At 44.2% G+C, this 53,702-nt stretch overlaps 1 protein-coding gene across 1 annotated transcript; it reads left to right on the forward strand.

The window, feature by feature from the left end:
• Positions 1 to 4,341: 4,341 nt before the first annotated feature.
• Positions 4,342 to 48,008, forward strand: LOC136631328 (5-hydroxytryptamine receptor 3A-like). Its single transcript, XM_066605586.1, has 9 exons — positions 4,342 to 4,468; positions 4,557 to 4,708; positions 10,093 to 10,137; positions 11,832 to 11,941; positions 26,017 to 26,186; positions 30,097 to 30,254; positions 33,531 to 33,735; positions 41,887 to 42,117; positions 47,441 to 48,008. Exons 1-9 carry the CDS (start codon positions 4,408 to 4,410, stop codon positions 47,710 to 47,712), a joined length of 1,404 nt encoding a protein of 467 aa, XP_066461683.1. The 5' UTR covers positions 4,342 to 4,407; the 3' UTR covers positions 47,713 to 48,008.
• Positions 48,009 to 53,702: the final 5,694 nt, after the last annotated feature.

The following is a 53,702-nucleotide window of genomic DNA, read 5'->3' on the forward strand; positions in this document are numbered from 1 at the left end:
CCCCTACCCTCTTTATCCTTACCTAGGAAATTCTCCTCCAATTGGTTTATAGCTTTTGTGGATGACATCCTTTTCTTTTTATCTAATCCAGAACAAAGCATTGGAAAACTTAATAGCATCCTACAACTATATAGCTCATTGTCAAACTTCAAGGTAAACGTCTCCAAGTCTACAGTGCCCAATATTACCCTTCCCTCAGGCATAATAAATAAACTTAAATCCTCATCTCATTACCAATGGACAGACTCCCACATTGATTATTTAGGGATACATTTCACAAGAAACCTAGATAACCTACATGAAAAAAAATGTTGCTCCTCTACTAAAAGAAATTACCTTTCTATTAAAGACATATGACATGCAGGTCCTTTCTTGGTCTGGGCCCAAAAACTTACAGCAACCATTTATTGTCCCTAAGATATGTCATAAATAGAGATGAGCGAGCACCAAAATGCTCGGGTGCTCGTTACTCGATTCGAACTTTCAGTGATGCTCGAGAGTTCGTTTCGAGTAACAAACCCCATTGAAGTCAATGGGTGACTCGAGCATTTTTGTATATCGCCGATGCTCGCTAAGGTTTTCATTTGTGAAAATCTGCAAAACACAAGAAAGTGATGGAAAGGACACAGAAACGAATAGGGCAGGCGAGGAGCTACATTTTGGGCTGCATCTCAAGTTCCCAGGTCCCACTATTAAGCCACAATAGCGGCAAGAGTGAGACCCCCCCCCCCCCGTAAAGATCATTCTCCTCTGCCACAGCTGTAACAGCTGTGGCAGAGAAGAACGATGTTAGCCCATTGAATTCAATGGAGCCGGCAATACAGCCGGCTCTATTGAAAGCAATGGTTTGCCGGCGTACGCGGGATGAATTGTCGGGAAGGGCTTAAATATATAAGCCCTTCCCTACAATTCATCCAGAAATGTGTAAAAATAAAAAATATATATATACTTACCTGGTCCCGGCAGAACGATGTTAGCCCATTGAATTCAATGGAGCCGGCAATACAGCAGACTCCATTGAAAGCAATGGGCTGCCGGCGATCGCGGGATGAATTGTCGGGAAGGGGTTAAATATATAAGCCCTTCCCTGCAATTCATCCAGAAATGTGTAAAAATAAAAAATATATATATACTTACCTGGTCCTGGCAGACGGAGTTCAGGGAACAGATTGAAAAAAAACATACCTACCATTTCTAACAGATCTTCCAGACTTTCTCCAGAATGTGTGATTTTGCCAAATCTTATTCCCTTTACTGACCTTCAAAGGCTAATCTCATCACCCACATGATCTCTGCGGCAAAAATCTTAATCCCCACTTTGTGGAGGCAACCAAAAGCACTTACGCATAGCCAATGGGTGACTAAAGTAAACAAAATAACGAGGTTGGAGGAATTAACAAGATGGACTAATTAGAACTCACCAAAAATTCTGAGTTATCTAGGACCGATGGTCCAAGCTGACTTGCACCTGTATGCTCTTCCTAAAGTGCTTGAAGTATACTTTCTAGATCTTTAATTAATAATCTGTCTGGGTGTTCATTTATCAAGGTGTATTCGTGTGTGGGCCTCCTGCCTAAATTGCTATTCCTCTTCCTTATCTCCTAGGAACCTTTCCCACCCCCACCCCCACTTCCTTCCATTCAAGTGCAAATTAACACTTACATGTTAGCACACTAACATGCTGTGAGTCTTTGGAGTTCCTTCAGTATTATCCTTGATATCTTTATTGAAATTCTGATTAAGCCATTTCCAACATCTGCCGTACATATATGGAGAATGTGACTGAACATGGAGTAGGCTCAGGAGCTGAGCCTGCTCTATAGGCATTGGATGATGACTGTAAATTACAGCTGAAACCCGGACGCAGAGGCCGAGAATGGAGATAACAGAAATGTTGGTCGTCTAACCATTAAGATGCTGTGGTCAATACTGACCATGGCATTTCAATAGCTGGATAGAGGTAGAGCTCTCCCTCTGTCCTCTCATAGGCCCCCCATTGCAAGAATATAAGATACTATTTGGCTGCCACTCCAGCCTGAGGCCTAGGGATGACTCCAAGGCTTACCATAGATTTCTTCGTAAGAAAGGGGCTGTCCAGTTATAAACTAGTTGTGGCAGGGGTCTGTCTACAGGGACACTTACCTATCAGCTCTTCTCTGGGTCAATGTGCTTGTGTGCTGAGCTGATTTCAGCAGGAAGCAGACAGCTTCATTCTTGTTGCAGTGGCTAGGCTTAGTATTCCACCCATTGAAATGAATGGAACCTTTGCCTGTAGCTTGCAATAGCAAGTCTTGTCACTGCAATAAGAATGAAGGTGTCTGCTTACTGCAGAGACCAGCTCAGTGCAAAAGCATGATGGCTCAGCAAACAACTATTCAGCAAGTGACAGACCCACACCAATCTACTATTGATGACCTTTCCTAAGGATATGCCATCACCCGTTTACAGTTGGACAACCCCTTTAAGGCCTGGCTGTAGCAGATTTATATAGGCAATTTATGTTTTAATACTTTTTTAAGAAGAAAAAAGCTCTTTGGTTTGTTGTGTCCTCATATTCTGAAAGCCAAAACTGTTATACGTTTCTGTCTAAATAGGGATGATTAATGCCACCATTGTATCTGCTCTTGATATGCACTTGTACATTGAACCTCTTATATTTTACTTATGGCTGATACGTCTTATAAATTGATAGTACATGTCTCCATATTAGAGCCTCATGTGGTGTAGAGTGTTAAAGGGGTTGTCTCGCGGCAAACATCAAAATTTTACATTACCCCATTTCCCCTGTCACCCCCCCCCCCCCCCCCGGCATAAAATAGCAATTTAAAGCGGTTTTTAAACCGCTTGCTACTCACCAATCCGACGAAATATGGAGTTATAAAAATCTTTTACCAAAGATGGCTGCCGGTCCTTTCCCAGGGATGCACTGCGGTTTTCTCCCATGGTGCACCGCGGGTCTTCTCCCATGGTGCACCATGGGCTCTGTGCGTTCCATTGCCGATTCCAGCCTCCTGATTGGCTGGAATCGGCCCACGTGACGGGGCGGAGCTACGATGACGACGCGGTGACCAGCTCTCCGGCACGAGCAGCCCCATTCACCAGCCAGAAGCACGGACTGCGCAAGCGCGTCTAAAAACGCCAGAAGACATCAGAATTAGACGGATCCATGGCGACGGGGACGCCAGCAACGGAGCAGGTAAGTGAATAACTTCTGTATGGCTCATATTTAATGCACGATGTATATTACAAAGTGCATTAATATGGCCATACAGAAGTGTATAACCCCACTTGCTGCCGTGAGACAACCCCTTTAAGGCAGCAGAAATGCAGTCCTAAGCTCTTACTCACTACTTGAAAATTGCAAGTTCAATCCCTGCATGGTAAAGGTAGCCAGCTCAAGCCTTCCATCCTTCCAAGGTCAGTTAAATGAGTACTAGAGATGAGCGAGCATGCTCAGATAAGTCAGTTACTCGAGCGAGCCTCGCTCTTCTCAAGAAACTGCATTCTTGTCCGAGCGTGCTCGGGGGGTGGGGGGTGGCGGGGGGTAGCGGGGGTGAGAGTAAGAGAGATCTCTCTCTCTCCCCGCCGCCCCCCCCCCCCCCCCGAGCACGCTCGGACAAGAATGCAGTTACTCTAGAAGAGCGAGGCTGGTCCGAGTAACTGACTTATCCGAGCGTGCTCGCTCATCTCTAATGAGTACCCATTTCGATGGGGGGTAATAAATAAATTATTCGAAAGTACTGTAGAATAAGTTGGCAATATACAAATAACAACATTTATTTTTACTTTTATTTCATATTATATTGTTTGTTTATGTATTTGATTTTTTAATGAACACTATATGATATACTTAGAGTTGTCCTTTTGGCTTTGGGCATGGCAATATTTTTATATATTATTCCTCAAGGTCAGATTAGGGTGCTTAGATATGCAACAGGTTTTTCCACATAGAAACCATCCACGCTAAAATTTGCTTTTTGTTGTGGATTTAAGTCAGAATTGCTGTGGATTTTTAAGTGGCGATGTTGCTATTACAATTCCCACCATGAAAACACATCAACATCCACTTTAGACATGCAGATTTTGGTGTGGATAGCTTCTGTGTGAAAAAGCCCAGTACATGTAAAAGCACCCTTAAATTTTCATTATAAAATTAAGCACTTGCATTTGCTAATTTGGAGCTGATAGAGCAATAAAGTTGAAACCAACTAATGGAAAAAATAGTTGAGTGAGTTGCATGAAGTGTACTTAGAGTGCTAATGATGGGTAGGGAGGGGCGAGAGACACTCAGGCTATACTTCAGGCACTGGAAATTTACACATCAATGTCTGCATGTAACATATTTTAGAGAATGATCATTCCTGATTAGATAGTGGATAATCAGCATCTCCTCAACAAGCAGAAGAAATGAACTACACTTGGATTTTATACAGTGTTTGGATCCTATATGTTATCAGTACCTGCACAGGTAAGTTCATCTGATATATAGGTGTTTGTAAATATTTTTTATGAGTATGTATATCTAATCTGTAGTATATTTTACAATGTTTTTGAAGCCCAAGAAAATAACTCAACACTTAAACCGACTCATGTAAGACTTACAGAGCACCTAATGCATGGATACAACAAGGGAGTGAGACCCGTGAAAGACTGGAGAAAGCCCATAAATGTATATGTAGATATTATGATATATGCCGTCCTGGGAGTGGTAAGTGTCATACTTCATTATTCCTTTTGCTTGCTTTCGTTAATTCCCTCGTTTCCAAATCCTGATAGCTCTTCATGGTATTGATACCTCCAAATGATCTTTTGTGGTTTCATGCATGTACTTGTGAGGATCAATTTGCCAAGCTGCTACCATAACATGGAGAAATACATTTGAAATTACAGGAAACCTTATTATCATTCCTCAGGAGGAAAGCCACAATAGCAAATCATGCAAACCCAATTTAAAGCTTGACGACTACCGTAATTTGTTTTTAATCAAATGTTATGAAACAAATGCAGAAGAATAGAACATGATGTCACAAATGCCGGAGCCGAGGATTTGCATAGCAAAATGTGCTTTATTTTTATGTTCTTTATGAACCATGGGTGAGTGAACGGGGATAAAATGGGTTTCTAGAGACCCCCACAGCACAGATCACTGACACAATACTATTACTGTATATATACAATACACATATGCATATATATACCAAACACATGCCTGCATTTGGATGCATCTACAACTGACTTTCATTGTTAAAAAACATATACCTGAAGTGTTCTTCTGCTATCTATGCAGAAAGTAAAGCTACCTTGATGTAAATGTGCCAGACATTTCACAAAGGGAGACACTTTTATTATATATTTGCCCCAGAGAACTTTGTGGGTTAAGGTACTGTCTGGCTAAATGTGATATGAGCAATTTTAGGATTCTGTTGTGTACTCTGAACTTGTCCGTAGAGCATAATGAACCCAATGTACTGCATGTCAAATCAATATCTTTTGTTCTATGTTTCGGTAGTATCCTTTTTAAAGGGTTGAGCTAACATTACAATGTATCCAATATCCACAAGCAACGTACAATTCCATGGGGGTGCACAAAAGCGCACTCAATCCCCGTGCAGTTACGCAATGAATTGCGCAATTCCAATGGGGAAATCAAAAACACTGGATACTAATTAGGCAGCTTTTTAAATGTGGATGGTCCCGGCAATCAGAAAGTAGAGTGAAATGTACAGATACATGTGCAATAGCACGACTTTCATTTCACGTATGTTTTTGAGCATACGCTCATGTGAAGCCCCCCTGAAGGCTTCTGTACATGTGCGTGATTATCACGGCTGAATAATGGGCTGAAACAAAACCATTGATTTCAATGGTTTCGTTTTTATTAGCGGTATTCTTGCCAATTAATAGTATGAGTGAGCTAGTTAGGGCAAGACTAGAGATGAGTGAGCATACTCGTCCGAGCTTGATACTCGTTCGAGTATTAGGGTGTTCGAGATGCTCGTTACTCATAACGAGTACCACGCGATGTTCAAGTTAATTTCACTTTCTTCCCTGAGAAATTTGCGCGCTTTTCTGGCCAATAGAAAGACAGGGAAGGCATTACAACTTCCCCCTGCAACGTTCAAGCCCTATACCACCCCCCTGCAGTGAGTGGCTGGCGAGATTAGGTGTCACCCGAGTATTGAAATCTGCCCCTCCCGCGGCTCGCCACAGATGCATTCTGACATTAGTTCAGGGAAAGTGCTATCGTGTTGGAGCTGCTATAGGGAGAGTGTTAGGAGTATTTTAGGTTTCAAGAACCCCAACGGTCCTTCCTAAGGCCATAAATCTTCTCTATATGCGCTCAATGGGGCCGGCGGCAGCAGCGCCGACCCCATTGAGAACATATAGAAGACAAATCCTTCTTCTCTGCCACAGCTGTAACAGCTGTGGCAGAGAAGAACGATGTTTGCCCATTGAATTCAATGGAGCCAGCAATACAGCAGGTTCCACTGAAAGCAATGGGCTGCCGGCGTGCGCGGGGATGAATTGTCGGGAAGGGGTTAAATATATAAGCCCTTCCCTGCAATTCATCCAGAAATGTGTTACAATAAAAATATATACCGGCGTATAAGGCGACGGGGCGTATAAGACGACCCCCCAACTGTCACCTTATACGCCGGCAATACAGTGGAGCAAAGAATAAAAATCATTACTCACTTCTCCTGGCGTTCTGCGGTGCTGCTGCAGGCTGTCGCTCCCTCCTGGTTCCCGGCAGAGCATTGATTTCTCTACGAAGGGCTTTAAATCCCCGCCTCCAGAAACACACGTGCCTTCAGTCAATCACAGCCAATGACAATGATGTCATTGAATGGCTGTGATTGGCTGTGTTTCTGGAGGCGGGGATTTCAAGCCCTGCGTCCAGAAAGCAATACTCTGCCGTGGACCAGGAGGGAGCAACAGCCTGCAGGAGCGCCGCAGAACGTCAGAAGAAGTAAGTAATGATTTTTATTCTTTGCTCCACTGTATTGCCGGCGTATAAGGTGACAGTTGGGGGGTCATCTTATACGCCCCGTCGCCTTATACGCCGGTATATATTTTTATTGTAACACATTTCTGGATGAATTGCAGGGAACGGCTTATATATTTAACCCCTTCCCGACAATTCATCCTGCGATCGCCGGCAGCCCATTGCTTTCAGTGGAACCTGCTGTATTGCTGGCTCCATTGAATTCAATGGGCAAACATCGTTCTTCTCTTCCACAGCTGTTACAGCTATGGCAGAGGAGAACGATCTTTACGCTGACAGTGCGGGGGGGGGGCCCACTCTTGCCGCTATTCTGGCTTAATAGTGGGACCTGGGAACTTGAGATGCAGCCCAACATGTAGCCCCTCGCCTGCCCTATCTGTTGCTGTGTCGTTCCCATCACTTTGTTGAATTGCCCAGATTTTCACAAACGAAAACCTTAGCGAGCATCGGCGATATACAAAAATGCTCGGGTCGCCCATTGACTTCAATGGGGTTCGTTACTCAAAACGAACCCTCGAGCATTGCGAAAATTTCATCCCGAGTAACGAGCACCCGAGCATTTTGGTGCTCGCTCATCTCTAGGCAAGACCAATCTTCCCCCTGTTTTTTTCAAACTCGCACGCTATGGTGCGGAGTTTGAACGGCCCAAGAAGAAAAAAAAACATGTTCATGCGCACCTATGCTCCGTAGTGGCAAGCATAGTTGTGCATATGGCCTAGTGTTTTTGCCCTAAGTGTGTCTTTAGGTGTATATATCGCAAATGTTCTGCACGTGTGAAAGGAGCCTTCTGAGGCACTTTCAAATACCAAAAAATAAGACCGTGTGAACAATCCCTTAGTTGAGGATCACACACAATGATCTTTGGAGATTTTCGTGGCACTTTTTCCTGCATTTTTCATTTGCATTTCTTTTGTGGCCAGATGTTATTTTACTGCTTACAGTGCAGTAGAAAATGCATTACACACAAAGCCTTTTTGGTTTTGGAGTTTGGTATTTTTGATGCTCTTTTTGCGCAACTGGCATGGTGTATTCGCACTCACGTGTGTGATTTTCTGTAATTCTTGCATGCACAAATCATGCGCATCTGCGCGTGCACAAAAAAACATGACATCATGCTCCCATCCATTGAAATGGCCAGTTAGTAGCCTAAGCGCTGCGGAATATGTTGGCGCTATACAAATAAAGATTATTATTATTATTAGTGTAATGCATTCAACATGTGTTCTTTCCCTGCACAAATACGCAGGAATATGGAACACGCTTCGTGTTTTTTGCATGGACAACATGTGCACACACTTATGTGAACTAACTCAATGAAATCAGAAGCCGTAGCGTAACCATCCAAACTCCTGGCATCAGTGCTCACATCCCCCCGGGTGCCATGATGCCAGGAGTTCCCTGTAGTCTCCGACTGGCTGCAGCAGTCACCTAACTTCACGGATGGGGATGAGGACGGGGCAGCAGGAGCTCTGGGTATTGTGGGCCGAGGACCATTGTTTATGCTGCCTTTTTTATTTCATCATCCAAGCAGCCATTTACAAATGTTTTATATAATCAAATGTGTGTGAAGGACTCTGTTCACGTCACGTTGGGCTATTCTATCCATGTCCATTTAAATGATCATTTTTGTTTTTAAATGATCTGTTACCGGATGTGATCCATAGGTTCTCAATCAGCCTTCCTCCCTCATTGTTAACATTGTCCAAAACTGAACATAGTTTTACTGTGAATTGCAGTTTTTAATGAGCTTTACTTATGTTAGATGCAAAAGGACAGCAATTATCAGTAAGGGCTTCTTCATGCCAGCATATGCGTAAAAATAGATTAGCACGCGTGTCCACGCACAGTACTGTACTTTTTGAGCATGCAGGGTGAGTACACATGTGTGCGACACACTCCTTCCATCTATTAAAAGGCTATTTAGCCTAATGAAGTCCAGATGCGTTCTTTTTCCCGCGGTTTTGCGCAGTGTGCGAAACAAGCACCCCCTTGTACATTTGCGTACCTCCTATAGACTTCTATAGGGGCTTTTGCTATGCAAAACACAGTAAGATAAAGCAGGTCATACTTTTTTCTGTACACATGAAATGAGAGCTAACCCATTGAACTGAATGGGCTCTATTGTCCGCGTTTTGTACGAGTATATTTTACGTACGCAAAAACAATGAGCAAATAGGGTCGTATGAGGAAGCCCTAGAATCGTGCATGTTTTTTGCCGTGAGACTGTCGCACTGCAAGAACCACAGCTCAGCCGCACTGTGTGAATGGTCCCTTACAAGTACTGCTATGTGAAAGAGGCTGAAGGGTGACGCCGCATGGGGTGGCTCTAACGTCACAGGATAAGGCCATAACAGTTTTTAAATTGATTGTTAATGGGTACATGTTTTTTTTGGGTGAAGCTTATGCTGAGGGCAGTTTCAGACGAACGTGTTTTTATCCCCTTATATGACCATAATAATCATGGATGCATCATGGGACAAAACAAAACCACTGATTTTCATGGATTCCAGTGGTTTTATTTTCACTAGCGGGATTCTCGCCCATAATTGTACAGGCGAGAAAAGATAGGACTTGCTCTATTTTTTTTGCTCGTAGTATTAACTACGTGTGGGAAAGTTGGGTAGCACCTATCTTCCCGCTATTTTTTTCAAACTCCTGCACCATGACGTGCAGTTTGAATGGCCATCAAGATTGAAAAAAAAACTCATTCAGGCACAACTACACTCCGTATCGGCAATCATAGTTGCACCTATGGCCGTCTGAAAATTGCCCTTAACAGTAAAATTTTGTGGCAATTTAAATATCAACTTAAAACCTGCAGTGTCACATGATGCCGTGGTTTTCTGCCACAGCTTGGGTCAGTCCTGTCCTCTGTGGCGTTACCTTTAGACCAGCTTCACGCGGATGGAAGCAAAATTGTGCGTACTATGGCACAACGTATTTACACTATTTTTACAAAACAGAAACTACCGTAACTTCCTTTGCACCGTATTTGCATTCTTAGAAGTTTTGTCTTTAAACAATATTTCCATTTTATTTTCTGCAAATAATAATTGTCAACCTACATCATGTCCCTATGCCAACAGGATGAGAAAAATCAAGCATTTTCAACCTACATCTGGTATAATCAGGTAAATTGTCTAATGTTATGTTTTTAAGGGATCCTTATATCTCCATGTAAGACTATATTATAAAATATTGCTGTCTTCACATTGTCTGCTCGCTATCACAACACAAGACTACATTGTACTGTAGACTGTAAAAAACATTATTTCTTGTATAGCACTATTAAATTAGTTGTCTCAAGATGACTAGTCCTGCTCGAATATCTTATAAGGCCACAAGGACATCATATGAACACTCTTTTAGCCACAACATAAAGCTACGTGTGGTTCCCTTTCCGGTGGATTCAAAATGTCCTTATATTATACAGCATAGATGGCCATTCATCTGAATGCCCACTATGCAATGCTAGAATGACTAGCTGGACACAGCTTGCCCTGGCAAAATTAGCTGTATGCCGGTTGTGTTGGGAGAAGGACCCAGTTTGGTAGACCCAAGGTTTTTGCTTTTTCTACCCATCTAAAAAAACCCGACAAGGAAGCCATGTAAATAGAAAACAAAGACATCTCAGTTTGACACACAATAAATGCTCTCCTCAGGTTTCCGTCCCCGTGCCATTCTTGGCATAAAGGACGGAAACCCAAGATGAAACTGGTGCTGCATTCAAAAACATGATGTGAAAGAAACCCAACAGAGGACTGTCCACTAAGCTGTTTCCTTATCCCCATACACTGCAAACAAGTCACAGAAAGAGGACATATGCATCAATTCAAAAATAAACAGTATCTTTTCTCCTTAGGGAGAGCACCTAGACGGTGAGTGAGGAGATTCAAAAAGCCATTCATGCTCCACTGGGTAATATGCAAATAAAGGAGATGGAATAATACCTCCAGAGTGCCACCTACTGGAAAACAGCATTCCTTCAAGTCAAAGTCAGACTCTTTATACAAGCCTTGTAAGAATGACTGAGAAGTAAAAAACAAAGCCAGACCCCATGTACAGACAGCTGTTTCAGGGTATTTGCCCTTCACCAGGGTACAGTAGGAGTCTGGCTTTGCTAGTGAGAGGCCTGAGATGTGGGTCAGAAATGCTATCCCGGAATACACTGATGAATGGCAAATACCACGAAACAGCTGTCTGTGCATGGCGTCTGGCTTTGCTTTTCATTCCCAGTCATTTTTACAAGGCTTATATAAAGAGTCCGACTTTGGCTTGAAGGAATGCTGCCTTCCAATAGGTGGCGCTGCAGAGGTATTAGTATAAAGTTAATGGGAATATAATAATCTTACAGGGATTATCTGGGACAAAAAAACATTTTCAAAGCTTTTCAGCATACAATAAGTCATACTTACCTCACCCTCTCCCCTGCCACTCCCATTCCACTTGTACCCAATCACCTGTAGGTCTACCCTTCCAGCTGCAGCAAGTCAATGATGACCTCATTTACAATAGAAATGGTTGCAGCCAATCACTGGCCCATTTCAGCCAATAAATAGCTGTAATGGTCACACATCCCTGTGTCTGGATGTCACTCATGCTGTAGTGGGAAGTGAAGACCAGTGGGGGCTGGGCATCAGTGGAGTGGGAGTGGAGGAGAAGTTGATAAGTATTTTATTTTTTACAGTCCAGCGAGCAGCCTTTTAAAAAAGTACCCCCAGATAACCCCTTTTATTATGTATCTAAAACGTTTTGTATCCAATAGTATGATGATGACATATTTAATCATATGTATAATGCACATTTTCTCTCTTATACTATACAGTCCTGGGCTGATGAGTTTCTTACTTGGGATCCAGACAAATTTGATAATATAACCAAAATTTCAATTCCTACACGTTGGCTGTGGGTGCCGGATATTATGATCATTGAACTGTAAGTATACTAGGTATATCACTTATGACTATTCCATAAAACATGAAAATTGACAGCAGACAGAAAATGACTACATGGTCCATCTTATATTATTTCTATCTCAGGATACATCCATGCCTATCCCAGATCTTCAGGAAATCATGTATTGTTAATTTTCAGACCAAGTCTGCTGGAAGTTTGTACCAAACATCTACTACTCTGTAAAATAACATTTTCTGAAATTGCTTCTGATTTTTCCCCCAACTAATCTCAGATTGTGCCCCTTTGTTCTAATGCTTAGCTTCCTAATAAAAACACTTCCCTCCTCAACCTTATTTATTAGAGATGAGCGAACGCGTTCGTCCGAGCTTGATATTCGTGCGAATATTAGGGTGTTCGGGATGTTCGTTATTCGTAACGAACACCATGCGGTGTTCTGGTTACTTTCACTTCCTTCCCTGAGACGTTAGCGCGCTTTTCTGGCCAATTGAAAGACAGGGAAGGCATTACAACTTCCCCCTGCAACGTTTAAGCCCTATACCACCCCCCTGCTGTGAGTGGCTGGCGAGATCAGGTGTTCGCCTAATATAAAAGTCGGCCCCTCCAGCGGCTCGCCTCAGATGCGGTGTGAGTTAGATGAGGGACAGTGCTGTTTATACCGGAGCTGCTGTAGGGAAAGAATTGGTAGTTAGTGTAGGCTTCAAGACCCCCCAAAGGTCCTTATTAGGGCCACTGATAGCTGTGTGTTGGCTGCTGTTAGCAGTGGCATTTTTTTTTTTCTCAAAATCGCCTCTGCAGACCGTTGCACCTGGCATTAGGGACAGAAGTGCTGCATAGGCAGGGAGAGTGTTAGGAGTGAGTGTAGCCTTCAAGAACCTCAACGGTCCTTTCTAGGGCCATATTTATCCGTGTGCAGTACTGTCCAGGCTGCTGTTAGCTGTGCTGCATTTTTTTTTGCTTCTCAAAATCGCCTCTGCAGAGCATTCCACCCTCCATTGATACTGCAGGGAAAGAATTGTATAGGCAGGGCCACAACACAGTTATTATTCATAGAATATACGCAGTGCTGCCTTTTGGTGGAAAAACAAGTGGAAACAAATCTATTTGTCCAGCCTCTGTCCGTCCTTACGGGCGGTGGACACGTGTGAGCTGCGTGAAAAACATTGCTAAATCATACGCACCCAGCTACGCTTTACTGCTGGCTTCGCCATTTGCTTTCCTTAATTGGGAAAAAAAATACCTGCTCTGCCAGAGTTATAATAACTCTGCTACCCTCACGTTCTGTGACACATAAGCAGGGACACAGCACAGTTATTAAACTTAGATTATTCATTCACTAGAGGCAGTGGGGCCTTTCGTTTTCCCAAAAGGGCAAAAATTATATTTGGCCTGCAGTCTTGCGCAAATTTATTTCCTGCCTGTTAAATCAAATCACTGGTAATACAGCATGCTGAGGGGTAGGGGTAGGCCTAGAGGACGTGGACGCGGCCGAGGACGCGGAGGGCCAAGTCAGGGTGTGGGCACAGCCCGAGCTCCTGATCCCGGTGTGTCGCAGCCGACTGCTGCGCGATTAGGAGAGAGGCACGTTTCTGGCGTCCCCACATTCATCGCCCAATTAATGGGTCCACGCGGGAGACGGTTATTAGAAAATGAGCAGTGTGAGCAGGTCCTGTCCTGGATGGCAGAAAGTGCTTCGAGCAACCTATCGTCAACACGCAGTTCTGCGCCGTCCACTGCTGCAAATCCGAATCCTCTGTCTGCTGCTCCTCCTTCCTCCCAGCCTCCTCACTCCACTACAATGACACCTGCTCAGGAGCGGGAACACTCCCAGGAACTGTTCTCGGGCCCCTGCTCAGATTGGGCAGCAGCGGTTCCTCTCCCACCAGAGGAGTTTATAGTCACTGATGCCCAACCATTCGAAAGTTCCCGGGGTCCGGGGGATGAGGCTGGGGACTTCCGCCAACTGTCTCAACAACTTTCTGTGGGTGAGGAGGACGATGACGATCAGACACAGTTGTCTTGCAGTGAGGTAGTAGTAAGGGCAGTAAGTCCGAGGGAGCAGCGCACAGAGGATTCGGAGGAAGAGCAGCAGGACGATGAGGTGACTGACCCCACCTGGTGTGCAACGCTTACTCAGGAGGACAGGTCTTCAGAGGGGGAGTCAAGGGCATCAGCAGGGCAGGTTGCAAGAGGCAGTGCGGTGGCCAGGGCCAGGGGTAGAGGCAGGGCCAGACCGAATAATCCACCAAGTGTTTCCCAAAGCGCCCCCTCGCGCCATGCCACCCTGCAGAGGCCGAGGTGCTCTAAGGTCTGGCAGTTTTTCACAGAGACGCCTGACGACCGACGAACAGTGGTGTGCAACCTTTGTTGCGCAAAGCTCAGCCGGGGAGCCAACACCAACAGCCTCACCACCACCACCATGCGCAAGCATATGATGGCCAAGCACCCCACAAGGTGGGACGAAGGCCGTTCACCGCCTCCGGTTTGCACCCCTGCCTCTCCCCCTGTGCCCCAACCTGCCACTGAGATGCAACCCCCCTCTCAGGACACAGGCACGACCGTCTCCTGGCCTGCACCCACACCCTCACCTCCGCTGTCCTCGGCCCCATCCACCAATGTCTCGCACCGCACAGTCCAGCCGTCGCTAGCGCAACTGTTGGAGCGCAAGCGCAAGTATGCCGCCACGCACCCGCACGCTCAAACGTTAACCGTCCGCATCGCAAAATTCATCAGCCTTGAGATGCTGCCGTATAGGGTTGTGGAAACGGAGTCCTTCAAAAGTATCATGGAGGCGGCGGCCCCGCGCTACTCAGTTCCCAGTCGCCACTACTTTTCCCGATGTGCCGTCCCAGCCCTGCACGACCACGTCTCCCGCAACATTGTACGCGCCCTCACCAACGCGGTTACTGCCACGGTCCACTTAACTACGGACACGTGGACAAGCACAGGCGGGCAGGGCCACTACATCTCCCTGACGGCACATTGGGTGAATTTAGTGGAGGCTGGGACAGAGTCAGAGCCTGGGACCGCTCACGTCCTACCCACCCCCAGAATTGCGGGCCCCAGCTCGGTGGTGGTATCTGCGGAGGTGTATGCTTCCTCCACTAAAGCACCCTCCTCCTCCTCCTCCTCCTCCTCTGTCTCGCAATCAAGATGTGTTAGCAGCAGCATGTCGCCAGCAGTCGGTGTCGCGCGGTGTGGCAGCACAGCGGTGGGCAAGCGTCAGCAGGCCGTGCTGAAACTACTCAGCTTAGGCGATAAGAGGCACACGGCCCACGAACTGCTGCAGGGTCTGACACAGCAGACCGACCGCTGGCTTGCGCCGCTGAGCCTCCAACCGGGCATGGTCGTGTGTGACAACGGCCGTAACCTGGTGGCGGCTCTGCAGCTTGGCAGCCTCACGCACGTGCCATGCCTGGCCCACGTCTTTAATTTGGTGGTTCAGCGGTTTCTGAAAAGCTACCCACGCTTGTCAGACCTGCTCGTAAAGGCGCGCCGGCTCTGCGCACATTTCCGCAAGTCCCACACGGACGCTGCCACCCTGCGCACCCTGCAACATCACTTTAAGCTGCCAGTGCACCGACTGCTGTGCGACGTGCCCACACGGTGGAACTCTACGCTCCACATGTTGGCCAGGCTCTATGAACAACGTAGAGCTATAGTCGAATACCAACTCCAACATGGGCGGCGCAGTGGGAGTCAGCCTCCTCAATTCCTTTCAGAAGAGTGGGCCTGGTTGGCAGACATCTGCCATGTCCTTGGTAATTTTGAGGAGTCTACCCAGGTGGTGAGCGGCGATGCTACAATCATTAGCGTCACCATTCCTCTGCTATGCATCTTGAGAAATTCCCTGCAAACCATAAAGGCAGCTGCTTTGCGCTCGGAAACGGGGGCGGGGGAAGACAGTATGCCGCTGGATAGTCAGGGCACCCTCCTGTCTATTTCTCAGCGCGTACAGGAGGAGGAGGAGGAGCATGAGGAGGATGAGGAGGAGGGGGAAGAGACAGCTTGGGCCGCTGCTGACGGTACACCGGCTGATTGCCTGTCATCCTTTCAGCGTGTATGGCCTGAGGAGGAGGAGGAGGAGGAGGAGGAGGATCCTGAAAGTGATCTTCCTAGTGAGGACAGCCATGTGTTGCGTACTGGTACCCTGGCACACATGGCTGACTTCATGTTAGGATGCCTTTCTCGTTACCCTCGCGTTGCACGCATTCTGGCCACGACGGATTACTGGGTGTACACACTGCTCGATCCACGGTATAAGGAGAACCTGCCCACTCTGATTCCCGAAGAGGAAAGGGGTTCGAGAGTGTTGCTATACCACAGGACCCTTGCTGACAAGCTGATGGTAAAATTCCCAGCCGACAGCGCTAGTGGCAGAAGGCGCAGTTCCGAGGGCCATGTTGCAGGGGATGTGCGTAGATCGAGCAGCATGTACATCCCAGGCAGTGCAACAGTCTTTAAGGGCCTGGCCAGCTTTATGGCTCCCCACCAAGACTGTGTCACCGCTCCCCAGTCACGGCTGAGTCGGCGGGAGCACTGCAAAAGGATGGTGAGGGAGTACGTAGCGGATCGCACGACCATCCTTGGTGACGCCTCTGCCCCCTACAACTACTGGGTGTCGAAGCTGGACACGTGGCCTGAACTAGCCCTGTATGCCCTTGAGGTGCTTGCTTGTCCTGCGGCTAGCGTCTTGTCGGAAAGGGTGTTTAGTGCGGCTGGGGGAATCATCACAGATAAGCGTAGCCGCTTGTCAACCGACAGTGCCGACAGGCTAACACTCATCAAGATGAACAAAGGCTGGATTTCCCCAGACTTCTGTTCTCCACCAGCGGACAGCAGCGATACCTAAGCAATACGTAGGCTGCACCCGCGGATGGAAGCTACGTTCTCTCTCACCATCCAAAACGGGGACATTTCTGCTTCATCAATCTGTGTCTAATATTCCTCCTCCTGCTCCTCCTCCTGAAACCTCACGTAATCACGCTGAACGGGCAATTTTTCTTAGGGCCACAAGGCTCACTCAAATAATTTTTCAGAACAATTTTTATAAGTTTCAATTAGCTTAAAAGCGTTGGAACTTTAACTTGAACCAATTTTTCGTTACACTGGGCTGCCTCCAGGCCTAGTTACCACTTAAGCCACATTAACCAAAGCGATTCACCTGCCATCTTGGTTGGGCATGGCCAATTTTTACTGAGGTACATTAGTACTGTTGGTACACCAATTTTTTGGGGCCCTCACCTACAGTGTAATCATAGTAATTTCTATGTTCTTCGCCTGCACTCATGGTACAGAAAGGTGTGTGGGGTTGGCCTACACTTTAGCTACATAAATGTCACTTGTTGTGCCTTGGCTATACTAAGGCTACTGAAATGGAACTAAGACTGCGCTCCCGCTATACTGCTGCTTCAGAATTGTTACTGGGGCCTGTCTTGAGTGCTACTATTGCTTACATGGAACGAAGACTGCGCTCCCGCTATACTGCTGCTTCAGAATTGTTACTGGGGCCTGTCTTGAGTGCTACTATTGCTTACATGGAACGAAGACTGCGCTCCCGCTATACTGCTGCTTCAGAATTGTTACTGGGGCCTGTCTTGAGTGCTACTATTGCTTACATGGAACGAAGACTGCGCTCCCGCTATACTGCTGCTTCAGAATTGTTACTGGGGCCTGTCTTGAGTGCTACTATTGCTTACATGGAACGGACACGTGGAGAGGACACGTAGTGCCTCAAAAACATCCCCCTCCTCCTCCAACAGGGAAAACATTGTTGGCAAATGCCTTTGCATTGGTTCGTCTGGTGGCAGTCCAAGAATTTCACCTTTACCGACACTACAAGAGAGCCCCCCCACCATCCCCCCGCCACGGCCCACTTAATCCTGGCCACATTCCGAAAACCAACAAAATACAACCGTGGTACTAGGTCCGCAGTCACCACCACATTACCACCAACGCGGTTACTGTTAAGGTGCATATAACCACGGACACGTGGAGAGGACACGTAGTGCCTCAAAAACATCCCCCTCCTCCTCCAACAGGGAAAACATTGTTGGCAAATGCCTTTGCATTGGTTCGTCTGGTGGCAGTCCAAGAATTTCACCCTTACCGACACTACAAGAGAGCCCCCCCACCATCCCCCCGCCACGGCCCACTTAATCCTGGCCACATTCCGAAAACCAACAAAATACAACCGTGGTACTAGGTCCGCAGTCACCACCACATTACCACCAACGCGGTTACTGTTAAGGTGCATATAACCACGGACACGTGGAGAGGACACATAGTGCCTCAAAAACATCCCCCTCCTCCTCCAACAGGGAAAACATTGTTGGCAAATGCCTTTGCATTGGTTCGTCTGGTGGCAGTCCAAGAATTTCACCTTTACCGACACTACAAGAGAGCCCCCACACCATCCCCCCGCCACGGCCCACTTAATCCTGGCCACATTCCGAAAACCAACAAAATACAACCGTGGTACTAGGTCCGCAGTCACCACCACATTACCACCAACGCGGTTACTGTTAAGGTGCATATAACCAGTCTGACTGGGGCATGCAGACACCTTGACAGAATGAATAGTGTGTGGCACATAGGTTCCCCATTGCTATGCCCACGTGTGCAGCTCCTGATGGCGGTGGCACAGGATTGTATTTCTCATTGCTTCTGTACAGCATTGTGGGCTATCGCCCCGCCCCTATTAAAGAGGGTCGCTACCTAGCCGTGCCAACCCTGTGCAGTGTGTGCCTGCGGTCCCTCGTCGTGGCAGACGCACTTCTAAATAGACATGAGGGTGGTGTGGCATGAGGGCAGCTGAAGGCTGCGCAGGGACAGTTTGGTGTGCGCTGTGGGGGGGAGGGGGTGCGGTTGGGCAGCATGTAACTCAGGAGAAGTGGCAGTGGAGTGTCATGCAGGCGGTGATTGTGCTTTGTTGGAGGTAGTGTGGTGCTTAGCAAAGGTATGCCATGCTAATGAGGGCTTTTCAGAAGTAAAAGTTGTTGGGGGGGGGGGGGCCCACTCTTGCCGCTATTGTGGCTTAATAGTGGGACCTGTGAACTTGAGATGCAGCCCAACATGTAGCCCCTCGCCTGCCCTATCCGTCACTGTGTCATTCCCATCACTTTCCTGAATTGCCCAGATTTTCACACATGAAAACCTTAGCGAGCATCGGCGAAATACAAAAATGTTCTGGTCGCCCATTGACTTCAATGGGGTTCGTTGTTCGAAACGAACCCTCGAGCATCACGGGAAGTTCGTTCCGAATAACGAACACCCGAACATTTTGGTGTTCGCTCATCTCTATTATTTATACATTAAATATATATAAAAGCTTCCATCATGTCCCCCCTCTCCCTTCTTTCCTCCAGGCTGTACAAATTAAATGTTTAGGTCTTTCCTAATACGTTTTATTCTTGAGACCTTCCACCATTTCTGTAGCCTGTCCTTGGCCTCGTTCTATTTTATCAATGACTTTCTCCAGAACACAGTATTCTAGATGTGGTTTTGCAAGAGCTCTATACAGCAGGATCCCTATCTTCCTCTTTCTACTGGTTATACATCTTGCTCCACAGCTGAGCTTCCTACTAGCTATCTCTGCTGTCTGATTACACTGTGGACTTATTTCCGAATCTTCAGGAATCAGAACCTGTAAATCCTTCTCTTCTAAAGTCCGGGATAACAAAGAACAGCCAACCATATTTTTTTTTCAGAAAATCATTAAGTGATACTATACTCCACATTTAATAACTTAAAGTCAATATTACAATGATAGTCCCGTGCTTGTAGATCAGGAACTTTAATCAACTATAATCCGGAAAAATAATCAATAAAATAACCACTCAATACAAAATCCACATTAATGTAAATAAAACTAAGATACTGTATAGTAGTCAATGTCTGTATTTAGTTACAGTAGGGGGATTAAAGGGGTCCATGACCCATAACCAAACTGTATTCTCCTTTTAATGTTACTATTTGCATCTTTGAAATAATCTTACCATTAACATGTGTGCCATTTCAGGAATGGTCACATGTTCCTCCTTCTCCTCTGAAGGAAGAGAAGGAAGAATGAAGACCAAAGAAGAAGCATGGTGGCTCAATCATTGACACTGTAACATAGCAGTGCTGGGGTCCTATGTTTAAATCTGACCAAGGACAACGTCTGTATGGGCTTCCTTTGAAAGAAGGAATAACATGTATGGTGGCTCAGTTGTTAGTACTTCAGCCTTGCAGATTTGTAGTTGTAGGTTCAAATCTGTCAAAGGGTCAACATCTGAATGCAGTTTTCATATTCTCTTTGTGTTTATTCTTCTTCTTCTCCTCTGGAAAAGAAATTTAAAAAATGGTGGCTCAGTTGTTAGCACTGTTGCTTTGTAGTGCAGGAGTTCTAGGTTTAAATTATGACCAAGAGTAACATCATGCAGATGTTATCCTTGATTAGATTTGAACATAGGAGTCCAGCACTGCAAGGCAATATTGCTAACCGCTGAGCCATATTCATTGAAGATACATACACATACCTCTCTCTCCTGGAGTTCAAATTGAATCTGATTTTGACTCCCATTGACTTTAATGGGAATTAGTAACACATAGCCCGATTACCAATATTTTTGGAAAGTCATCCCGATTACTCTCTACACGATTAATCTAATAATCACTCATCACTAGTACTGACTAGGATTCTGCCCCTATCTGCCGAAATAATACTCTACTGTGTAAATGGGGCGCCTAATTTTGAATTTGTTCCCTGCACTGTAACATCCAGTTCAACCCATTTTCCGTTGATCCAGAGAAAAACAAAAATTTCTATGAGGTAACAGTCAGTTTTTACCATCTTAGGGCTCAGTCACACGGGCGTTTATTGCCGCGATTTGCGCATGCGCATGCGTCCGGCGATTTTTTAAAACCATTGCTTTGCAATGGTATCGGACACATGAGCGCTTTTTATGCGCTCGTCCGATAAATTAGAGAACAGAAATCGCAGATCGCACCTATCTGCGATCTGCGATTCCTGTTCTCTTCTCTATATGCGCTCAATGGGGCCGGCGGCAGCAGCGCCGACCCCAATGAGAACATATAGAAGACAAATCATTCTTCTCTGCCACAGCTGGAACAGCTGTGGCAGAGAAGAACGATGTTTGCCCATTGAATTCAATGGAGCGGCAATACAGCCGCTCCATTGAAAGCAATGGGCTGCCGGCGTGCGCGGGGTTAATTGTCGGGAAGGGGTTAAATATATAACCCCTTTCCTGCAATGCATCCTGAAAAGTGAAAAAATAAAAAAAAAGGATGTACTCACCTGCTCCCGGCAGCCTGAGATCCCCGCGGCCGTCCTGCAGTGGGTGTGAAGGGGGTGTGACTCAGGCTTGCCCCTGATTGGCTCAGCCTGAGCCAATCAGAGGCTGATCTCAGTCACACCCATTCATGAATTCATGAATGGGTGTGACTGAGACTTGCTTCTGATTGGCTCAGCGCTGAGCCAATCAGGGGCAAGCCTGAGTCACACCCCCTTCACACCCACTGCAGGCCGCCGCCGGGATCTCCAGCTGCCGGGAGCAGGTAAGTACATACATTTTTTTTATTTTTTCACTTTTCAGGATGCATTGCAGGAAAGGGGTTATATATTTAACCCCTTCCCGACAATTCATCCCACACTCGCCCGCAGCGCTTGCATTCAATGGAGCCGCTGTATTGCCGTCTCCATTGAATGCAATGCGCTGGACAGCTCCGGCCCGTTTCTAATGAAACGCGGCTAGGAGCAGATTTTCGGGCGATTTTTGGGCCGATTTTTCGGCGCCGGTCACGCGATTTGCGCATGCGCATCCGTCATGCGATACGCAAATCGCGTGAAAAAACGCCCGTGTGACTAAGGCCTTAAGGGGGAAAAAAATCCCTCTCAAATCTATTACTTAAGTTATAATAAATCCCAGGATCAATGATCCTTCTCAAGATAATTTGTAATAATTTTAAATGCAAGAAAGCCACCCAAGCTCTTTTTGAGCTCTTTAAGTGAATTCACCATCACACTTCCTTAGGTAGAGAATTCCATAGTCTCATTGTTCTTTCATCAACCCTATAGTGACCAAGCGTGTTTGCGCCTTAGGGCAAAGTCAGACAAGCGGTTTTTTTTTTGCCAATATGTCATTTTAAAGGCAGGTTGTTTTTCTATAGTGCACATGAAAATGAGGTTTTGCACTCCAAAATGGATACTCCTATGTGTCCTGTGCTCAGAACCATACCCATTGTAGCCCCAACATGGATAGGCCTATAAAGGAGGGAAGCTTTCAGGGCACAACTGAATAGATTCCAGGCCCCATTGTTCACTTGTGTTGAAAAAAAATTGACTCCCTAAAAATAATCCCCCCGTGCCCTTTTTGGCATTCCCTTAACCTTAGATAAAAGTAATAATGAAACTGTGATATGTCTGAAAACAGGAGTAATTCCGGAGGCCTGGTTGGGAAGGGCACATGGGGCAATAAAACCGGGTATCCCTCCTCCTCTCATGCGTTTTTGTGGGGTATATCTTGACCTCAGTGGTGGGTATGGGGTGTAAAAAGTGGCACTCTGTGAGGCTTTCGTAAGCTTGATGAGGTGTGGCGGTCTCACACAGAAGACGCTCAACAAGGTGCTCCTGAAACTTCAAGAAGGTGAGCGTTCCCGGGGCTTCTTGTAATTTACGTATTACAGGTAGTGATTCAAGTAACACTGGACTCACACAGACATACCGTATATACCGGCGTATAAGGCGACGGGGCGTATAAGACGACCCCCCAACTGTCACCTTATACGCCGGTATTCAGTGGAGAAAAAAAAAAAAATTTTATTACTCACCTCCCACGGCGTTCTGTCGCGCTCCGGCAGGATGTCGCTCGCTCCGGCAGGCTGTCGCTCGCTCCTCGTCCCCGCCGCAGCATAGCTTTCTGAATGTGGGGCTTGAAATCCCCGCTTCCAGAAAGCTAATACACACGCCGGCAGCTATGACATCATTGAATGGCTGTGATTGGCTAAAGCACACGTGGCTTCAGCCAATCACACTATTCAATGACATCATTGAATGGGTGTGATTGCTAACACGTGCGCCTTCAGCCAATCACAGCCATTCAATGATGTCATTGAATAGTGTGATTGGCTGAAGCCACGTGTGCTTTAGCCAATCACAGCCATTCAATGTTGTCATGGCTGCCGGCGTGTGTATTAGCTTTCTGGAAGCGGGGATTTCAAGCCCCGCATTCAGAAAGCTATGCTGCGGCGGGGACGAGGAGCGAGCGACAGCCTGCCGGAGCGCGACAGAACGCCGTGGGAGGTGAGTAATAAAATTTTTTTTTTTTACACTTTTTTTTTTTTGTATTACCGGCGCATAAGACGACCCCCGACTGCAGAGCAGATTTTTCGGGGTTCAAAAGTCATCTTATACGCCGGTATATACGGTATATGGAATCCGCTTGTGGAGGCCTGCAGCAGATCCCAGCTGTTAGCCCAGCCGTGGTGCTGTGTACGGCCGGATAATGTACTGCGCCTAACTGCCTACTCACACAGGCGGTCATGTGCAGTACACCTTTTTTTGTTTGTATTTCCCACGCTGTCACTTAGTGATGACGCGGGTACCCGTAGCCCGTACACAATGCAATTGCATATGGGCTGTGGGCTGTAATTCCGACCTGCTTATGTGAGCAGAATTGTGTAATCCAATGCATTTAAATTGTTCTGTGTATTACCGCTGATCAAACGCTTGCGGAATTAGCAATTCATGTTCTGTCATGTGAGACTGGCCTAAGGTAGATCACTACCTATTTATCATGTGATCAGGGACCGCTCAACAAGGCCACCGGTCACTGCTTCAGGCTCTCAGCGACCTTTGGTCATCGGGAGCAAGGAGAATTTAAATTTCCCGGGCCCTCCCTGGCTGCTGCGCATGTGTCCAGCATCTTGCCAGCGGGCGTATGCGCAAAAGCTGGGAAGGTCTACGGAGGATAATAGCATTGTGATTCAAATGTGGAGGCCTCTGGGAAGAAGTTTCATCTCCTCTCACTGATCGCATCAGTAAGGGGGGATGAACTTTCAACCTTTTTTTTAACTTTTATGTGATCGCTATTAGTCATTGGATAACGAGGATCACATGACCAGGAACCGCATACCGCAGCCCCCATGACATCTCCAGGCTCTCGGCTACCTTTGGAAACCAGGAGCAGGGAAATTTTAAATTTACCGGACAATTCTTAACTTTTGTGTATGCGTCCACCATTTTGCTGACAGCCGCATGCGCTAAAGCTGAGAAAGGTCCGTGGATAAAGATCCGATTGGAGGGCAAATTTTGGGGACCTTAGGTATGTCTCACGGATCGTAAGATGAAACTAACTTTTTAAACTTTACTTTTACACTTTTTAACTTTACATAATCACATCATCATGTTACCAGGAACCACATACGGCAGTCCCTGGTGACATCTTCCTGCAATTGGCTATCTTTAACAGCCCTGTGCAGGGAGATTTTAAATTTGCCAGGCTCTCTGCCCTTCTGCACATGCGCAGAAGCCCGCGGCAGGTTCAGACCGCCGTGGGACGTCATGGAGGATGGGGGTGAGTATTTTCATCCATTAGGGCAGCTGAAATACTGGCGATTACAGATACCGACGATCACGGGCCTGGGGACTGTTCACCACGGTCCCCAGTGACACCTCCTGCATTCCAGGCAGGAAATTTTTAATGCACCGCACTGATCTGGTCTTCTGTGCATGCATTGCCATTTTTCCTTTGGCGCACATACGCAAAAGACGGCAGAGGGTCCGTTTCGGACCAGATCATCGCGGGACATCGCCTGGATGCTATCTGTGAGGGGAGCAGAAAATCTAACTTTTTTTAGCTTTTTATTTACTTTTAATGCGATCAGCACTATCCATTGGATATTGCATGACCGGCGATGCTTCCCGCGGCCCGGAATGATAACTCCAGGTTGTTGGCTACCTCCGGGAGCTGGCAGCATGGAGCTGTCATGTCTAGAGCCTGCAGGTTTTTAATCCCCGCAGGGAACATGTTTTTATGTCCCTGGGGGTTAAAGCCCAGCAAGCTAGGATGTAAAAAGGCAATAGGGTGGTCACTAAGGGATTAAGAATAGAGATGAGTGAGCGTACTTGCTAAGGCAAACTACTCGAGCGAGTAGTGCCTTATGCAAGTACCTGCCCGCTCGTCTCAAAAGATTCGGGTGCCGGCGCGGGAGATCGGTGAGTTGCGGGAGTGAGCAGGGGGGAGCCGGGGGAAGAGAGTGAGAAAGAGATCTCCCCCCCCCCGTTCCTCCCCGCACTCCCCCACCCCCCCGCTGGCACCCAAATCTTTTGAGACGAGCGGGCAGGTACTCGCATAAAGCACTACTCGCTCGAGTAGTTTGCCTTAGCGAGTATGCTCGCTCATCTCTAGTTAAGAACCCTATTCTATGTTGGTGTAGAAACATTCATTCTTCCAGAGGTCCTCTTGCTACAATTATAGTCTTGAGTATAAAGAGATCATTAGTCAGATCTGCAGGAAAGGTATTATTTATTATTACCTCTCAGATACCATTTGATTGCTTATGCCTAAAAATATTAGATTTTATATTACCTTAGAGCACATATTTTTTTCCAATGCTCAATACTTGACTTAAAGGGGTAGTGTGGAGGAAGAAAGATTAGTTTGGAATATTCTCAGCACTCTGTAAAAACATTGAAACAGTCATACAAACTTCACCTGATTCCCTGCAACTCTCATTCTGCCTATCCGGTGCTACAATGCCCTGCTCTTACATCTCCAGTGATGTTGTTCTGTCATGTAAATTAGGGAACCAGGCACTATTGGGTTGGGAGCTGTGAGAAGATTGAGTGAGTATGACATGTTATGTTTTTATATGGCGCTGAGATTGCAATGTAATTTTTGCTTCCCAGACTACTCCTTCAATTTAAACTGCCATATAGATTACTAGTAATCAACAGTGGGATCTGGTATGCACTGCAGACATCAATTTTCGGACTTGAAATGGAACATATAGTATTAAATGTCTCATATATTTTGTGTCAGATGAAAGTCGTTTAGTCTTAATACTAAAACAACTGACTTTTGCTTGATTTCTAGAGTGGATCCTGGAAAAACTACAGAAGAAGCTTATGTCTACCTTGATTATAATGGCAAAATCCATAACAACAAGCCCTTGCAATTAAAATCTACCTGCAACTTTGACATCTATTATTTTCCATTTGATCGTCACAAATGCTCCATGACGTTCACTAGCTGGATTCACACAAGTATGTTTTGTCCTATTTCTAAAGAAAAAACTGTACTAAGATATAACCACTAATCGGCAGGCTATGTTGAATACAGGTCTTGTAGGGTTAAAACAGAATTTTACACATAGAAGCAGAGATACAACTGGCATAAAATAAATATTCTATCAGTCTTTGTATACTCTCCCAGAATGTCAGGGGGATCTCCCAAACTTTCTGAGAAGCCAACAAATATCTTGAGCTCCCAGTGCCGGATTACCAAATAAGCAGAGTAAACACTTGCCTATGGGCTCTATGTTTTCTAGGGGCTCCGCAACAACAGATTAAAATAATATTGATTTGCTCTAGATTGAAAATTACTATTACGTCTTCTGTGAGTTAGTGTGTTGCGTGTTCCCCCCGACCCTAGACCCTCGTAGAAGATTTTAGAACGCTAGTGAATGTATATACCTGAAGTCTCTATTAGTTATCTTCTCTGAGTTATCATGAAGTTCAATTAACTTCACCATATAATTTCTACTGTAACAAAACAAGTCTATCTTGTTCAGGCTCTTGTTGTCAGTCCTTTGTAGAAGTAGAATGTCGGAGCCTGAAACAAAATGGTACCAATATTTGTTTTGTGCCATAAATATTGGTTTATTAAAATTGTTGGTTAGTAAAATAAGAAATGTATCAGGAGATAATTTGCGAGGGGGACCCTGAGATGTCAACAGCCTAGGGTATAATTCGGCACTGTGGGAGACCTACTGTCCTCCCAATACCTGTGCTAGTATAGTAGCACAGTGTCTATTCACGGCTCTGTGTGGACATTCAGACAGATCATATTGCAGTTCTGCAGCTCCCGGCAGGTGGCCTTGGTGAATTTCCTGTGTTTTTTTCACCTGTTGTCTGGGTAATGGCCACCTCTACCTCAGTCCTTGGAGGTAAAGAGTTGTGCACTCATCGAGGTAACTGGCAATGTCTCCATCATCTCTCTTCACTATTTACCTACAACCAGCCTGATATGCTCTGCGGTATGAGCTAAGTTAGCAACACTGTACCCTCTACATACCTGAGAATTAATATGGTGTGACATAACTGCACTCCACCCTCCAGCCATATATTTGGTACTAATTTGCAAGGGATAAAATACCCATATATGTAGTAGCCAGATTTTTAGCTTCTTTAGGACATGGCCTATATTGGCCATAAGGATGCAACAATGTTTTGGGGATTTTGATCTCCACTTTTCAAAAGCTGTAACTTTTTTTTATTTTTCCAACGTCATGGTCATATGAGGACTTGTTTTTTGGGAGGCAAACTAGTTGTTATTGGAACAATTCTGGGTACTTTAAATGTATTGTTAAAATTTTTATAAATTTTATTTGGAAGGCATTCTGCCAATTTTTTATTAGAACGAAAATCACGCAACATGATAAAAATTTTCTGTGGGCTGAGGCGATTATGACGATACAAAAACTTAGATTTTTTTTTTGGTTTTTCCACTTTTAAACAATAAAAACCCTATTTATTGGAAATGATTATTTTTTCTGTCCTTGCATTTAAAGTCCCATAACTTTTTATTTTTTAATAGACAAAGCTCTGTGAAATCCAACAACATTCAGAGAACACCTAGCAGGTCACCAGTTATTAGTTGGACAGTTCATATCCTCTAATATTAGGGAGAGCTGCAGAGACAATTGGGGCTTTCTTTATACAGAGTGTTACCATGCGGTTGTTGGTCTGCCCTGGGCGGCGGTGTGCTGGGTCCCGCATTTGGGGCGCGTCCCCCTAGCTTGTTGCCTGGCTGCGTGTGCCTGGCTGGCGTGGGCGGCGTGGTGCTGGTGGTGCGCGACGCTGTCCGCGTGCACACCTGTGAATGCAGCTGCCGTGTACAAGCTCCCTTTTAGTATGTTCTGTTGGGAGTTGACTGCCTCCCTCTCTCCACCCCTGGGCAGAGGATTTTGTTTAAAGGTCGGGCAGAGACTGCCAACCACTGCCAGTCATTGGTTTTCCTCAGTGTGCTAGCTAGTGTGCCTCGGTTGGTGTCCTGCTTCTGTCATCTTGTCTGCTATACTTTGCTATTATCCGCCAGTTTTTTCCATCTGCCTCAGTTCTGCTTAGTATTGTTCGTGTTGGTTATTTACATCTGCCTTTTCTGTCAGTATTCTACCCTTTCCATCCAGATACACCAGCGTCCCTTTTTCGGTCCCTATTGAGAGTAGGGATCTCCGCACAGTTGCCCGCCTGGGGTTAGCTAGGAATGGAAGCAAGTAGGCAGGGACAGGGGTTGTGGGTGCGATCTAGGGCACCCAGGCTAGAGTACCAAGGATAGTATACCGTAACATAGAGATTCTCCCCCAAGAAGAGAAATAGGAAAAATTGTGACTAAAAAGCAGTCTGCGCTCTTGAACTGTACAGCATAAACAAAATTAATTACAGGGAAATTCAAGGGAATGGCACTTACTCGAGAGGAGGGGGGTATGATGTACAGAAATCCCCCTCCTAGAAGTGTTGACTCCTTTTGTCAAATAATAACAAAATCACGTCCCAGCCGCATCAACAGGAAAGGCAATTGGTCCTGGATTCCAGCCGTGGTGGACAATACAAGGGCAACTCTAAGGCTTGAAGAAGGTGCCTTAGTAGCACAGAAGCGCGTTGCCTTTGTATTGTCCACCAATACATAACTATATATATATATATATCCCTTAGGTAATTTTCCAAATGTTAAACTTTTGCTGCTCCCACACCCTAATCCTGTCCCATTCAGCAAAAACATGGGCTGCGCAAAACTTCAGCTCAAACGGGTAATTGCTAAGCGATCCTCAAATGCCTTGAAGTTGGAACATAGTATACGCGTTACGCAATAATTAATTTAGTTCAAAAGCTCTGTACTCTTCCCTTCTTCTCTCTCGAAAGAAGATATGGGCCAGCAGGATGGGGGTCAGATTGGGGACAGTCCACATGACAGGGGTACAGTCAAGGCTGCTCTCGTGAGAACATCTGGTCCCTCATTGTAAGGGACATGTAGTGGTGTGGTGATGGGTCGCACTGGATGAAACAGTATGACTCTAGCTTGAATGCTCAAAAACAAAAATACATTATTGAACAGTCTGACCTTTGGCGGTAGCTTTGCGTATTGGCAAGAGTAGAGGGGTATGTACCCGGTAACCACTTAGAGAAGCTGTTCATGTAGCCCCCTATTCCTCAGCGTAGTTGAACAACAGCTCCTTCCTCCTGTGACTCTAAAAACAAGGTGTAGCCCCAACTGGTAGGACACACAGAGACTCTTTAGCAGTTACTGCCTACACTACACTCTCCCCTACTTCCTCTCTCTGGCAAAGTCCACAAACAATTTTTATATACAGACCACCCCAATAATGATATTAGCATGTTTACCTGGGCATCACCCATTCTCGCCTGGCCACGCTCTTTAAGTGCCAGTAGCCTACAGCATGATACAGGCTCATATGAAAAGGCACAAAATTAAATAGAGAAGCAAGCAATACAGGTCCAACAGTCTCGGACCTCCCGTACATCTGTATACAGGGGTTACTGGTTTGGGGTGTGTATACAAGTGAGAACTGATCGGGGACATGTTTAAGGAGTCCACTTCACCGAGGTCGGCATAAAAGAATGGTCTGGGTCTTGGGTCTGTATTATTAGTAGCTGTGCTGTGCTTACTCAGAGGGGATCACAAGTTCCATGGGCTAGTACTATGTGTACATAAAACAGTCTCTTACTAAAAACCCTGGTTCATAGTTCCACGTAAAAATGGCTTTCAGTCCTTTTGTAAATAAGGGGTTTGGTATTGAAAAAAGGTGTGCCTTTGTATTTTAAAAACTCTGTAGTCTTGCTCTATATCATGAGTTTAAATTTTGGCAAGTTTGAGTTCTTGATTTGCATCTGCTTCTACACAATATTAACCTTTTTCAACTTTTTTCATATTTAGCAAAAGATCTTAATGTATTTTTTTGGAACCATGAAAAAGAGAACAAAAGTTACATTAGTGAATATGCAAATCTTGGTGAATGGGATATTGTCAACGTATCTCCCCGCTTCAAAGTAGCTAACTATGAATTTGAAAACTTTGGAGAAACTACATTCTATGTAAGTTATTGTTTTCTTTTAATTTACTAGTGAAACAATACCCAAAATTTGGTAGGAAGTTTTAGTCTTTGCTGGTTAGATGGGGTTAAATTTGCTTGTCTGCTAATCAGGGGAAGAGTTAAAGGCCCATTTACACGGAGTGATGATCACTCAAAAATCGCTCAAACAACAGTTTGAGTGGCAGTTTTGAGCGCGATCTTCTTTGCATAACTCTAAGTAACTAATTTGCTACTTAAGAGTTATGCAGGCAGAGCGGGATACTACTGCGATAAGTCCAAGAACAATGCAGCTATTTTGTCTATGCAAACAGCTGCATTGTTCTTGGCGCTTTCAGCTGGTATGCCAGCGGGCTACCAGCTGAAAAAATTATATCAGCACTGCCAGCTGAGATGTCAGCGTGCAGCACTGAGAAGGCTCATTGCCCATTTTTAACTGGCTAGAAATGAGTGATGAACGAACAGTGCACGATGGGCGCGCGTTTAGGCGCAATGATTATCGGTCAAAAGACGGCTTTTGAGCGAATTTAGATCGATAATCATTGTGTCTAATTGGGACTTTACCCCTAACTTACCTTTAGCACACAGGTTAGCTGCCTGAGGACTCTTCCACACTTGCATTTTTCTTGCACGCTTTTTTCAGCATGGGCCAATATTTTTGCAAGGTGATTTCTGCACCTTGTGGAATCTAAACCATGACTAATTGCTGCAGTCCTGAAAGCCAAAGAAGCTCAAGGGCACTACTAGATCAAAATCTCTAAGAAAGTAACCAGGGTGATCATTAAGGGTTAAAGCATTCAAAGAACATGAGGTTGTTATTCAACTTAACATATTGACTGTCACACTAGAAGAAAAAAATCCTTGGGGCCGTGGTGTTTTATTACAAAAATAGAATATACATTTTGAAAACAAAGTGATCCTTTCTAATTGAATGAGAAATGTGTTAGTTTATTGCTTTCTGTGGATGAGTTACATATAACTCCCAAGGCCACGGGCTCAAAACTAGCATGAGTTTAATACAACTCACATGGCAATCGGAGTGTTAAACATCACTATAGCTGGAGAAAAAACATTCCAATGTATATATTTCAGTCTGTAGGTTGAATATTTTTTGTGTAACCAATGATAGGGCTGATTGAATATGATTCTAGCCAGATTATTGAATCCAAGTATTGGACACCCATTATACTTTGGTCACAAGATTCCTACAATTTGTCTCTGTGGTTTTAGTAACACATTATATTTGATACAGATTGTACAAACCACTTCTCAACCCTTTTTTGGGATTGCATTTCCAAATGAGGGGTCACAGCTAGGCAATGAGCAGGAATTGGATGAGCGGTAGGGTTAGGCTGGAGTTATTTCTTCTAAACTCCATACTATAAACAAAAAATTGTGCTTTTGATAGTCTATTTGGGGACATAGGTTGGCTTTAGACAAGCGTGTATTTTGTGCATGTGTATGCACGCACAAAATCACGCGTCTATTAGCCCCAATGCATTCCCTATGGTGTGTGCACATGTCCGTGCTTTACAGGCGTGTGCCTGCAAAGATAGAACATGCGTGCACCATAGGGAATGCACGCATTGTTATCAATGGAGCTGCGTCTGCTGCCGGCGGCTCCATTGAAAACAATGATCTGCCAGCACCCCTGCATTGTTTTTCAGGGAAGGGCTTTACATATAAACCCATCCCTGAAAAACAAAAATTTTAATGTAAAAAATAAAAAAATAAACTTATCCTCTGCTGCTGCTGTGTCCCCTGTGGGGATGAAGAACACATCTGCCACATGCGGCAGATGTTTCCTTCATCCCCGCTAGTAAAAAGAATTCCCTGATGCTACATCTGCCACTTCTGTGACAGATGCAGCAGAGGAATTCTTCAATTCTCTACCGTAGCTGTCACACATGTCAGCTGCGGGACAGTATTCTGCTGTTGGGACCCTGTCAATTACTTTCAGGGAAGGGCTTTAATTATAAGCCCCCTCCATGAAAATGCTGCAAAAGTTCTGTAAAAAACAAAAAAAATAGATACTCACATTGCTTCAGCTGTCAGGCTCAGCCGCATCTTCTCCTGCTGTCCCCTGCACTGTAGTGCTGATCTATCAGCAGGCGGGGATTTTAAATCCCGCCTGCTGAAAGAGCTGAATGTGATTGGCTGAGGTGCTCAGCCAATCACTGGCAGCTCTCGCCCGTCATTCATTCAGGGCAGATGTGTTCTTTATCCCTGCGGGGGACATGGCAGCAGCAATGGGTAAGTTTATTTTTATTTTTGTTTTTTTTACACTAAAAGTTTTGTTTTTCAGTGAAGGGCTTATATGTAAAGCCCTTCCCTGAAAAACAATGCAAGGGTACTGGCAGGCCATTGTTTTTAATGGAGTCGTCGGAAGCAGCTGGGGCTCCATTGAAAACAATGCATGGACCTGCATTTACGCATGTTTTTGCATGTACGTGGGTGCGCACTTATGTACGTACCTATGTACGCACAAAAACAAGCTCGTGTGAAGCCACCCTAGGGGAGATAATAGGGCTATTATGTTTAAAGGAAACCTGATACCGGGTTTTATTCCTATAAACTGTTGCCACCACACTGTAGTACGTATAAAGTCTGGTATAAAGCTATGTCTCCAGTAGCAATGCATACCATAGAAAATGAAGTTATAAAAATTCCTGTGCTGTATGCTGGGAGTATGCAGATGTCCCAACTCTCCAGGTCAATGAGTGTAATGCCAGGCCATATTTTGTTGTTTGACATGGACGGCACCTCATGTCATCCACAGGTTGCTCCAAATCTTGTGCTTCCTTGGTACTGCAGTAAGCCAGCTTGTGTGCATTATGAATTCTGTGTTGCAGACAGGGAATTTACATTGTGCACATATGCAATAAATTTATGTAGGTTTATACATGATATAGTGGGCTTTACAATAATCAAAATATCTTGGGGGTCTTAATTTTACTAACCCTGGATAACACAGTCTAGCACTGAATCTGTGATATACCTTGAACTGACTGGTTAATATATGTAAGATCAGCAATTTTTTTTTGGTCATTTCATTATTGCACCCAATTACTACCCCAACTCTAGTCTTAGCCTCCTTGCTAACTTGTCTATAAAATGGTCAACCCAAGTGGCGGACCCCTGCCAATCAACTGCTGATGTCTTATTCTGAGGATAAGTCATCAATAGTAAAAGTCCCCAGATACCCCTTTAAGATTAAATTAATTTCTGCATAATTTTATGAATTTGTGATTTTCGGTATTTTTTCTTGGTTCATTTTTAGATAATGCTAAGAAGAAAGCCATTGTTTTATACTGTGAATCTGATCCTGCCGAGTATGTTGTTAATGATCATGAATATCGCTGGATTTTACTTACCACCAGAGAGTGGGGAGAGATCGAGCTTCAAGATCACCCTCCTCCTTGGATATTCAGTCTTTCTTCTAATTGTATCAGACAAATCTCCTCCAACTGGGACACCACTAATAAGTAAAAACGATTTTGTAATAATTTATTGTACCAAATGTATTCTTGCAGTGATAAACTAAATACTGAGGAAAGGTTCCATAAGACTTGATCATAGAGTAACTACATACCTAAGGGCTCATGTCCACGGGCAAAATTAGATTTAAAATCCGCAGCGGATCTCCCGCGCGCGGATCCGCACCCCATAGGGATGCATTGACCACCCGCGGGTAGATAAATACCCGCGGATCGTCAATAAAAGTGATTTTAAAAAAAATGGAGCATGAGACCTAAAATAGGAATTAAAAGCATTTACTCACCCGCAGCGGGCCGCGAAGCTCTGCTCTTCCTCACGGCCGCATCTCCCTTGCTTCGGCTCGGCGGATGTGCCCGGCGCATGCGCGCGGCACGTCGACGACGTGCCGGCGACGTGCCGCTGGCGTCAGGAATTCATCCGCCGGCCGAAAATGAAGATCCGGCCGTGAGGAACAGCTGACCTTCCCCGCCCGCTACGGATAGGTAAATGCTTTTAAATTTCTATTTTCGGCGCTCATGTCCGCGGGGCAGGAGGGACCCGCTGCAGATTCTACATGTAGAATCTGCAGCGGATCTGATTTTCCCCGTGGACATGAGGCCTAACAGATGGAAAAATGTATTCTGTCCCTTGGATCATCAAAATCCACCACAAAAGAAATAACTATGCAACTTCTGTCATATATTAGGGTTCCCAGGAGAAACTGCTTAGGCAGTCAAATAAAAAACGCACTATCTCTGCACCTTTTGTGGTTGGGGAGCAGGTTTTCCTGTCTTCTAAGAATTTGAGACTGAAGGTTTCGTCCTTAAAACTTGCTCCTCGTTTTATTGGTCCACTTATACCTCTCAGGTTGTTACGCCTGTGGCATATAAATTATCCCTTCCTGGGTCTTGGAAGGTTCACAACTAGAGATGAGCGAACGTACTCGGATAGGCACTACTCGTCCGAGTAATGTGCCTTATCCGAGTACCTCCCCGCTCGTGCTGAAAGGTTCGGGTGCCGGCACGGAGCGGGGAGCTGCAGGGGAGAGCGGGGAGGAACGGAGGGGAGATCTTTCTCTCCTTCTCTCCCGCCCGCTCTGCCCCGCTCCCCGCTGCGACTCACCTGTCAGCAGCGGCAGCTCCCGAACCTTTCAGCACGAGCGGGGAGGTACTCGGATAAGGCACATTACTCGGACGAGTAGTGCTTATCCGAGTACGTTCGCTCATCTCTATTCACAACCTCTTCCACTAAAGTTTGTTAAAGAGATTTATGACTCCCATGACCCGCCCTCTTCTACAGTGGTGCAAGGAGAGTTAGAATATGAGGTAGAGAAAATCATTGACACCAGACAGGTTCAGGGCTCGATTTAATATCTGGTCCACTGGAGAGGGTTTGGTCCTAAGGATAGGGCATGGGTCCCTGCCAGGGATGTTCGTGCACCACGCCTGGTCCGACTCTTCCACACGGCCTTTCCATGACACCCAGGCACGCTTGTTCTGCCTCTGCCTGTCTTTTGCAGGCGCCAGGGGCTGTTTCTACCAGCATCCTGTTATTGGGTCCTGCTGCTGTCAGACTCCCACCACAATCAGCTGCTTGGGCAGGAGTTCTGACAGCATTTAAACTGCTCTGTTTTCTTCTGACCTTGCCAATGTATGTTTGGTCTCCAGCTACACCTGCGTTACCTTGAATTGATGCCCTGTTTTGACTTGCTTGCTTTGGACCTGACTTCAACTTCGCTTGACCCCTTGGACCACGTTCTCTCCTGTTACTGACCTGGATTGCCTGACCTGCTTTTGTGTTTGTTTTCCCGTATTTGTCTGTGAGTCTAACTCCTGCCCTGTATCCCTAGTGATCCTAGGGACTGTCGCCCTAGGGCCTAGCCTAGGGGGGCAAGTAGGTAGGGACAGGGGTTGCGGGTAGGACTAGGGACTTCCACCTGCTCGTACTCCAGTCGTGACAGATACACTGGCCCACAAAGGGTCAGACTATTATATCTGACCGGCTACGTCAACTCCTTCCATGGAGGCCGTGTCAGCTTTGGCAAACCAGGCCCCAACGAACCAGGTTCAGGACTTGACTACCTATTTGCAGCAATAGGATCAGGTGTGGTCTATGGCTCAGGTTCAGCCCCCCCGCAAGTAGGTAGGGGCAGGGGTTGCGGGTTGGACTAGGAACTTCCACCTGCCCGGACTCCAGTCGTGACAACCAGATACAAATGTCAGATTGCTGCAAAACATGGCATTCAGTTATGCCTCCATGCCCGACCATTCCTCATTATGTATCAAGGCTAGAGCAGGCCAAACAGGGTATTAGAGACTCCCGTAAATTGTAAAGTTTTCCCGAAATACACTTTTCCTTTCAACCTAACATTGTAATCACTTACATATATTATCAGCATATACACACATATAAAGTTTAATTTGAGTACAACAACTCCTTTTTGGTGCATTATTTTTGTCAAGGAGTATGTGGTACTTAAAGAAAAATCAGGAATGCTTAAGCATCACAGTGTAATCCCCAAGACACTTCAACTTCAAGGATAATAATCTGTTCAGTTAGGAAGAATAAGCAACAGTAAATCAATTTCACCTGCTTTGGTGTAAATAAAGTGACAACAGGTGCACTAGAGAGTCAACAAGACAAGCCTGAAAAAGGGAATGGCTTTGCATGTGGTGGCCGGAGATAATTACTCTCTCCTATCATTCATGACTGATTATTTCCTAGTTTTGCATTTTGCTAGTGTCCTTGTCACTACTGGTAGCATGAGACAGCACCTGCAGCCCGAAATCAAAGCATAAGTACTGAGGACCATCTAAAACCATTATGGTGCAGGTGGAGGACCAAAATAAGTCTGCACTATCCCAGGCAAAAAATCCACATTGCTAGTGATGAATACGGTACTACTGATGAATAACTGCGATTTTATTTATTTATTCAACATGATTAATTCCACAAATGAAAAATTCATATCCAAGGCAAAACTGATATTAGTAGATTAATATAACAGCCACAGTATTAACACACAAATATTCTATCTAATTAGCTTTTATCAACAAGAAAGACTGAAATAACAAAAACGAGAATTAGAAGTAATCACAGACATGAGCAAAAATCTAAAATGAATAACATAAGCAAAATAAAAAAATCTACAAAACATATACATATCGTAGTATCATACAGAAGTTATATGGCCCCATTCAATGAATAGAAAATAAATACATAACTCACTATGAAAATTGAATACATTAGCAACTCTGAGTTTAAATCTGCAATATAATATATCCAATGCAACCTATATAATAGAATAGTGTAAATATCCTTAGTTTATAAACAACTGTATATATATTATACTAGCTGATATACCCGGCTTCGCCCGAGTTAATTTGGTACTGGTGTTTATCTGGTGTTCACACGGAAATCTTATGAAGTCGTGGTTACTTTAGAGATACCGGAAAAACATATGTTCACCATTTTGCGTAGTTCTCTGTGTTACCCAGGAAACACCTCGTGGAGGTAACCATGCAACGTATCCTTTATATAAAATGACATCAGGAAGTGAGAGAATTAGATTCCATACGTAAAATGTGGACGCTAATTCTTTTGCGCTTAGAATTGAACAATCGAGGTGGGACCCATTAGCTTTTCCTATTTATGACATAATCAATGCTCGTGCCAAATTTCACATTTCTATGACACCGGAAAGTGAGAAAATTACATTCTGTACGTAAAATTTGGATGCTAATTCTTTTGCGCTAGAATTGAATATTTGAGTTAGGACCAATTAGCTTTTCCTATTTATGACATAATCAATGCGTTTCACGTTTCTATGACACCGGAAAGTGAGAAAATTACATTCCGTACGTAAAATTTGGACGCTAATTCTTTTGCGCATAGAATTGAATAATCGAGTTGGGACCCATTATCTTTTCCTGTTTATGACATAATCAATGCTCGTGCCAAATCTCACGTTTCTATGACACTGGAAAGTGAGAAAAATACATTCCGTACGTAAAATTTGGACGCTAATTCTTTTGCGCATAGAATTGAATAATCGAGTTGGGACCCATTAGTTTTTCCTATTTAGGACATATTCAATGCCCGTGCCAAATTTTAAGTTTCTATGTGAGAAAATTGGATTCCGTACGTAAAATTTGGACGCTAATTCCTTTGCGCATAGTATTGAATAATCGAGTTGGGACCCATTAGCTTTTCCTATTTATGACATACTCAATGCTTCTGCCAAATTTCACGTTTCTATGACACTGGAAAGTGAGAAAAATACATTCCGTACGTAAAATTTTGACGCTAATTCTTTTGCGCATAGAATTGAATAATCGAGTTGGGACCCATTAGCTTTTCCTATTTATGATATAATCAATGCCCGTGCCAAGTTTTAAGTTTCTATGTGAGAAAATTGGATTCCGTACGTAAAATTTTGACGCTAATTCTTTTGCGCATAGAATTGAATAATCGAGTTGGGACCCATTTGCTTTTCCTATTTATGACATAATCAATGCCCATGCCAAATTTCGAGTTTCTATGACACCGGGAAGTGAAAGAATTAGATTCCGTACGTGAAATTTGGATGCTAATTCTTTTGCGCATAGAATTGAATAATCAAGTTGGGACCCATTAACTTTTCCTATTTATGACATATTCAATGCCCGTGCCAAGTTTTAAGTTTCTTTGCCAGAGCCTCAAAAATTGCTGTCCCATTAAGAACCTCTGGGACAATTTATACCCATGCATCTAGGGTTGCAACTAGAGATGAGCAAGCGTACTCGGTAAGGACAGATACTCGAGGGAGTATCGTCCTTACCGAGTACCTGCCTGCTCGCCCGCAAAGATTCGGGTGCGCGCTGTGTTGCGGGAGTGAGCAGGAGGGAGCGGGGGGAGAGAGAGATCTCCCTCCAGTTCCCCCCGCTCTCCCCTGCCGCTCCCCGCCGCACCCGAATCTTTGCGGGCGAGCAGGCAGGTACTTGGTAAGGACGATACTCGCTCGAGTATTTGTCCTTACCAAGTACGCTCGCTCATCTCTAGTTGCCACCTTTGTCACTCAAAAATACCAGCCATGGTTTTGTGCTTGCCTTATTATGACATCACTATGACACATGGCAATGTATGAATACATTGACTACTGGCTTTTAAAGAAGACTAAAATTATGTCAATTACAAAAAATGGCCAACTTCAAATCAAAATCAGACGCATTCCTTTCAGCAGGCGGGGATTTCAAATCCCCGTCTGCTGAAAGAACTTCATTACAGTGCAGACTCCAGCCTGGTAAATTTTTGAACCAAGGAAGATAAAGTCTTGCACACATTCTATGGCCTCATTGTTGATTTTGATTTGAATTTGGCAATTTTTTCTAATTATCATAATTTTAGTCTTCTTTAAATGCCAGTAGTCAATTTATTCATACATTGCCATGTGTCATAATAGAAGTCCTGATAAGGCAAGCACCAAACCATGCTCCCTTTTACCTTGGCTGGTATTTTTGAATTCAATGGATAGATGAGCGCTGCCTGTGATTGGCTGAGCTCTGTGACCAATCACAGGCAGCGCTCAGCTGTCATTCAATGAATGGCGGAGGTCTGCCTGTGATTGGCTGAGTGCTCAGCCAATCAGATACAGTCCTTTCAGTAGGCGTGGATTTTAAATCCTCATCTGCTGAAAGAACTTCAGAGCAATGCAGGTAAACAAGCAGCTAGATGCTCCTGAGCCCCAGCAGCAGTGGACAGGTGTTTATATATATTTATTTTATTTTTTATTACAGCTATGAATGATTTTCAGGGAAGGGCTTATATTTAAATCACTGTGACAGTTGTGGCAGGGGATTCTTTACTCCCTTTGGGAGTCCCCTCGTCACTAAATACTGTGACAGTGCTGTCACAGTGTTCAGTGACAAAGGGACTCCCCGCGCAGAATATTGACACGCAGCATGGACTTATGATGCACGTGTGTCCTATGTTTTGCAGGTGCACAAGTTTGCACACCTCTAAAGCATGGACATGTGAGCACATCATAGGGAACCAATGGTTCTAATAGACGTGCGATATTGTGCGGATGTGTGTACGCACATAAAACCGCTCATCTGAATGAGCCCAAAGCTGATACTGGCATGGAAATCACACAACTGAAAGAAGCAGTGCAAAACCAAAAAACATGGAGGGAGCTTGCCTTTAGGGTCCCAGAGGGTCGTGAATGAGTAAACGGCTAACAACAACAACTGTCTGTTACCTTTCGGATGTTATTGCACAATGCACCAAGGTCCCTTGTGCTAAGGTGACAGCCCACAATGCCTCGTATATTGTACGCCAGCTGGTGATAGCTCTGTAATGAGGCATAACCACAGACAACCACTAAATTGGGGCACTGGCCGCTAACTCCTTCATAAATATGTGGGGGTGGTATGGGCGCTACTCTATAACCACTATTGTCAGGGGCATACACAGAAGTCAGGATGCCCAAAGCAAAACTCAGGTGTTCCCTCACCCAGAAAATTCATACATACATTCTTTTTAACATTATGGGCTCAGATACTGTAGGGTTAAATACAGCAACTCAGCTGTAGTATACCAATAAATAATGCAGTCACTATATAAGACTCAGATATTAACTCTACACAATGATAGTGATTACAGTGCAGTTACCTCCAGTGATGACTGGTGATGTCTCCTTTGGTGATGTAATGTTTCATTTTTAGGGCTCAGACCATCTGAACACTTCTTGCAGCTATGACTTATACCTATCCATTTTGTTGCTAACCCCCAATGGACCTCTCCACAATTGCCCCATAGAACTAGTGCTTTTTATGTGGCCCCAAAAATTTTGTTTGCCCCAACTAATAATAGTGTCCCCCTCAGTGTCGCTAACAGTAAAAGTGAACCTCCTTAGTGATCACAATAATAAAAATGGACCCCCTTAGTGACCTCTGTAGTAATACTGGACCCCTATAGCAACCCTAATAGTAATAGTGGCGCCCCACTCCCACCTCAGTGGCCCCAACTAATAGGCTCTGTTTGGGCAGCAACCGAGGCAGCTAGAACTTTCACTTAACTTCTGATTCGGAAGTTAAGCGAAAGCACGGCTTACCGCCCAGGAGCTCCAAAGACGCATTGATCTTTTACCAGCCATTAATATGGCTGGGGGAAAAAAAACGGAACTAGTCTTCATGACGAAATACCAGTCGGCCTGCCGGGTGGCACCCCTACATGCATCCAATACCACTAAGTAGCTCCGAAGTTCAGGAGCTCACTGTTGCCCTGATCCAGGTCTAGGAGGAATTCTTCCAGGATATCATCCTCTGTTTTAGGCCTCCTGCACACGGGTGGAAATTCTACGACGGGATTTCCCGCAGAATTTCCGCCTGTCCCCGCTGTCATGGGATTGCATTAGATAATGCAATCCTATGCAGACAGCCGCGATTTCACCGCATGAAAACTCACTCGGTAAAGAAATAGCGGCGTGTCCTATTCCTGTGCGATCCTCGCAGGGGCCCACACAGAAACGTCATGGCTCACGCGCCGACTCTGCTCTGCGCATGTGCTGGCTGGGTTGGGACATAGCAAAGCAGAGAAGATGATGGGAGGAGGTCAGAATTCTCGGGGCGGGATCCGACCCGGCCGTCTGCAAGAGGTCTTATCAGGAGTATGCCCAGATATGATCAGGAGTATAAACAGGCATATGAGGGTCATACACACTACTGAGTCACATTATGAGTTGTTGTGATAAAATTTATGCAAATTGATTTTCGGGTTGATTTGGAATCCAGACACATTTGGTTGATAATTTTGGTTTTCGTTGACCATTGATACGTTATTTTGTTCCCAACAAATTACATAATTTATATCAGTAAGGCTTTTCAACAGGGTACCTATCAAGCTGCATAGGCAGCCCTGGGCCTTTCAGAAGGCCCCCAGCTGCCATGGCAACTGCTCAGCAACCTGTGATCTTATTGCGGGGGGCAGTGCGGGACATGTCCGCAACAGCTTCGATAAGACGTGATGCTCATTGGAGCTGTTAACTCTTTAAACGCAGACAAGGGCATTTAAAGGGTTAACAGCTCTGTTGTAGAAATGTTTCACATATTATTAACATTATAAATGAGTTGTTACTTTCCAGAACTGTCTGAACTGCAGATATGTTTCCTCTCCTATAGGTTCATATTTTACTATGTGCATGGTGCTACTAGTGATCAGTGTGATGGAAAGCATTTTCATCATTCGAATAGTTCATCAAGAGAATCGTAATCGGGCAGTTCCTAAGTGGGTGAAAACATTGGTTCTGGAGAAGATGGCTACTTTGATATGTTTAAAGGATAAGAATCATTTTAATACATCACGTGATGATGTATCAGATATATCAGAGCAAAAAGTGAGCAGCAGCACTGGTAAGTCATAGAGTATAAAGGCAAGACCAATTAGTACTGTGCATGACATTTCTATCACTTAATTAAAGGCTAAACTGACTTTTCCTGGTGCTCAATACTCTCATCCAATCAAGTGTTTTTTCCACGTATGCTCCCTCTCCCCTCTCACAGCATGCATATAGTGTTCTAGATGGATTTCTTGGAGATTGAGATGATTTCTGAACATTAAGGTCTATTTCATATGGAGTATTTTCAGTGTGGAATCTTCATTATTTTCATATCATTATTTTAGCATTCAACTGAATGCTATAGAAATCTATGCCATAGTTTATACTAAAGATTTTTCTGTATGCAGATTTTGAAATCCACATCGTAGAAGAAATTAATTATTATGTGAATTCTTTTTTTTCTATAAATCAAATTTTTTATTAAGGTTTTTCATCAAAACAAATCAAAACAATCATTTCCCATAAATCAAGACGACAGAGTCACTATATAAGGGACAAAAAATCAGGAAGACTCAACATATAGAAAGAGTTGGGTAAAGTGTATCCCTTAAAAATAGGTTTTCACTGATAAGGATAACAAAAATGAACCCTTTATTGTTACCTTACTGTAACTAAACAAAGAAGGGGAAGGGAAAGCCAACAAAGAAGACAGAGGTAAGGAAGGGAAGAAGAGGAAGGGAGGGTGGAAGGGAAAGAGATAGACAGGTAGTGGTCTAAGTAACGGTAGTATATCACCTACTTAAGAGCGGTAACGAGCTCTGTCCGAGGGCCTACGGGCCTGCCAGAAGCAAAGTAACACAACACCCATTTCCCAGAGCACCTCCAACGGAACGACTACAACAGACTGATGTCTCACTCCGATCAACATCCGGGCGCCAGTACCCTAAAACCTCATCTCTCAAACTGTACCATGGACTCCAGATCAGTAGAAATTTGTCATAAATGCCCTTTGACCAGCTAGTGAGCTCCTCCAGATTGTAAGTCAAGTGAACTCGCTCCTTCAACTGGGCCAAGGACGGGGGCACTTTTTGGAGCCACAAAAGTGGGACAAGTGCCTTTGCCTCATCAATCAGAAGAGCAATCAGTCTGTGTTTTAAGGGATGGAAGGCTGCTGAGGGCCTCCAAAGGAAGAGAATATCAGGGGTAAGTGTGAGGCTTACGCCATGCCAAAAGGGGGTCAGTATTGGACATTCCCACCAAATATATAAATATGAGCTTATGCCCATATCGCACCTCCATCATCTGTTATGTGCCGCCAGTTTATAGTCAAAGAGCCACTGCATAGTCCTGTACCATCTCACTAAGAGCTTATAGTGGGCCTCTTGTGACAGGATACAAGGAGACAAACCATAGGCCATTTTCAGGATAAGCCTATTATCTCCTGATTGATGTGGGGGATATGAAGTGCGTGCGAAGGAAAGCAATGTTCCTGGAAGAGGGTTTGCCGTCACTTAAGGCCCTCTCAAAAGACGAGAAAAGTCTAGTGCATGTGTGTGACCTAAGAAAGTCCCCAAACACCCCAACTACATGGGCCAACTGTAGAAAGGAAAGGGTCTGAGTGGGCAGAAAGGACTGGAGTGCATCCTGAGTGTTCATATGGGTTAATGCTTGTAGCTCGCAGAAGATCTTGTCTGTGAATTTGGACCCAAGACTCGCTGTGCAGGGGTTCGAAGGGGAACCCATAAAACTGTGTAGAGTGCAAAGGAGGGTGACCGGACGTCCCAGGTCTCATGGTGGCACCGCAAGAGGGGATTGAAGCTCATGGATCTGTAAATATACTGAAAAAATTACTGCCATATGATTTCTCGACCATGAGAAAAACAAGGCGGTCCATTAAGGACCTGGCTAATTCCATCCAGTAGCTGAGCTGGGAGGCTAAGTAAAACGCATGGACACAGGGTAAACCAATGCCACCCTCCGAGCCCCTCTTTATTATTAAGCAATATGCCAATATTGGCCTCCTCTGTCAACAGACATATCCAGCAAGTACAGAACAAATTGTTTTGGAAAAACTTACAGGAAGATGGATGGGTAGCATACACATTTTATATAAGATTAAGGGGAGAACATAGGTTTTCAGTATGTTTTTCCTGCCAAACCACAAAATAAAAGGTAGATCATATCTACGTAAAAGGTTCTTCACTTTAGCAATGAGGGGTGTAAAATTAAGTGCATATAAGTCGCCAGCTCTTTTGGTTAGCTTACTACCCAAGAAATCAATAGCTGTTTCAGACCAAGAGAAAAGAGAGATGACTCTCAGAGCTTTGTATCTATCTAGGGAAATAGATATATTTAGAACCATCGATTTGAAATAATTTATTTTAAAATTGTATAGACTTCCAAACTTTTCCAGGAGGGAAGTGAGTCTAGGCAGGCCTGACTCAGGGGCTGTTAACAAGAAAACGATATTGTCCACAAAAGCAGCAGTGGTGAGCTCCTGCGTTCCTGAGGACAAACCCTGGATATCGGAATCTTACGTGTACCATTTCTAATGTCAAAGGGCGGGAACAGGATATCATTAATTTTAAGTCTGGTGTGGGTCTCAGTAAATAGTGAGAAGATGGAGGAAACAAACGTCAGGGGGAAGTTGAGATGAAGTAGGACTGTTTGCTTATAGAGCCAATCTACTCTGTCAAAAGCCTTTTCGGCATCAGTGCTTACTAAGGCCAGGAATACTCCATGTGATTGAGCATAGTGAATTGCGTGCAAAATACGAAGACAATTGTCCCTCCCCTCCCTACCCCTCACAAAGCCCACCTGCTCACAGTTAATCAGGTTGGGGACATGGTCCTCTAGCCTTTTAGCAAGAAGTTTGGCCCACAACTTAATATTAAAATTAATTAGAGAGATGGGTCTATAGCTGCTACACATCTCCGGATCCTTATTTTCTTTATAGATCAGCATAATATGAGCTTCCTGAGTTTGTTTTGGGAGGGCTTTGCCCTGGAGGAGGTAGTTAAAGAGTTCCGTTAAACGGGGTACTAAAGAAAAAAGGAAAGATTTGTAGTAGACTAGTGGAAAGCCATAATGGCCCTGGCTTTTTCTGGAAGGAGAAGAGTCCAGAAGTCTCTCCACCTTCGGTTCTAAAACCAGAGCTGTGAGAGAGATCACCCCTCCCTCATCTAATATGGGGAGGCTCAAGCCTTTAAGGAAAGTGTCAATCTGAAGCCTGACACCCGCTACCCCATCAGGAGGCAAATGTTCATGGAGATTATAGAGCACGGAGTAGAATTTTTGGAATTCCTTCGCAATATCTGAGGTTGACATAACTGAGGGACTTGCATGTGTTTTAATTGATTTAATCAAATTTTTAGTTTGGGCTTTCTTTATAAGTGCCAACATGAATTTACTCTCTCGGTTGCGTTGGGCGTAAACTACTTGTTTGAAATAGAGGTGTTTTTTATTAAACTTAGATTCCAGGCAGATCTTTAGTTCCTTACTCAGCATGGTTAGTTTGTCTAGGTTCTCTTTACTCTGGGAGAGTTTGGCAATGTATTCTAGTTTGGCTATTTGGGATAGCCTCTCGTCAATATCCTTTTGTTGCCTTTTTTTAACTCTGGAGCCCAAAGCAATCAGTAGGCCTTACAAAGGCTTTGTGAGACTCCCACACCACCGGCACTGCTTGCTCTTTGGACATATTTAGTAGAAAGAATATTTCTAGTTGTTTAGTAAAGTACGCCCTGTCCTCTGCCGAGTCTAAAAGAGAAACCGAGGAGTAGCCTGGATAGGGCGAGGTAATAATGCTGCGAAGAAGCAGGCCAAAATTAACTACACACACACAGCCTGTTCTGACAGACCAGATTTAGGACCAATGTAGTACGAATATAGAACAGCCTATTGTGGGATTTTGGAGGGACACATGATCAGGGCCAATCGCTATGGATCTAAATCACCGGGGGCGTGCATTGTTACTAACATGGCTAATTATGCCTCTGCCCATGATAGGCTGTTCTATATTCTGAAGGGTGGAGCTAATTTCCCTGTGGACTATATAGGATGAGACGGCTCTCAGTGCAGTCATATGGTTACCACTCCACTATCAGGGCTGGAGGCCATGCTACTCTCTCTATCTATCTAGCCTAATGGGGTATTGTCCCCTGTCTCTACGTCTGCTCTTACTCTAGGTAGCTTAGTATTTTGGTCATCATTGATGACCTAGGATCTAGCTAGTACTTTATTGAGCAGCTTAAATCTGGGTTATTTGAAGCTATCAGATTTGGTCCTTTTTAAGCTACCTATAGACCCGATCTATAGGGGGTTTTGGAGCTAGCTGTATAATAGTGCAAGGGATATAGGAGCTCTGTTTAATTCTATCCACAGAGCTCTCCTTTATATTTGTTCTTAAGGGCCATATCATCTGGACCCTTAGGCATTTATCCTTGCTACAGCATTAGGACCTTATCTAGACCTCCTTTCTAATTTAATCCATGTTAACCAAGCATTTATCCTGATGCTTGATAGTGTATCCTTACTGGTAGATACTACTGCTACACTCAGTCTTTAAATCTCTGTCTGAAAGTAAGGGGAGCGACTCAGGCCCCTATTCAGCCATTTTCTTATATCTTTGACTACCTGGTTCCTGAAGAGTTGCAGGTCCAACTGAAGTGCATTGAACAAAACGAACCCCATTTGAACTTTCTCTATACAGTTCAGTAGACCCTCCCCCCATTAGGAGGTTTGTTACTGAACTGTACTTACACTTTCAAACATCGGGATATGACTTCTATGTTTAGGCTAAGCTTGTAAATATTCTGTCCAGTTAATCAGTCCACAAGACTCTACACCTACAGTCAGTCTGAGTATCACCATCTCCCTACAATTGGGACTGATTTTAGAGATTACTGGAAGTTGATGACTTTTTTCCATGGGACCTCCATTCTAAAATTAAAATAAATTTGAGTTTGATACTTGAGACTAATTTATATAGTCTCATATAGAACCTTCCCATTGGATTATTGTCACACACATGAGTATATCTGTTGTTTTGTCTTTATTCTTAATTTTTGGTTTGTCTAAAGGCCCAGTGTTTTTAATATATATCAATTAAAATTGAATTTAGGGATCTTCTGTGATTAGATCCTCAAAAGTCTGAATCATTAGCAGATTGTGTTATTTATCCCACACGATGAATGCTATAAGAAAAAATGCAGAATGCCAGAATTGCTATTTTCTGTCAGCTTACCTCTCAAAATAATTTGAATAAAAAGTCATCTATACCTCAAAATGGTGCCAATAGATTCTGCAGCTCACCCCAGAAAAAGCTCTCCAACTGCTCCATTGATAGAAAAATTCAAGAATTATTAATGATAATAACCTTATTGCTTTTTTATGTGCAGCGATACTGGCAAACTACAATGATGATGATAATATGAAGCATTGTGACAAGGAATTGTCAACCACAAAGGACTCGGACGTTCTTCTCAGAATCCTAAAGCATATTGTATCGATCCAAGATGGCCTGAAGAAGATCACTGATCAAAGTGTCTCCGTCGAGTGGATTCATATTGCACACATCATTGACACGTTCATTTTCCGAGCCTATATAATATTGGTAGTTGTGTACATGGTTACTTATTCAGCTATATGGTGCCAATGGCTCCATGCCTGAAGTTTGTCAAATCAGTTTGACAAATTTCAGTGTCTCCTCACTCTCCTTCTTGGTGCTCTCCCTAAGGAGAGATGTAAGCCCTCCCGACTCAAATCAATTTCTAATGACAAACGACACTGTTAGCAATATTCCTTCATATACGATTGACCAAAGAAAATGCATAGAGCCAATGCTTATACAGGTGTAATGTGTCAAATCATGAATAAGGACATCAATATGGCTTTTTTCTGCATAGTATCACATTTCTCACAGCTTTTATCTTCTGTGCATGTTCTGGCATATAGACAGCAGGTTAATACAAATGCAATAAGTTTAGAAATAAAATAAAATGCATGTTGCACAATATATGCATTCAGAGCACTGGTCTTTACTATAAATCTAATAAGTCTCAGTTTGTGTTTTTCCTTAATGGAAAAGCACAATTGGATTTTCGCTTTTCTGATTTTTTTTAGTGTTAATGAAAATGAATAAGGAACTGCCAGGTGAATAACATGAATGATTTCTTAGGTGTCTGGTGTACAGGTAGAGAGTGCTATGTCAACATACAAGGTTACTTCATAAGACTCTTTTAGGCCTCATGTCCACGGGTGGGTCGGATTCCGCATGAGGGTGTCCACAGTGGAATCCGATCCTGCCCGCGGCCGAGGACACTGGTTACCTGTCTGGGTTTTCTTTTACCTGTACTGCGATTGTCAGCGCACATGCACAGTACTTTTTTTTTTTTTTAAACTTCTGCTTTCTCACGGAGTTGACACTGCGGATGGGCCGCAGATCGGACAGCTTCCATTGACTTGAATAGAACCCATTCATGGGGGAACTGCACTAAAATGGAGCATGCCGCAATTTGTTTTTCACATGCGGAATCCGGAAAACAAATCCGTATCTGTAAATTGAAGTGCGGATCCTCCAGGCGGGTGCTCTATGGGGAATCCGCAATTCAAATCTGCCCATGGACATTGGGCCTTACACCAGCTGATGATCACCACAAATGTTTGCCTAAATATTCGTTTCCTCAATCATCAGCCCATGTTAAAGAGGACAACGTTTAGCCGATGAATAAGAATACACTGACTCGTTGGCTGATCATGGCTCTTGTCCTCCGTTGAGCATTTAATAAGGCCCTTTTAAGCCTGAACATTCATATTCCTGCTCATCAGTACATGTAAGAGGGGCAATGATCAGCCAACAGATGAGAAAACGTGACTGTTGTGCAAATATCAAAATGCTCATTCATCACCGGCACATTTTTTCATGTAATTGGGGAAATGTGCTGCCAATTAATGCATTCTATATGGGGACAAATAATGATCATTCATCCCTATACTGCAAATAACCCAAAAGGAATGAGCTCTGACCAAGATGGTCATTGTCGGTCAGAGTTCGTTACTATGGGCAGTATATCTGCTTATGTAAAACCACCCCTAGCAATGTCCTATTAGTGCAACATCACAATGGCAATGTAGAAAAAGCCAACTTTTAATATCAAGAACATATTGTATGACGTGAACTCCCTGCAGTGTATGTTTCTTATAGTACAGTCCCTGAACTTGGATACATTATTAACAGGATGAACTCCTATGATGAACGTCTTGTCTAAAGATGATACATTTTTCATGATGCATTTATGGATGATGCATTGTCTGGTCTCTATGTGTGGTAGCATTTGGTTTATTAAGAGACACTAGCATAAATTGGTTTATTTGTCATTTGTTTGTACACGGTTTTATATTTTATTTGGACATTATAAGGACAAGTGAAATATACTGCTGTTCATTCAGATTGCTTTAAACATTTATAGGATTTGGTATTGTGAATATTTTTTTCCCAGTGCTTTGAAGATAACTTGCCGTTAACATTGTTGTCACTTGCTAATGAGCAGCTTTAACTGACTGTTGCCATGCCATTGACACGTTATGTCCTAAGACTACAGAAAGCTGGTAAAAAGTGTTATAGTAGCCATATAAATGATTGATGTAGAGTTTATATTAGTTGTCATGGTAAATACTGTCATGCTTGTTTCCCTCAACAGCACAAATCAGGGACCAATTGCTTCCATACACATTAGATTGTCATCAGATCCTGTTTGACATCAGTAAGACCTGCATCAGTTATCCAGTAGAGATGAGCGAACGTACTCATTTCGAGTAATTACTCGATCGAGCACCGCGATTTTCGAGTACTTCAGTACTCGGGTGAAAAGATTCGGGGGGCGCTGGGGGGCAGGGGGAGGCGTGGCAGAGCGGGGGTAGCAGCGGGGAACAGGGAGGAGCCCTCTCTCTCTCCCTCTCCCCCCCACTCCCCGCTGCAACCCCCCACTCACCCACGGTGCCCCCCGAATCTTTTCGCCCGAGTACGGAAGTACTCGAAAAACGCGGCGCTCGGGCAAAAAAGGGGCGTGGCCGAGTAGGTTCGCTCATCTCTATAATCCAGCCAATGTTCATGTTCTGCATACATTTACCATGCATTGTGTGACACTGTTACTTTCGCCTAGGAGTTACCCCACCAGCCTTGATCTGGACCTGGCCAGTATTAGCTAGTAAACCATCACAGAATCATACAGACAGGGCATATGTCAGTATGGCTATTGAACGCATTACGCTTTTGATATAAACATAACTAGAGTCCAAAAAGTCTAAAGGATGATGTAAGAGCACACGTGGCTACAATAGGGGATATATTGAGAGATGCATTACCTTTGAGAGTTTAGTATAACGTGTTCCATGTAACAGATATGCTTTATCACAGTCAATTCATACCGAAATCATTCAGGATCCTCTAAAGGACTTTCACTTTTTGTGATTTCTTTTCATATATTTCTACAGTTTAGCATTATAACTTAGTGTCATGCTCAGTGTAGCATGAAAGAAATGGTGTTTGCCTCTCCTGTATTTTCTTTGCCTAAGGCCGGTTTCACATGGGCGATACAATAGTGTGATTTTCTCACGATGCGACAGTGCTACACATTGCATGTATGTGAAGCCCATGCTTTCCTATGGGTTCCTTTACATTAGCGATGATTTGTAGGCTGCTATATTGCGAGAAAATAAATTGCGGGTTGCTAAATATTGCTGCAATTTGCTATGTTTTGTATCCCATGTTTCCCAATGGAGCCTTCTTTTCTGTTGCATTGTATCGCACAAAAACGTGGTTTTCATGCAGTGCGATGAAACGTTTACGGTAGAAAATCCTACTGTTTGTCCCTAAACTTAGCCCCAACTGCATTACAAAAGTAAGAAAACACAATGCATCACCTAACAGCTGCTGTCAAATCCACTGCACTTCTCCTCGCAGGTCCCCCGCACTTGTTTGAAGTGATCTGTCAACACTTTATGGATTGGAGGTTCAAAATCCCCACCGCCAGGGAGCGCTGGCACTGATTGACTGCGCCGTGGCGCTCAAGAACCAATCAGATTTAGCGCTCAATGAACTAATCAGCCGCGGTGCTTGAAAACCAATCAGAACCAGAGCTTCCTGGAGGTGGGGATTTTGAACCTCCAATCCAGGAAGCACTGACAGAAGACTTTAAACAAGTGCCATGGACCTACGAAGAGAAGTACAGCGGTTGTTAGGTGATGTATTGTGTTTTTTTTAATGCAGATCAGGCTTATTTTAGGGGTAGGGCTTATATTTCAAGCTCCACCCCCTCCCTCGAAAATCTAATTAAAAGAGCTCTATAAAATCACGCAATTTTGTAGCACCATATACGACTTTGTAGCGACACAAAATTGCGATATTGCTGTGAGAAAACACAGTAATATTGCAGATAACACAGATGTGATATTGCTGCGATTTTCTTGCAGCGATATCCCCATCGCCCGTGTGAAAGATGCCTAAATTGAAGAAAACAATCAGGAATTATGTAACAGAATTTATGCAATTAAATCAAACTGTAAAAATTAAAGGGTTAAAGCCTCATATCCACGGGGAAAATCAGGCCCGCTACGGATTCTCCATGGAGAATCCGTAGCGAGTCCCTCCTGCCCCGCGGACATGAGGCATAAAAATAAGAATAAACTCACCTTTCGCCCGCTCCGGATCTTCCCTTCGCCGCGGCGTCATCTTCTCTGCATCGCGGCCGGATCTTCTTTCTTCGGCCCGGCGGATGCGCAGGGCACGTCAGTTGCGTGCCCCGCGCATGCGCCGGCCTGAAGAAAAAAGATCCGGCCGCGACGGAGAGAAGATGGAGCCGCGGCGAAGGGAAGAACCGGAGCGGGTGAGTAAATTCCGATTTTTGTCTCTCGCGGATCCGGACGGCTTCCATAGGCTTCAATAGAAGCCCGCGGGAGACCCGCACGAAGATGGAGCATGGTCCAGATTTTTTCATGCTCCATTTTTTTTAAAATCACTTTTATTGACCATCCGCGGGTATTTATCTACCCGCGGGTGGTCAATGCATCCCTATGGGATGCGGATCCGCGGGCAGGAGAAGAGTTAAAATCCGCTGCGGATTTTAATTCTTCTTTTGCCCGTGGACATGAGGCCTAAAGCGATAACTAATAATGAAGAAAGAAACATCAAGTATGAATCATCAGAGATCTGGGCAGTCATATTCATTGTTTAAGTCTTAGTTTAAGAATAAAACATATTTAATATAACTAACCATTTTGTCATATGAGCAAGATTGATCTCTAGCAAAAGGGCAAGACTTTCCTGATTGGTGAAAGGGAGGAGTCGTAGGCCTTTGTAACCTTACAGGTGACATCACGTAAAACTGAGAGGAGTTCCCTTTAGATCTGCCTTATATATGGAAGACAGTGCACAGAGGAAGTAGACAAGGGAGAAAATTGAGTTGAAGAAGGCATTATATTAGTAGACATATAGTAGTAAAGTCTGTAGGACCATAAGACACAGACCAGTATAGAAGAAAATCATAGTCTTCTAAGATCTGAAGTGGTGACAACTTCTTCTGGATCTACAGCATCAAACATGGCACATACATGGATGTTCTTCAGCACCCTTTTCTTCTCTCTCCATATTGTTTGCACAGGTAAGTTGGGTAAGTTTCTTTCATATTCATGCAAAAAATAAGCAAGTGAGATCAATATACTGAGATATTGAAGGTGGACATATACACCACACTGTGTATAATATGGATATCTATTTTAGCTGATACTTTATGAGAAATAGTACAGAGTGTATCTGGATTTTTGATGGTGTGAATTCTAAATGGCATGGCATCAGTGAGTACTCATACTGGTAACTCAATTCCATCAAACAAATTCAATCTAGTGTCCATTGTGTTCAATGGAGGAAATATTGGACTACTCTGTGTCATTAGTATTAATTCATGAGGACTGTTATCCCATATGTTCAAACGTGTCCTTGTATTTCTTTGTCCAAAAATTATTCTTATAATTTAGATACAAACTGGCACCTCGTATGTGAAAATATTTGGAAGATTGTAAAATAATCCGATAAACAATCACTAATTGTAACCTATTATTATTCTACACAAAAATGGTCTTAAAAAACTTCATTTCAGGATACAAATATAATGCCAAATGCAAGGTGTCTCTGTGCATGTAAAAGGCAGATACTGTACGTTCTCCTTCGAATTAAGGGGCTGTTCACATTACATTTTAGCCATCCAATGAGTGTATACATTTCAGTTTAAAGAAAAAAGTATTAAAACATGTTGTATGACACCTGTAGAATATAATTGGTCAAGTGAAGTTCAAAAGTGCAGACTTTTACCTACCTTTGAGTTTCTTTATGTTTAAGTACTCGTTTGTGACACAGAAAAGCAGAGCATACCACACTTTTGTGTCCTACAAAAAAATATGCTCACCCTTTAAACTTTTTTTCTACTTTAAAGTCCATATGAAGCGTGGAAATGTAAAGCCAGATGTTTCCATACATTTAATGTATATGTTGGTTGTTCTCACATGCCTAAAAAAAAAGTGTTCCACAAAACTTTAGTAAAGCGAAATACTCTAGAATAAGAAATATATACGATCCAAATTTATGGAAATGTATGTTTGACTTTACGT

This window comes from Eleutherodactylus coqui, chromosome 6 (genome assembly GCF_035609145.1).
Source record: "Eleutherodactylus coqui strain aEleCoq1 chromosome 6, aEleCoq1.hap1, whole genome shotgun sequence".
NCBI lineage: Eukaryota > Metazoa > Chordata > Amphibia > Anura > Eleutherodactylidae > Eleutherodactylus > Eleutherodactylus coqui.

Excerpts from the sequence above, each read along its gene's own strand:
- LOC136631328 (XM_066605586.1), top strand. The coding sequence starts at position 4,408 with ATGAACTACACTTGGATTTTATACAGTGTTTGGATCCTATATGTTATC. Across the intron at positions 4,709-10,092 it reads TATATGCCGTCCTGGGAGTG|GATGAGAAAAATCAAGCATT; the intron begins GTAAGTGTCATA and ends CTATGCCAACAG. Across the intron at positions 10,138-11,831 it reads CCTACATCTGGTATAATCAG|TCCTGGGCTGATGAGTTTCT; the intron begins GTAAATTGTCTA and ends TATACTATACAG.